The sequence below is a fragment of the Pelecanus crispus genome, chromosome 15 (assembly GCF_030463565.1).
Source record: "Pelecanus crispus isolate bPelCri1 chromosome 15, bPelCri1.pri, whole genome shotgun sequence".
In the NCBI taxonomy this organism is placed as follows: domain Eukaryota; kingdom Metazoa; phylum Chordata; class Aves; order Pelecaniformes; family Pelecanidae; genus Pelecanus; species Pelecanus crispus.
The window spans coordinates 3859261-3928354 of NC_134657.1; the positions used below are offsets into that span (position 1 = coordinate 3859261).

A 69094-nucleotide genomic window follows, 5' to 3' on the forward strand; every position below is an offset into this window, starting at 1 on the left:
ACTTTGAAGAAAAAGAACTTGTCACTGCTGACTTTTAGGCTAGCACTATCATTCAGAGCGGTTCCAGGTACCAGCCAGTTCACTTGTCAAAACTCACTGGTGAAACAAATTATTTCCAACTGAGTCATCTCAGAAAACAACTTGTGGTTTCAAAATGTCAGATTTCTCTTCGACTTTGACCTAAGCTTTATATAAAGTTTAGCTAAAGAGTTCAATATTATTTCCTTTGAGATGAAACTGAATTTTTTGGTTGACAAAAATTAAATTTTTATTTGTATCTCACTTGGTTAAAAGAGCCATTTATTTTTAGTGAAGCTGAAAACACCATTTCTCCGATTTGTGCATCAGCTACTGAATCAACAAATTGATTATTTATTCAGGTCTGGGTTCTCCCTCCCAGCAGTGCACCTAACTTAGTGAGCAGCCATGGACAAGGCAGTTAACCTTTCTATTGTGCGTTTAACCATCTGTAAAATGGATATGATACTACTTACCTGCCTGACGCAGCTGTACAGAGGCTTAAATTTTAATCAAGCTCTGTTAAAACACTTTGAGCTCACCGTACAAAAAACGCACGGAGAGGCAAATAGTTGTATTATGATATTATTGCTTTTATAAGATTTACATTTCCAAGAGTAATATATGGTGAACTATATCAATGTTCTAGAAATAACATCATAAAGGAAAGAATGTATCAAGAAGCATAAGAGACGTACTGGGATGGAGTACAGACTTTCTGACAGTCTAGGGTTCCTTCGTCTCTATTAATTATACATGTGGAGCAACTTGTTAATGCATTTCTAAAGACATGTTGACACGAGCTCAGACCTCTATCCTGGCAGGCGGTCTTTTGAATTAGTTTAACACCGGGATCAGAAGGAACTGGACAACATAGTTGAAGGCATTACTATAACAACCAAAGCAGACTACAAAACAGATTTCCCGGGTCTGTGAGAGAGAACAGAAAGTAATCATACACCTTCATGGGGAGCTCGTTATGAATAATTTCTGTAGAAGGCCCTGGCATTACATTTCAGGCTGATTGTCCATGGAATATGACCAGGTATCATTCTCAATGTTATTTCTCTACCCCCATGCCCTCCAACAGTTTAAAAAATAATTATAAAAGTACTTAATTTTACTAATAAAGTATTTGAGTCATTCAGGAGTTATGTTTATGGTAAAATATAATTGCTTATATTTAACAGCCAACAGAAATAGAAACCAATGATTATATTTGAACAAATTGCCTAATACATACTGCAGTATTGAAATCACCTAATATTTTTAAGCAAATTTGACACTCTGTATGCTTTGCAGGCACAAAGCCACACAAAATTACTGTAATTATTGTTCATTTCCACAGTAGTGGAGGTGCGGTGTTTGAAGTGCAGCTCTGCTATGTGAAGTGACTGCAAATGTAGTTTTGTGAAGTTTCCTTCTCTGTGCCATCTCAGAACCTCAAACTACCGTGCGTTCTTTACAACAGAATGGAGAAAAGTACAGCCTGAAAATTCCTTGGACCAGACTGTTGCAATTTCTTGAGTCTGTAGATAAATAAGGTCATAAAGAACACACACTTGAATGTGATGTGAAGCTATTACGGGAGATGCAATCATTAGCTCACAAGATTTTTATTGTCTCTTTTTCAGAGTCACTTAAAAATTTGACTTTCCAGATAAAAAACTGTAGTGGTCTAAATTAAACAAAAAGCATTACTGGAAGAGACATCCACACTGAGCGTCGAAACTATGACATTAGAAATACATTAGTTTGATTATTTTACATTGCTGATTCATTCACAGGGAAGTCCCCCAAAGCATCTAAATATCACTGTGGGTGTCTCAGACAATTTATTAAATGAATTTTTAAAACAACCAAATGACTTAAACACTTTCTAAAGTAACTACTGATTCTGAGCGTGCAACTTGAGAAATCCCAAGGAACTTGACCTTAAAGTGCTGAGCACCTGCTGTCTGGAAAATGCTAAAAATTGGAAGTATCCAAATAACTTCACTATGTTTGAAAATCCTAAATCTTAAGTTTAGCATTACCTTTTTACCTGAAGATAGACCTCTTGTATAATATGAGTTCCTGTGGAGAAAAAAGTTTAAAGACGTAACCTGACACATTGTAGCCATTACTGATATTATGGCTTTGGATTTTGTTGGTTTAGTGAGTTCTTTTTCCTCTTCCTTTTCCATCCCATGCTGTTCAGAAATATCCTGAACAGCTGTGAAGGTTAAAGCTTTATCCACCAAGATACATCCTCTTCGGGCACAATGCATCTAATCCATAGTCTAAACAATCCTGCAGCATTAAGCCTGTTGCTTATGCTTGTTGCTAGAATTTATGGAATTGACCAGACTAATATTTTTTTCTCTATTTACTCAATAAAAATAGGCTTCTGGATAATCTTTAAGAGCAATCACATCAGGCAGTGACACTTGTCACTGTAAAGATCCACTCAAGTTTTTCTATCATTCAAGTTGGTTTAGTCAATCTAAGCTACATGATGGTTCTTTTTTCCCTGATTCATTGACACAACCATGGAAATGACTAACGAATTTACTGGGTGTGTGACTTTATAGGAGAAACTTTGGAGAAAAGCACTGTTTCAGAACAGCTGTGTGAGTACAGGTGAGAACCCCTTTTAAAGGATGTTACCTATTGCTGCTTTAAATAAAGCTCTGTTTGTGAATTCCAAATCCCTAAGACTTTTTACAGGAAAAGCTTAGGAAAATACTCACAGAAACATTTGCAAAAAAGCAGAGAAGGATGGAAATATATCTTTAAAACCTGAACAGCTAGTCGAGATCTGCTAATGGCCTGTGGGCATTGAGAATGCTTTCTAGTGGCATTGGAAATTAGCAGATGCCACACTCCACAGAGCGAGACACAACAGGAACAGATTTATCGGAGATTTTGGGTGGACTGGAAAAAAATGCAACTTCATTACCCAGATAATATTACAGATGTTTAAACAGGTGCCCACACCATATACAGTAGCTCTGTAGCTTCCTTCTTGAGACAGAGGCTGTACTTGACTTTAAAGAGTTAATGTTCTCTTACTTTTCCTTTTTTTCCCCCTCCTTCTCTCTACTATTGGCTCGGAGCACTGGCTTTCATTTGAAGGGCACAGCGTACTGAGTGATGTTCACATGATACCAATGACAGCAGCATGATAAACCTATTTCTGACAGTGTGGCAAATTACTATTATGAAATCTCAGTACATTTGATTGCAGAGTGACTTTCAGAAGGGATCACGCATAGCAAGGTTATGAAAGGCTCAGTGTTTACTGCAGTACTGCTGACGTGCTAGAAAAGAATATCGAGAGCTCTCTAAATAAAAAAGCTTGGGAGATTCCCAATTCATAAAACATTTGGCTGAGTATATCCATCCAAGCATTATGTTTCTCTAAAATGAAAGGAGAAAAAATTATCAGCAAAAATTCTTAGGCTTTTTTTCCCTTTGGTGACTCAGTGAAATGTATTAGCTGGAGATTCACTCAAAAGGCTGTCCCTCCCCTCTGACATTGTTCGCCTTAGGAGGCTGCAGGTGGTGTGTCTCTCCGGAACTGCCTCCCTATTCCAGGCAAAGGTCAGGATCTCTGTGCAGTGCCCAAGTTAAAAGGGGAACAAGATTCAAATAAAAAATTATGACAAAAGCAGAAGTTAGAGGAGAAATAGGCAATTTATGGCCTAAGAAAGCATGGAAGTTGCCAGTAAAATAAGCATATCTGCAAAATACAAAATAGCGGTAACCCACCTAGAGCTGAATTATTGTCAGCATCTGAGGGTGTGTAACAACGTGGAGATAAATTGTCCCTGCCCCAAACGCTTTCCTTTTAAGCTTATTTGGGGAGTAACAATCAGCAAAATAAAAAAGAGCAGGCATTAAATGGCTCAAGTTTACAGTAGGATTTTTATCACACCGGTGGGCAGCAAGGTATTTTCATGGTGAAATAAGTTTTTATTCAATTATCTAATAAAAAAAATGATTATTACTTTGTTTTTTCTAGACTTTGGTGATAAAGTTTTTAGTTATAATAACCCAGGTAAATATCTAGTTGGTTTTCTTGCTTTTATTAATTGTAATGCTAGCAAGTTGTGATTATTCATAAGCAATGTTCTAACTGCTTATCTTAATTAGAGCCTGTGTATTCTCTTTCACATAGAAGTAAGAGTACTGGGAAGCCTTTAGCGTTCCTGTTAAATTTCAGTTCAAGCACATTCTGCCCCCCTAAATACAGCAATATTGCTCTCTGCTACCTTTTAGCAATGTTTGGAGCTCCTCTTTATGCTGTATTATACCCAAGGTGATACAGTAAAGAGCTCAGCATGCATACGAATGTGATTAGGATGATGAATTAGGAAAAAAAAAAATACCCAACAAATCCGCAAAAGCAAAACAACTCCCCCAGTAAAAAACATTTTTTAAAGTGTCCCTGATTTGGACTTGTTATAGCTCTGAGATGTTGCAGCAAATAAGTTTTGTTTTAAGCAAGTTTGTAATAAATATGTGCTCTAGATTTAGGAATTTTAACAATTTCTCTGCACTTCATTCAGTGAAGCAGCTACTTCATTAGCCTTGTCTGCCTTTGCTCAGGCAAACATATTTGCCTTGGCGGGTAAAATCAGATGTGTGGCAAATTCATATCTATCTTCCTCCCTCCCTCCCTCCCCTCCAAATTGAGGAATCACTTAAATGTTGGCTGAAATACACCTGATTGCTCTAAGCATGCATACAAAATACAAAAGCTCCTGAAGTTTAGGTAGAACCCCCTAGGTTTGTATGAGTTTTTTTGAACAGCAAAGGAGTAAAATTTGTCTCCAAAAGCTTCCAAACACCTATAATTTCCACTTCTTAGCACATTTTTAAGCTAGGGCAAAACGTGTCAATAGATCAGTATACGAAAGACGATGATTCCCTTTCCTAATTATTTCCATTTTCTTGGCCAAGTAGAGCATTCACGTGATGATGTTTATTTTACAGTCTTGTTCGTCTGCTGGCTGGAATGTGACTATTCCAGTCTGATTACTTTTCCCAGCTGAATTAGAGAATTGATCCTTTAGTTTAGTAAGTGGAGACTTGCAGGTTTTTTGCTCTTCTGCCTCTGCTGTGATATGAATATAATTAGCTGATGATGGAACATGGCTTCCATGTGTAGGTGGCCACAGCCTGTCATAGGTTTAAGCTGACTGGCCATATGTCTGAGGTTACATGTGTAGCATCAACAGCTGTCTTTTTTGAAGGTTATTTTTTAAAGGGACATGTTCTGGAATTTGTTTCCTGGGTGGCATGTTGTACCACAGAGGCCAAGTGTTTAAATAACCTCTTCAACCATGTGTTTTGCACTTGCTGTAAGGCCTGAAGGCAGTTGTCTCTGAAATCAAAGTCATGATGGCAAAAGCTTTGGTGCAAGTGAATGGATAGCTACTGCCTTTCTCTATCTGTGAAAGGGGAAGAAATGACAAATTTGGGATCTTTTTGCATGTCTAACAGATTTGCCTCTGACTTCAGTGGGGCCAGAACGTCACCTAAAAGTTTTTGGAGAAGAGAAATGCTGATGCTGAAGTTGGTGATGCCATATTGCTGTATACAAGCTGGGAGGATGAGTGCTGTTACTATTTGCAGTGATGAAAGGCATGCCATTACTGTGACTGCAGCATTTACTAGCTTGGATGCAAAGAAATTGTCTAATCATAGCTGCTCAGCATATGGCACAAGCTGCAAAACCCACCAAAACGGCCGAGCTCCATCCACTATAGCTAGACTGCCACAAGTATGCAGTTTTGCTGCTTAAAAGTTGCTGTGTTCCTAATCCTGAATTTGCATCAGTGATTTGTAGACCAACCCATGTCTACATCAATGCTGGTACGTGCTTTCTTGGATAATTAAACACAGAGGAATTGCAGTGGGTATCTTTTGCTAAAACATCTTGCGATCATTTATGGAAAGTCCCAACATTTTGGGAGGAGAAGAGGACGCAGGGGGTATCCAGCTTTCACAATGGGGCTCTTCCTCTGAAACCAAAGGAAAAACATTCGGTGGTGCTACTCAGCTATCTATCACCATAATCTAATGGCAGTTCTTGGTTTCAAGGTTGAGACTGGCTAATTGGACAGTGTGTGATTTCATCTATGAAGAAAAAGGGGGAGGAGGGGGAAAAATGTCCCCTAAAACTTCGAACTGCAAGTGGACAAGTACATACAAGAAAAGGGGTATTTCTTGTGAATCATCACGGTCTAGAAATAGAAGGATCTGTAATCCCAAGAGCTGCAGTTCTAAGAACTAAGTATTAACAGCCTGACTATAAGTCTTTTACAGACAGTTGGAAATCTTTCCACTGTTTTCAATTTACTTTGGACCGTATTGTATGTAAAGCATCTCATGCTGTAGAATTCCTCGTTTCCCTCTGGAAATACAGTCTGGGTCCCTGCTGTGTTATATGTATTACGATGCCATCTCCAGCGGAGTTTAAGGGCCTATGATGACAAATCCTAGTTGCACAGGAAATTTTTGCTTAGGTATTTCACCTTAGTCATACAGTGGCTGTATGTCAATATTTATTTTATATAGGCAATCTGTTGTACTCCTGACATAGGAATTCCATCAGATATGTGAAAATAAGGAAATAATTGTTGTTGCAGAATTCTAAAGGGAAGACAATAATTAGTAATAGTGGGTCTCCTTAAAACAGGCCTTAAAAACGTCTGGAAGTTTGCTATGACTCAATATCCTTTAAGGAAAGAAAAATGTTATTTTAACTATGAAACTGGCAAATTCTACCATTTTGATTCCATAGCAGTAATCTGTGTAAAAGACATGATTTAAAAGCTGCTATTTCTCACTGAAGCTAAATACACTTTTTATTCTAACAAAGCTGAATAAAACTAGAGCACTCTGAATAAATTCACCCTGCCTCTGCGCCTGCTGTCTTAGCTTGAGGCAGCAGCAGCAGACTGTGATCTCTGTGATTGTCAAACTAGCACCATAAGCCAAAGCTACATTCACCTTAAAAAAACATGAAATTTATTCCAGCTTGGTAACAAGCTGGCCCATTATTTCAGGGTTTTGGTGCCAGTGTTCAGTTTTTTAAAAGGCCATCTGAAACCTCACAGGCTTTTTTGACATTTTCCCATTAACAGGGTTGGTATTTGGGGGCTTGAGAGTGCCTTGTTTGTGTTCGGATTTAAACTTTTAACACCTTAGATCTGTCACCAGTTCACTGGAAGATGCTATTTTGATTTTCCTCATTAGCAGCTCTGAAAAAAGGAAAAAAAAATTAGCACATTTCTCATTTAATAGTAATTGGAACATATTTTTCCCCGTAGCAGTTTGCTGATTATGAGATTTCAATGCCACTGACTGAGGTAGCTTTGCAAATAGTCCCTATAAATAGAAAATAGGAAGCTGTTTCCGTGAAATGACCAGCTCTAGAGAAAAGACTCTTTAACCAGGAAAATAGGTGCAGACCAACAACCCTGCCTAACGCTGATCAGGTAAACGCAGCCTGACAATGCTGGCTGAACAGTCAAGCAGAACAGCTTGGTCTACGCTAACATTTTGTAGGGAGAAAGTTTAGTCAAGTGTTTAAAATACAGAAATAAGGATCAAAACGCCTGTGTTGTTTTTCCAGCTGTCCTGCTGCCTAGCTGCCGGCAAATCACCTTGCCTCCTTGTAATTTAACTGCTGCCAAGGGGCCCGTTTCCGCCCGAAAGCTGGGGGAGTGACATGTCTTGGATATGTCTTCAAAGATCGCATCACGGAGTGTGAAAGGTGAAAGTGGCCAGTGTGTAAATCACACGAATTCGTGTGACAATGCAAATTGTTCACGTTAAAACACCGCAGGTCGTTTTGGGCTGACTTGCATCACCGTTTTCTGTCTTCCATGTACCCTGTAGTAAGTGCATGGACTATTTCCAGGAAAAAAAAAAAAAAAAAAAAATCATGAAGGAGAGCGCGACCTCTTGCAACCTTGTCTGTCAGCCACGTACCATTTAACAACTCCCTGCGCCAAGGTCTCCTTTTTGTGTTGATGACATAAAATCAAGCACAGTTTACCTTCGCCCCTGCTTTGACCTTGTTTCTACTGTAGTAGAAGTGAAGAATAGTAACCGTGGCACCTTTCATCTCCAGGGATTTCAAAGCATTTGGAAAAGCTGCATGCTCTGAACAGAGATGTGGCGCTGTTTTAAGGAACACGTAGAAATTCCTTGCCCGTCAGAAGGAGAGGGGCTGTAGGCTGCTGGGGACTGCACCGGACCTGCGCCGCCGGCTGTCCTTCGGTCAGCACCCAGGCTTCTGCGCGCCCTGCGGTGAGCCCCCGCGTCCCCAGGTGGTCGGGGGTCACGGACCAGGGGACAGCTCCTCATAAGCAATCCTCCGATGGCAGAGACCCCAAGGCACGGCGCTGCAGGCTTCAGGGAGTATTAAACCGGAGCCTGTTCTGCCACCGGCTGCTTCCCTGCGTGCCGACAGCGCCCTTGTTCTCCGTGTCGGCTGAGCCGTGGTCTGCTCTAACCTGGCTGAGATTTTTCCGAGATTGTGTTTACCAGTGGGATTGCTGTATTTAAGCCTAAAACACTCGAGAGGCTAGACTAAGGGATTTGCTTTCAATATTTTTAAGTAACGGCCGTCACAAAAAGTGTCCACGCGGTATGTAGTGATATAGACGGTGAAGAATGTCCGCGCCTGTTTTACAAAAGCAAATACTTGGATTGTGCTAAGTATATATTTAAAAGTAAAATTACTGATAACGCAAAATGTCAGGAATATTGAGGGAGAGCGTCAGTGAGAGCATTGACATAACTAAACATCCTTTCAAAGCTCAAGCATCTGAGGGAACAGAAGAAAAATGCAGGCTTGCCTGTAGAAACTGGTGATTTCTATACTATTCCTCTAGATAGCTCAAAGTGAAGAGTTTAAGTTAGAAAGCTGACTCTGTGGGCCGTTATCAGCAACCAGCATGTGCAAAGCCGTAGCTTCTGTATCACTGTAGGAATTCAAAATTGCTTTATTTTTAATTTTTAAAATCTTTATTGGCTGCTAGGCTGAGACACACAAGATGCATAGGCAATGCCTAGCCTCTAAGCCTCTTCTCCGTAAGCACTTTTCTGTCTGGTACGAGTGTTCCCCACCTTGAGGTGAGCTAGGGAGGACAAGGCTGTAAGCTGCCACGCCAGTGAAGCTGCTAAAGTGCTGAAGTAAAGGATGTTAGGGTTGCCACGGCAGAATGTAGTTGTTTGGAACTTAAGGGAGACTTCGGTGGCATTCCTCTAGGGATCCTTAACTACCTCTCAGGCCAACCACTGTCAAGGGCAAGGGCTACCATCAGGTCAATATTCTCTTTATATATAGCGCTAACTAAATTTAGTGTTAAATCTGCTGTGAAAATTTACAGCTTGTAATATTTACCTGACAGGCGTCCAGACCCTCTCATCCAAATATACAGTTCCTTAAATTAGACACAAAATATGTCATGAAGCAGCAGCCTAAATTATATATTTACAGCACTGAAGCAGGTAAGTACATATTTATGCAGCCAATCCCGAGTTCTTATTTTAAAAAAATGGACTGGCTTGTTCAATGTATTCTTTTTAAATCCTGACAGAATATTTAAATAATCCTAGGTTTGGGAGCTCTCTGGGCCAGGGGCTGTCTTTGTATTGTCTGTTTACAACTGAGTTCTGTACAATGAGGCCGGTGTCCTTAGGGGTTGTTGCAACTGAAAGTAAAAGCATGTGACAACAAAGAGCAACTCCCTATAAAATGACTATGCCTAGAGATTTTTTCCTCCTTAGCAAACGCTATTGCCCCAAAAGAACTAGTATATTATTTATATAACAATTTCCTTATGGGTCAGTGTTGAATAGAACTCGGGTCCTTCCATACCCAGAGCAAATGGCCCGATCGCTGCAACTACAAAACTGTTTCCTTTATACGCTGTCAGGACGGAGTTCTTCTCTACACCAACCCGCTTAGGACCTACCTCACACTTACATACAGAAAAATCTGATTCTACTCTACAGCAGTTCTTCAGTATCCCAAACTTACTCCTTTGTGAAGTAATTCCTACAAATAGCCTTTTGAACATGTGTAGATTTTAAATCATAAGAAAACAAGACCAAAAAAAAGAACCAAGGGAATGTCTTCATTAGAGACAGCTCATAGCACAAATCGGGTTCATGACGTGCTGCTGCATTTTTCTTGCTTATGGCTACTCTTGAAGACAAGTGGCTCCTTTGAAATGTGCGTGTGGAGTACAGATTAAGAAAGAGGTTTCTGCAAAGGATGTGTCAAGTTTTGGGAAGTTTATGCGCTCTTCGTTCAGGTGAGTAAGCAGGGCCTAACCCTGCTTAGTGGTTAACGTAGTCCCACGGAAATCAGTGGGACTATGCTCCTATGCGGTCCTCTACGCCACTTTCAAGAGCTGTGTCACACAACACTTTGTTTCAGGTATTTGCTTTGTTTGATGCAAATCTTGATGAGAGCTGTAGTTCCTGCTGATGTGGACTGGTATTTCTATGAGGAAAGCCACGCTGGCTAGAAAAGAGGGGCCAAAGAGGAATTCTTTTCAAAAGCTAGTAAATTATTTTTTTTACTGAAGTGGTACAACCCCATATGGCAGTAAGATTATTGTCGTAAGTGTATTGCAAGTGAAATCTGTTTAGACTGCTTAGACTTACAGGGGAAAAAAGCGTACCAATGGCATGGTTTAAGATGGTACCTTTTAAGAGCTGATCAGTTCAGCTCAGTTCAACAAGCCAGTACAAAAATTTTAAAAAGGAAAAGGCTAGTCACTAATGGCAGTTTGATGTTTTCATCACCAATATGAAAAATACATGTTTAAGTATACAAGAAGCTTTGCCAGATAGGCGTGCCTTGTGTAGCTGCTTGAAGAAAGCTTTTTTATATTCTTCTGGGAGGAGGGCGAGTCTGAATCCCAGTCCCAGGAGCTATACGTGCTTAAAGGTACTGTTCAAAGAAATCAGTGCGATGGAATGTGCAGATTTGGAGGACAGGACTTGGCAGCCGTTGTGTCCCCGTTTGGTAGTGCTCAAATTCAGACTAGTGAAGCTGTTTTACCAGTTAACTGACTCGGATAGCTCTTTTTAAGCACCTTCTAAGGAATATTTATGACTTTCTGAAAGAGGCCTCCTGACCATGTGAACAACCTCTTGTCCACAGCCTGTTTCCCTTCTCCCTGAAACCCTGCCATTTAGTCTCTGTGACCACCCTCACTTCACAGCTGGCGTCCACAGTCCCCAATTATTGCAGAACTTGCCAGCCAGAATCAGTGTTCCTTGTCTGAGTCCCAACCCCGACTGAGATTCTCAGTCCAAAGAATCTATCTGCTTGTTTATGCAGCTCATCTAGGCTGACATCAGTCTCCTTCAAGGCAAGAAATACAGAATCACAGAATCATTTAGGTTGGAAAAGACCTTTAAGATCATCGAGTCCGACCGTTAACCTGGCACTGCCAAGTCCACCGCTAAACCACGTCCCTAAGTGCCACATCTACATGTCTTTTAAATACCTCCAGGGAGGTATTCTTGTAGAGGTTCTGCTGGTAAAAATGTAAAATATTACAGCAATGCTGTAACAGTTAAGCACAAACTTACTGTTTCCATTACCAAAGTTTTTGCTCAATTTGAACACTTTTAAGCCCAATTAAAATATTAAAGTTTATAAATTATATTTTGGCCAGATGAACTGAATGTTCTACAAAATACTGTTGGTGATTGCACTGAACAGAAATGCTTGCTTTGAGAGAGATGCATCAAATCTAACTACCACTTTATCTCTTTAATGTCACAGAAGTTCAAATATGAGGCTGATTTCATGCAATCAAGACTGTCTAGAATGTTTCATAACAGATAGTCGTATCAAAACATCTGTTTGCTGCATGAAAAACTGAAGAGACTGGTGCACTCTTGCTTTGCAGTCACAAGTGACCACAAGGCCCTGAAACTAAAAAAAGTTTCTCAAAAAAAGCTTGGATAAATCTGACACATTGGCAAAATGTAGTCCTTTGCATGTTATAATGATCCCCAGGAGTCCCAAAGTGCTTGTTGTACGTTAATGAATTATGCCTTATAACATCAGATTGTACCAGAATAAACATTACCCATTTACTTGTCTGCTAAAAATGTACTTAAGTTCCAAGCTGGATCCATATTTCAGAGGTCTCCAAGTTCAAGAGTTTTTATCGCCAGGTCTGTATTTCAAATTCATCTCTTTTCTTTATAAGGTTATGCTATTTTCATCATTAATATCCCCTCTTCCTGAAAAGTGTGCATCTTCATAGTGTAACCCAGCATTTCTGTTGTACATTTTCATTAGTTGGTTGCATTTTCTATTTACTAGTAAATGGATTTCTGAGTTTTTGCAAATTTTTTAATGATTAAACTTCAGATTTTCATCACCTCTTTTCCGTGGCAGCTGTGAACATCTTAATTGTTTCAATTTTTACCTGTTCTTGAAGCACAGGCAAAATGACCTTTGTTTTAGTGGTTTTATCTTGAATAAAAGTCCTTGTAATTTCTGAAGATTCGAGGGAGTTGGGAACTGTATTTGTGATAGACACAACACGGGTATTTATTATTAAAGGAATCTCTAGCACAGCAATGTTGTAGCTGATTAAACAGCATTGTTTGTCTCGGCAAGAATTAGTGTCTATAAACTGTAGGTGTAGGCATTCTTCATTTTTATCTGCCGTTCCTACTTCAACACACTTCTGCCAAATGCAGTGTAGTACTTGGAAAAAATTGTGTATATGCTTACCTCTACCTATTGGCAATAAAACAGATGTACAGGATCAGAACCTAGGATTATGACCGCATCAAAATGGTCGGCAAGACAATATAAATGAGGTGTTCTTGGTGTAGCCCTGTGTTTGCAGCACTGCTTTCAGCAGTGGCTCAACCTCACAGGTTTGGGGGGTTCTGTCTGGAATAATCCAGGTCAACTGCATTTTGTAGAAAAAAAAAGGCAGGGGGGAAGCTTGATTATCAGTGCTGTTCTGTCTGAAATTTCATCTTGGCACATAAAGATACATTTATTCAATTTTTGTTACTGGCTGGTTGGTGTTTGATTCCACCTTCGCTGAACTCAGATCAAGAGATGGAGAAGTCTTGACTCTTTCTGTCATGAGTTCAGCTTGAGGCTAGATGTCTGTGATGCATGTTTAGTATTGCTGAAGTGAGACCAGCTAATCAGTGAAACAGTTCAAAGCAGATATTTTATTACCGGGTATTATTAATCACAACTGACATGTCTTGTAGACTTGTGCATTTTTCTATTTAAGAAGCTCTATCAAAATGCATTTCATCCAGTTAGCTAGCCTGCTTTTTTTGGTTCCTTTGGGTGTCGTAGTTGTAGATTTTACTTGTAAATGGCTCAATAGTTGAACAGATTAGACCTGTGCTTGGGGAGCCCTGCCCAGTCAGCTTACAGATTTGGAATTAATGTTTTCGTACAGATTTCATAGGCGGTACTTGTGCATCTCAGTAATTCCCTGTACATGAAGCTGGTCATTTCTTCCCATATATGAGCTTTGGTTTTAGAAGCACAGTGGATAATAACCATAAATGTTTCATTTACTATAAATACTTAATAATTATGAATGATTGATGACCAGATTTGTAATCAAACTGTATGAAATGAAGACTACCTTTGTATAATTGTCTAAGCTGTATTCTAAATATTATATGGGCTTTGTGGTGCTATTAAGATGCATGCCTGATTGGTATTTTCATTAAAAATATTAGCACATGGGTAACAAACAGAAAAATACACTTTCTATAGTTGTATTGGCAATAAAATTAATCTGGATGGACTTCCTTGTGGACACAAGAATTTCTGTGTCTGCCAATTTTCAGTCCATTGTAAGGCATGCCTTCTTTATGGATTATTTTAAAGATGTTTCTTCAAGAGAATGTGGTTTTTATAACACAGCACTAATAGCTGGCTCTGTTTCAGTAACTACTTTCACTTATTTTGCTTTCAATTTTTTCTAATTGCCTTTGATGTCCCTGGGGCTTTGAAGCCAAAAAAACCCATATAATGCTTATCTAATTATCAGGGCTCTTGCATCTCTAAAAGATTTCATTAACAATGCTGCTTTCTGATTCATGCAACCAGCTGAAGGTCTGGTATGTCTCCTGCAGACATTTTTGGATGTCTCACAGATTAGTGAAGAAACACTTTGCCAATATGTGCCACTGTTGCTCTACACACACGTCTGAATCATCAGTGTCCTTCAGTTGAAAATCCAACCTTGAAAAAGCAAACCTAAATCACAGTGACTAAAATGTTGCAGAGGTAGAACCATGGCCAGAGGCTTGTCCATGCCAAGACTAAGGTATATGCTTTATCTCGTTCCTAAAAATAATTGTATTATTGCTAATCTTGAGCAAAATTGATGAAGATATAAATATGTATTGAATTAATTCCAGATATATTTAATCTAAGCCTTTAACTTGCTGCAAGTTTATTGTTGAGTCTCAGACTATTGGAGCTGAACCTTGCAAATATCTCCTCTGGACCAAATGTGATTTAAATGCAGAAGTTGCACACCAGTGCAATAAGAATTTGGACTTCTGCTAGCCTTTTTACATAGACTGTCCACACACTTTCTCAACTGAGTTAAAATATCAGAGTGGCCTATCCTGCAGTATAAAGGCCACCTACAGCTATTTATTCTAGGTTTACTGATTGGTAACGTAAGGGCAGCTAATGTAGTTTGCTTTGCAGCTTATCTACCATTAAGTGCCATTCAGTATGTGAAGCCAAGGGCAATCAAGGTCAGCTTGCTTTACTGCATTGGGAGAAGCCTTGGTTCACTTGTCCTTAGGTATGCAGCCATTTCATATGTTTGCTTTATTCTTGGATATTTCAGACATATTATGGTATAACACAAGGGTTTTTTCTCCTCTTTCTTTAAAGAAATGTAGAGCAAGTTGTGTAAAAATGAAAAAACAACTAAGGACAAAACAACGGATTTATATGCTTTCAGGTTCAGTCCCACTCTGTTTGTTTTTTTTTTTTTTCTTACTGCAACTATTCAAGGACTAGAAACCAACAGATGAAAATTTCGTTTTCAGTGATTTAATATCTTCTGTAGTATTCCCAGCCATCTGCAGGTCAGAGTGTAACGCAGCAACTTGTTCTACCTAGTAGATGGCCCTGCACCTATATAACCTAATTCTCATTCCTTCTGCGTGGAACAGATCACTCTTAGGCACATGAGCAACAAGCTATATTAAGTAGTACTTAAGATCACCCTAAGCAGTTTATACAGAGGTGTCCGTTGCTTTTCTGTCTCTCACCAGGTGGCCGATGGCTTGCAGATATTTCTGACCTCCTTCATAGCCCAGGATTCTACTAACGTTTTGGGGAAGATGTCCCCGGTCGGAAGGCCATGAGTTTTAGCTGGTTGTCTCAGTTGACAAGTAGCAAAAGCAGAAATCGGTGGGCTTTCATAGGAAATGGTGTAGACACTGTTCATCACTCCAGCTTCTTTCTCATGCCATTTTTTCATCAGGTGATCAAGAAGGCCATAGTTGGTGGGTGGTTCTGAGACAGGAAATGAGTGAATGTTAGAGATGATAGAATTACATTTTTGGTCCTGGTGTTTTTACTCCACAGTTGTCATAGGGAACATTTGTACTGTTTTGACAGCAGATTAAGGACAAAACAGATCTTTTTGTTCCCAGGGCATGTGTGTCTACCCTCTAGCTGGAAGGGAAAATCACTGTTAGATATCAATAGGACAGCAGTAATGGTATAAATGTAAGGAGTCCTGATTCTTCATAGTCTGTTTGGTAGATACTAAAAAAGTTAGCAGAGCTGTACATGTCACTTAAATTCAGAAATATAACAATACTCTGTGAATTCTCCTGCTAGTTGTATCTCACAGCTCTCCTTGTTTTCAGCTGGTGTCTCGTATTATTGCATAGGGGAGGGAAATCTGTTCATTGACACTATCCTTCACTGCTCCCTCTGGTGATTAAGTATTGTTGTATGGATAACATTTCCACTTTATCAGTAAGAAAGAGAAGCTACTGACTGGGTAAAATAGTAGCCAAAAGTCACCGCAAGATCCATTTTCAGAATTAAAACAGGAGGTTCCTGGCTCTAAGTCTATATATTGACCACTGCACCATGTTCCATCTGACTGAATTAATAATGCCAAAAACTACCAAGAATGGGGAAATCTGATTTCTGAGGAATCCAGGCAAGCTTGTGTCCATTCCAGCTGCGGCGGGGAGGCAGCACAGGGTTGTAACCATGTCTATTGTATTTATCGTCATATTCCGATACTAAATTTCGGCTTCTTGGTTCCTCATGATGGGTGAAGAAGTGCTGTATTGGCAGGCCCTGAAATGAGATGTACATGAAACAGTGCCGTTTGTCTTCGTACATAGCATTCAGATGGCTTAGCGTACTTTTGAGTCAGACTGTACTACCAGTGATATCACAAAATTTTGTCAGTACTTATATTACTTACAATTTAATCCCTGAAAACAAGGGCATTTGCGTTTCAAGTCAAGTAAATTTCCAGTTTAATTAAGCCACTATATCTGTATGTCATGAGATCTGATTAGTCTGATTTCAACACATGCATCATGGATTTGCAGATACATTTAAGCAGCCCTGCAAATGAAAAGCTGATTGTCTTGTGCTGCTTAAATGTTTCATTGTGCACTAGCATTACGTATACTGCCTTCCCACTGTCTCTCGGGAGAGAATGATAAGAATATTTGAGGGTGGAGGGGCACCTCGGAGAAAGGGACATTCTAGCAGATGTTACCTGTGAGGAAAGTATTATGAAAGACCTGGGACTCATTTAAGTGCAGTTTGTTCCTATGAATCGGAGGTGTGCTGATGAAAATAAGCCTCTTTTACCAGCCAGCTCATATTATAGCCAACTGAATGTCCTGAAGACACAATACCCAGTCCTAGCTGGTAGTAACATGCTGATTTGCCTCATGTGCCCTGGTCACCCTCCAAGGCAGAGACTGGGAAAAAAACAGAGAGTACCAAGAAATACGTGCTGTTTGTCTGCCTCTGAAAGGCACCCTACTTTAATTAAGCATACGAGGGACCTCTGGATCCTGTAAACCGGCCACGGAGCTGCAGTGCCTTCTTTTACACATATAGTTGTTTAAGGATGTAAAATATGATTTAAATATTAGTCAAAGATTATCACTGTTTGGAATGTCGGCACACACAGCCCTACATTTGAAATTTCTTTTACTTACCTCAAATTTCTCCATCATGGTTCTCCTTAGTGTTTGGTCTGGTTTGTGATCTGAGAAGCAAATGAAGTCTGTTTTGTATATGCTGCTGCCGAGGCTCCCGGTGTCTTTTATAAACTGGAGAGATACACAACATTCAGTATAGCTAAGGCAATCTCATAGTTACAGAAGCTCTGTTCCAGCACTGCTTTCTTCATCTACACATTTAAAAAGCACTTATTTGGAAAGAAGTCTGTGCTGTGTACTTTTTCTGAGATGGTAAAGTCAGCTGGTATAATCAGCCGTTGTAAAATTCTGGATTGATTCCTTGGTGTAAATATAAGATACTGTACAGCCCTTGAAAAATTATTCACGGTTTGGTGTTAAATACTTTCGCCTGCCATGTGAACTAGCATCTGAAAAGGACGAAGGAACTCTTTTTTTTTTTTTTTTTCCCTCCCTCTGTTCCTACCTCTGCTGCAGCAGGCCAGTCTCTGCAATATAGTCTAACATTTTGCTCCAACCAAAAAAAAACCCCAAATCTAAAGGATGTAATTTTAGCAGAGTCCGAGGATTTGCCCTAACAGCTCCAATATTGAACCTAACTGGCATGTTTTGACAAAGTTAAATGTCTAATGATAAAATTTTTCTCAGCTCTTAAGCAGGGCATGTGATGTATAGAGCAGCTCCGCGAGCAAAGATGCTCTTGTTTATGCAAGCAAATGAAACCAATATCCAAATTATTAAAGATCCTCTGATACACATAATAATAAGCATTAACTTATGGAAGGGTTAACGAAGCCTCTCTTGTATAATGTTGGTATATATTATTAAGTTGTATATAGTGGTGTTGTGTAGTCACATGTGAGTTGTACAGCAGCCTGAAGTGATTGCCATAACAAGTGCTATAGCATCTGATCTACCTGCAAGGCTCTGGCTAACAGCAGCTGCTAGATTGCCCCCAGTGTGAACCACACAATATAACCCATGCTCAGGCATCGCTTCTGTCTTGCCTTAGAGAAGAATGGCAGATCAGAAACAAAATGAATTCATGTAGGCCAAGCAAGATGCTTATCCTTCTCCCTTTTATTACTCTTCTGAGATGAGCCTGGACTCTAGTTGCAACTGCAGTGGTATGCTACCTCCACAGCACTGGTTCTGACCCGCTCTATTCCTGCTCTCGCACTTCCTTCCTGATCTTACCCTTTGCCTCTCGTACAGCCAGTTTCCAATGAGAACTTTAGAAGAGTATCTCGGTTCAATTTTCCACCAATCCTGTCCATCTTTTTGCGACGCAATCATATTTCTTTGTCTCACCAGCACCACCCTCCCTGTTTGTTGGAACTGTCCTTCGTTACATGGGTGAACGATTACTCAGTAGTCCAGCACTAAAACTAGGGCAGAAAGGGGCTCCCCTTCTGCCTGCCTGTGTGCTGAGAAACGTGGGTGATGTGTGGAACTGCTTGGCTGTAGAACCATTTGTGTTTGCTGTCCCCACGGTGACTGTCGTTCCAGTAACCACATTCCAGGCTGCATCATATTTACTGTTGAGCAACACAGTGGCTCCTAACCCACTAAAGTCAGCTGGGTTTTTTTCTCTAACAGAGTTCAGAATCAGAGCACAGAGTATGTCTCAAACCATCGTGATATGAGTGACATACTCCTCTATACCAACACACCACACATACCTGCACAACACACAGTCTCTCTTCATAGACACATTTTATTTAAACAAGTGGGACAAACCAGGATGTCCATTCAAAGTAATGTTGTTCTTTATTGACACAGCTAAAAATAAGGGCTTGCAGCATGGTACAAGCTTGTATAAGGTTTGCATATTCCGTGTTCCAACTAATAGCTGGAATGAGGTTCTGATGAGCCTTGTTTTTCATTGTTAATGGCTGCCCTTGATTGACTACCCATCACCTGATATCAAATATCCTAAAAAGATATTTTCCTAGATTGAGGCATGAACAGACTCATGGAATCTAAGATGTTTACTACAAGCTTTTTAGGAAGCTAACAACACTGTCCAATCCCCTTTTCCCAGCTGGAAATGAGAAACCACAATAATCATACAGGCTTATGATTCCATGGAATCCATCCTCAAGGTGGTACCAGGTCACTCGAACACCGTTGTCCTCCAGTCTCTTCTTGTAAAGCAAGCCGTCGTCTCTTAGCACGTCGTACTCGCAAGTCAAGATGAAAGACTCGGGCAGCTGGTGAACAACAGCATCTTCAGCTAAGAGTGGACACAGGTTGGGCTCACAGAATCTTTTCACTGTCTCATAAACTTCAGCTATAAAATCAGTGGGCCTAAGTGGCTTCACACCTCTGACCTTAAATTTTTCGGGGATGTTATCTGGACTCACCCACTTCCTGTACTTCACCCTCATATCTGGAGGAATATGAGAGCCCTCCAAGACCTCTTGCATATGCAATGCATCCCCATTTAGGTACTGCAAAGCAAAGAAAGCGGCACGTTCTCGAAATAAGAGAGGGACTCCTCGATTTTGGTGATAGGACGGTAAATTGAAGTCCAGTGCCTGAAGGCCTGGGTAGATCAAGATCTGAGCACGTAGTCTGGGCAGGTCTGATCTACCTGCAAGGGTCTGGCTAACAGCAGCTGCTAGATTGCCCCCAGCACTGTCCCCGCAGACAATTACACGGGCAGGATCCACCCCATAGTTCTCTGTATTCTTCATAAAGTGTATGGTAGCAGTAAGACAGTCTTCGTACGCAGCAGGGTATTTGTGTTCAGGAGCTAAACGGTACCTAGTACAGAGAAAGAGAGAAGTATAAGTGAAGGAAATGTCATTAGTATTAACCAGGAAATGCTGCCTTCCAGCCCTGTCATTTTGGGGTAGTTTTCCTCTAGGTGAGGATATTCATTACCTCCTAAGCAGGCAATCCTCAGTGATTGCAGGTAAGCTGTAAATCATGTACTCAGTCACAGGGACTCAGTAAAGGAGGGTTGTCTTCTGATTAAGAGTCTGACGGAGACTTTGTACGTTTCTTAGTAATGCTGAAAACTCCCTGTGTATTCTTGACAAGATAATCTAATAATTTTGTGCCTCTGCTTCCTATGTGTAAAATGGAAGTAATACAGTGTGATTATTCCCTCTTTTTCTATAAATCACAATTGTTTGGAGCATCTTATTACGTGTTCATATGTTCAGCACAAGGAAGACTTTCTTTACCTAAGTTTTTGATTCGCTTGTGTAGGTTTTTCTTAGTGTGCCAAATGTTTCCTTTTGGGTCTTTTCTGAGTATATCAGGGCACGAACACTTAAGAGCTGTGAAATCTCCATTATCACTATTTGTCTCGTTATGGACTTCACTGAATTCTATAGAAATTTCTCTGCAAAAAAGAACATCTCCAAAACCAGTGCAGCCCTGCTGTGGCACCACACCAACGATCTCCACCACAGCACATCTCCAAACAATACAACTGGGTAGGGTTCACTTACTGAACAGATACAACTACCGATTCACTTTCTCTGGATATGTAGCGGCATACTTTTTCATACGTATCTGGAAAAGAAATATTTTCATTAGTGCTCTGCTATTGTCCTAATCTTTGAGACAGTTAGGGAACGTTCATTCCAGAAAGACATGTATTTGTCTTCAGACTTCCTCCCAAATCACATGCTGAAACCTCCTCTGATTTCAATTTTACAAAAAGATGAGAATGTTCTTTCTACATTAATATAATTCCTCCAGCAAGTATCTTACCGAGACTTCCAAATACCCAGCCTCCTCCATGAAAGAAGATGATACCTCTCCTTCGCCCATCAGAGGTAGCTTTAGGCTGATAAACCCTCACAGGTACTTTGTTAAACTGCAGATCCTGGATAAAGAGCTTTGGATCCAGCCTTAGTTTCCGTCCCTGTCGCACGTATCGGCCAAAAGTGATTTGAGTGCAAAGTCCAGTCTTCTCCAAAATCTTTCCCTGTTAAAGGTAAAAGAAAATAAGGCTTCTTTAAAAGTCTTGAGTTAGCCAAGGTATAAAAACTCTGCATCATACTTACATTGAACTGTATTTGAGGGAAATTTTAAAGAAACACAGAGCTTACCAAAAAAAAAAAAAGGTAATGTTGGGAAATATGAATACATTATAAGAAGATATAATAATAACAGCACAAGAAGTCAGAATAACTACCGTGAGGACTGGTCATAGAGGAGGATAATGGCTAGGCAGGCATCTCCCAAACACCCGCTAAATGGCTTCCTGGACACTAAGTACTGACAGGAGAGTTCATTCTAATAGGTTGTGTAGTCCTTGGGTTTTGCCTTAATAAACCTGTGGAAGACAGTGAGGAAAAATAACTCCGCAGTTGGTTTTCTTGATAGGAATGCCTAGTCCTAAGAAAGTGAGAGATCCCAGGATAAAGTCAGAAAACAGTATTTGTTTTAAGTTTGCTTAGATTAGTTCTACCAAAAAGGAGAAGTTCTACCGTTCATCATACCAGCTGGCATCTGAAGAATCAGATTGAAAAATCTAGGCTTCACATACAGCAATTTGACCCCTGTTGTCTGACAAAAATAAAGCTGATTCGAGAAAAACTATTTTCCTAAGCTCTCACATCCTACAGACTGTAAAAAATGTACTTCCATTACTCAAATCTAGTGTCATTCTAATGTTACATCAGAAATTTTATGTAGGCCATCCAAACAGGCTGTCTTGGAGTATACATTTTAATTGTCAGTATTGTCCTGTGTACCTTTGTGCTCGTTCTTGTTTCATTTATAGTTGATAATGACAATGAAACATTGTATATAGGAACAGCAATAGAAACTTTAATAGTTTGTCATTGCATAAACTAATATTCCTCAATTAGACCATAAAATTCAGTGAATTTCCAAATCTTAAGTGCTAAGTTGCGTTGTGCAAGTTAGTTACCGCTTTTTATTTGCACAACAGATGTACTGAGCAAAATCAAGAAGCTTCCTTTCCCAGTGCTCTTGCAATGATCTTGCACACTAGAATATAAATCTGATGTAATAAGTGAACAAACAAGAAGTTGGGAACAAAATTAATTAATGGAATCAAACAAATAAACTGTTAGAGTTCCGTTGCTAAATGATCCCAATTTTGAATGCCCAGTGAGAGTCTGTCTTTATCCATTCCCTTGTCACCTGCTAGTGGGATTCGGGAGAGCTGGGTAGCTTTGTCAGTACATTTCAAGAGGATGTGAATGGTGTAAGTAACGGTGTGGTGGAAAACAAGGTCTGTGTGATAGCAAAGGTGATGTTGTGGCTAAAGGAGTGAAAAGTGAAGATTTAAAAAAAAATTAAAAGATCCAGCAAGTGACCGAGGAAGAGTTTAGGAGGGCTCTGCTGCCGTTTATGCAGAGCTGCAAAAGGGAGTCCAGGGATTAAGCAAAGCGGCCCTAACGGGATTTGGTACCATAAATGTCAGCCGTGGCAGGGGCCGCCGAAGGGCTGCGGTTTTCCTTGCGCAGGGCGACTTCGCCTAAAGCCGCGGGCAGTTACCGGGCCACACACCCGCGCGGCTCCGAACCCGAGAGGTAACTCGGCGCCGCCGTTGGCAAGCTCAGCTGCCGAGCCCGAGCTCGCCCTTTTGGAGGCGAGCTGGGCCTTGCCCGAGCGAGGGTGCTGCTCTCCCCGTGCCGCCGCGCCGCGAGCATCCCACGAGGGCGGCGGGGGCATGCGGGTCCCCATCCGGGCGACCGGGTTTTTGTGCTTCGCGGCGCAGGCCCGGCCGCCCCAGCCTCGCCGCGGGGGAGCCCCGGCCCGGCCGGACGCGCTGCCCCGCTCCCCCAAGCCACGAGCGCGGCGGCGGGCGCGACTCACCAGGGCCGCCGTGCCGAGGAGGACGGCCAGCACCAGGCGCAGCTTGGCGGGCTGGTTCACCCCGGGCGGGATGTCGTAGCTGGGCAGGCCGAGGAGGACCGCGGCCAGCGCCGCTGCCAGGGGCAGGAGCAGCAGCAGCAGCGCGGGCAGCAGCGCCATGGCCCGGCGGCGGGCCCGGCAGCGGCCCCCCGGCCCCCTCCGCGGCGTCACGGGCCCTTTGTGACAGCTCCGCAAAGCCGCCGCCGGGGTCATGCTGCGGGCGGGCGGGCGGCGGGCACCGGGGGGAGGCCGCGCCGCGCCGCCGGCTGGAGGCGCGCTCTAATCCCGGCTCAGGCGGCCGGCGGCGCCCTGCGGGAGCGCTGCGGGGCCGCTGCTGCCCTGACGGAGGGGCCGGCAAGCTCTGCAGCGCCGGGGGGCTGCGGGACAGCGGCAAGCTCTGCAGCGCCGGGGGGCTGCGGGACAGCGGCAAGCTCTGCAGCGCCGGGGGGCTGCGGGACAGCGGCAAGCTCTGCAGCGCCGGGGGGCTGCGGGACAGCGGCAAGCTCTGCAGCGCCGGGGGGCTGCGGGACAGCGGCAAGCTCTGCAGCGCCGGGGGGCTGCGGGACAGCGGCAAACTCTGCAGCGCCGGGGGGCTGCGGGACAGCGGCAGGCTCTGCAGCGCCGGGGGGCTGCGGGGCCGCTGCTGCCCTTACAGAGGGGCCGGCAAGCTCTGCAGCGCCGGGGGGCTGCGGGACAGCAGCAAACTCTGCAGCGCCGGGGGGCTGCGGGGCCGCTGCTGCCCTTACAGGGGGGCCGGCAAGCTCTGCAGCGCCGGGGGGCTGCGGGACAGCGGCAGTCCGGAGCGCGTCGCCTCGCCTGAAGCGCAGGGATGCTTTGTCTAAAGAGAGCCTGCGGGAAGCTGAAGGAAGGGCTGCCTTTGCGCTGGGAATTCTAAATGGAAGACAGCATTTGTTTTTGTAAAATTGCCGATTTTCTCACTCTTGGGATTTTTTTTTTTCCCCTTAGGATTTTTATTTCCTCAGTGTTACTATTTTGAGTATGCTCACTACTGTTTTCCCTTGCTTCCATCAGCAGGGTATAATGAAGCATCATGTCAAGGAACACACCGCCTTGTCCTGTAAAGAAAACTCAAAACATGGAGAAACTCACAGCACAAATGCTAAAAAAGTAATACTGGGGAAGCACGCTCTGAAAGAACATGAAAGCGTTTTGATTTGTGTTTTCCATCTCTTTAAGCTAAACCTTCCAGCATACACAGACCAAGAGCCCAGTGCGCTGATCCTTACTGTCTTTCTAAAACCTGACAGAAGTGTTCCCTCTCAACCAGTACCTCGCCCTGAGCTTCAGTAGGCATAACGGAGACATCCCAAAATTAAACAGCAGTTTGGAGGAGTTTTGCAGGAGTTATTTCAAAATCAGGGTGGCCCCTGCTTGCCTCCAGCAAGGTGTCCCCATTTAACTCAGGCCTCATACTGCTGCTCTTGCAGGCCTGGTTCTGCCATGTGCACTGAATGTATGTTGAATCTCACCGAGACCTTAATCTCTGCCTGTTTTTCCAGAGCTTTCCTCTAACTCTTCTCTCCAGCTCGCTGTGTACCTAACTTGTGCTTTTTACCTGAATAAAATAAAGTCATTCTCCTTGGAGCTTATCGAATGGACCACAAGGATCCTGACTCTTATTTAATCCAAATCATTCCACAGACATTACTTACATAGAAGTAAATAATCCAGTAATTAAATACAAGGAATCAACCAGATGCTGATTTGAAAGAAAAGGGATTGAAACACAGCATGTGGAAAATATTAAAACTATAAAGACTGAACTGTCAATAGTCTCATGAGGACAAAGACCAGTGTTCAGACAGTATTTGAAGTTCATGAATATCAAAACTGGTATTTTATACACCAAATGGTGTCATTTTTGCTGACAAGTACTACCTGAGGTCTGGGAGCCTAACCGGAGACATTAGTGGCAGAAGCATAAAGAGGGAGAGTTGGTTTTACAGGCCTTTTATGAATTTAACAACACTCTCCAATCCCCTTTTCCCAGCTGGAAAAGAGAAACCGCAATAATCATACAGGCTTATGATTCCACGGAATCCATCCTCGAGGTGGTACCAGGTCACTCGAACCCCGCTGTCCTCCAGTCTCTTCTTGTAAAGCAAGCCGTCGTCTTAGCACGTCGTACTCGCAAGTCAAGATGAAGGATTCAGGCAGCTGGTGAACAACAGCATCTTCAGCTAATGCCTGCACAGGCTGGGCTCACAGAATCTTTTCATAAACTCATATGAGTTTATGTCTCTCAAATCTCAGCCTTGAGTGGCCTGTGTGGTTTGTAGCCTCTGACCTTAAATTTTTCGGGGATGTTCTCTGGACTCACGCCCTTCCTGTCCGTCAGCCCCGTACCTGGAGGAACACGAGGGCCCTCCAAGAGCTCCTGCGCTTGCCGCGCATCCCCGCGAAGGCCGTGAGGCTGCCGCCGCCGCCCGCAGACACGGCCTCCCCGCCGGGCGCGGGGCGCTGGCCCGGCCGCCGCCGCACAAAATGGCGCCCGGCCGCAGGCCGGCAGGTGGCGCGCGGCGCCGGCAGCCCCTCAGCGGCGCCCGGCCGCGCCCGCGCCCGGGCCCGCTCCCTCCCGGGGCGCTCGTAGCGGGTGAAGGCGATCTGGCTGCGCGCCCCCGTCCTTTCCCAAACCTTCCCCTGTTCGAGGGCAGGGAGCAGAGCTGGGCTGAGCGGATGGCGGCCGCCCCGCGGCAGCCGCGGGCCGCTCAGCGGGGGCTGCACGCAGCGCGGCAGGCGGGTTGCCGGGAGGGAGGCGCTGCGCCCGCCCTCCCCCGGCCGCCGAGGGCCTGAGGGGGCACCCGGGCTTCGCGGTGGCGGGGTTGAGCCTGCTCCAGCGCTGCTCGCCTCCGCCCTCGCCTGCGGCGGCCGCTCCGGCGTGGTCCTCACCAGAAGCCTGGCACAGGAGCAGATGGAGCCGTGGCGGGCCCCTGTGAGACTTGGCGCCCGGGCGAGCGGCGTCGCTTTGGCACCGTGTGCCTGAGCAGGTAGGCCCGCGCGTCCGAGCCGTGCTCCGTCAGGCAAAATGTCGCGGGGGAGAAAAAATGGTGTTTCCTCGGCATCAGCAAGTCCTTCGGCTTCACAGCAGCTTCCCACCACTTGCAGGCTTACAACGCAGATGCCATTCCTCTAAGGTTTCCCCTGAGTCTCCTGCTTTATCTACTTAAGAAGCTCCCAGCCTGCTATCAGTGTTACTGGAAAGCCCCCAAAACGGCCTAAAAACATCATCTGAGCTTAGCTAAAATGGAAATCAAAGCGATCTCACTTTTTATAAATAATTAAGTTAAACTGAATTCGGGAAGCTCAGCTGATAAAGCTTAGACTCTTATGGTTGGCTTCATCCCTGTGTAATAGGGAAAACCTGACTGAAGCTACATGAGGTCTAACAGAAATTATTTTACAAAAATTGCCCTCTAAAGTTAGCCCCCCCCCCCCCGAAAAAGGAAAGCCTTTCTTTAAGTCTAGATGCAGCCAGCAGGAGTCTGGTATTTACACATATAACCTTACAAAACTAACACCTATACCATATTTCTGGCAGAAATCATGACAAAGTAACTCACCATATCAAATGTACTAGTCAGAGAAGCAAAGACAATTCAAAGCTTTCCAGCATGATTCACTCCAGGAGGGATACTAAGATTGGACATCTCCAATTGAATTGCTCTCATAATTGCTACTATGAATGAAGCAGTAAAAATCACCAGCAGTATCACTGGCAGTATATAAAAAAATGCCGTTTCACTTAACCAAAGGTGAGGTGGCCTTAAGCCTAGCTTTGATTTAGCTTTCTCAGATAACAGTAAACCTTAGAGCAGTCCAAGTTACAACAGATCTCTCGGCTGCCCACGCTGTAAAGTCCTTGGAAACGTTGTGCAAGGTGCCAGCACACATCACATTGGAGAAGAGGTAGAGGATGAATGTGTTTAATTTTCTGTTTAGCTTCTCGTTAATTGTGGGACTGATACAGGGTCTGGTATTCTGTATGGTAATCTTGGATTGCGGATGATATGACTGGCTGTTCAGAGATAGTGGTTAAGTACTGAGTGAAGTTCTGGTTTAGGATGGGTTGCTACTTACAAGGAGAGCCAGCTACTGTGGAGATTAAATTGTCTCTTGCATCTGATCTGCAGCCACAACATATTGCTTCCTGTACTGTGGACATTCTTTAAGTAGTTTGGAATATATAGTGGACGTTTAGAAAAGAAAACGGGAACTAACATGAGGGGAAAAAAAAGCTAACATGCTCTACAAAAGTAAATGCATCAATCTTATTTTATTGGTAGAGTATTTAAGCACAGGAACAAGTTTTTTGGCATACTTGTATCTTTTGATAAACATAGGAGAACACTTAGAGCATTTCCTCTGTTGTAATCTACTCAAAGAATAGAGTGTCTCCGTTGGGGACAGTTGCAGTTTTGACTTCATTTTTTCAAGTCTAAAATACCAGTTCCCTAGCCCATAGAAATTTTCTATAAGTCCATGACTGGGAACCTTGGCCTTGGATGCTACGTGTAGCATACCGTGCAGGCACTGCGTTACAGCATTGTAATATCAGTATCTTTCTCCTTTGCCAAAACATACTTAGCCTTTTAGGAAGAATAAAAGCATAGATCATAACTGAATAAAATGGGTCAGACCAGATGTTGATTTAAAATTTTCCTGCATCTTTAATATTTACTGAGAGAGTAGCAAGTGCCTAGTCTAAATAGGTCATTAAAATAGGCAGACTGCACATGGAATACCTCAAACAGTGCTAAAAGAAACTTTCATAGCATTCTTGAAATATCTTTTTCAGTGGTCACACTGGCTATATTGCTTATTGACGAATTGTCCTATCTAAACCTCTTACGTGGAATTTAGAAGCATAAAAGACCACAGACAATTGGCAGTTCTTATAGAAGGAAAGAACATTGTTTCTATAAGCTTTTTAGAAAGTTCACGATGTTGTCAAGGCCCCTTCTTCCAGATGAAAATGACAACCAGTCACTATTAAATGAATTTATGATGCCATGGAATCCATCCTCGAGGTGGTACCAGGTCACTCGAACACCGTTGTCCTCCAGTCTCTTCTTGTAAAGCAAGCCGTCGTCTCTTAGCACGTCGTACTCGCAAGTCAAGATGAAAGACTCGGGCAGCTGGTGAACAACAGCATCTTCAGCTAAGAGTGGACACAGGTTGGGCTCACAGAATCTTTTCACTGTCTCATAAACTTCAGTTGTACAGTCAAGTAGCACATGTGGTTTGTAGCCTCTGACCTTAAATTTTTCGGGGATGTTATCTGGACTCACCCACTTCCTATAATTTAATTTAATATCGATAGGAATATGGGAACCCTCCAAGACCTCTTCCAGATTTGATGCATCCCCATTTAGGTACTGCAACATGTAGAAAGCGGCACGTTCTCGAAATAAGAGAGGGACTCCTCGATTCTGCTGATAGGACGGTAAATTGAAGTCCAGTGCCTGAAGGCCTGGGTAGATCAAGATCTGAGCACGTAGTCTGGGCAGGTCTGATCTACCTGCAAGGGTCTGGCTAACAGCAGCTGCTAGATTGCCCCCAGCACTGTCCCCGCAGACAATTACACGGGCAGGATCCACCCCATAGTTCTCTGTATTCTTCATAAAGTGTATGGTAGCAGTAAGACAGTCTTCGTACGCAGCAGGGTATTTGTGTTCAGGAGCTAAACGGTACCTAGTACACAAAAGGAGACAACAAAAGTACAAGAGGGAAATACTAGTTTTAAATGTATTGCTGAAAATACTGGTTCCTGCAATCAGCGATACCCTGTTACTTCAGAATTTTCCCTTTCTCCACAGGTTGTCATAAACAAACTGCTGTTAGTTGGACCAGGTGGTGCAGATCAGCCTGTTAGGATATCATCTGTTTAGGGTGTTTTTCAGGTCTTTAACAACACAGGAGTACTCAGCTGCCAACTATGTCCAGGTTTTACTGATAGTCATTTAGTCAGTTTATGCTTTAGCTTTCCATGTGTCGTATACAAATGACAATGCTTCTGTTTTATGTCTTTGATACAGTGCAACTATATCATCGTAATCCAAATCATTATGTCAGTATATTGATGATGATATTAGCTTGTCATTCACGTAGTGCTTCTGTAAGCATCAAGCAGTTTCCTTGAATAAGGTTTAAGTAGAATATATGGCTTACTATCTGTTTACTATCAATTTTGAGTTTAGAATTTGAAAACATTGATTGACAAGTCCCACAGAAACATTTCTCTGACGATGGTTGCTGCTATGATCAGGGAAGCTATAAAGTGATATTTACACTATAGGAAATAATCTCTAAAAAACAGCATGAGGAAAGACTCACCCAACGGATACAACCACTGATTCACTTTCTGTGGCAATAGAGCGGCATAGCTTTTCATGGGTCTCTGAAAGAAACATATTTGGTGGGTTTTGGGTTTGTTTTGTTTTGGGTGTTTTTTTGCCGGAGTACTGATGTTGTCTATTGCATAAGTCAAAGAATTGCAAGAAGAAAATACACTCTGCTTTTCTCTGCCCCTTCCTACGTAGCTCCTCAGATCTCTTGTACCCCCTCATCTCATCTTCCTATTTCAGTATTTGTTTACTGTATTTTTTCCCCTCATATCTCGTTGTTGTCTTTAAGAAAAATGCACATAATGCACAGCAGATGCTTTCTTCTGGCAGTAAGGAGTGCATCTGTGGTTATTTGCGAACTTTGTACTGCTACAGATCAAGCGACAATCAAGTTTACAGTTTATGGAGTAGATACTTCTTTAACTAAATTATAGTATTTTTCTGTTAGATATCTTACCAAGACTTCCAAATACCCATCCTCCTCCATGGAAAAATATAACTCCTCTCCTTTGGCTGGCAGATGGAACCTTAGGCTGATAAATCCTTACAGGCACTTTCTCAAACCACAGGTCCTTGATGAAGAGCTTCGGGTCTGCTCCCAGTGTCCTTCTACCTTGTATGTACCGGACAAAGCTAACCTGACTGCAGATGCCAATATTTTCCAAAATCTTTCCCTGTTCAAAGGCAAAGAGAATAGGGAGTTCACTCAAGAGATTCTGTGTTTCCAAAGTAAAGGAACTGTATGGGCAGTATACTCATGATGTCTAAGTCGTATATTTTAGGGCAATCATAAAATATTTGAAAAGTTGTACAGGTATAGTACAACTGAACAAATAACAGTAGCATCATGAGAGGTCACGTGAACAGCAGTGTTCACTGAAGAACATTATCCCAAAACAATGCAGCATTAACAAAGACTGGTGAAATATATCCCTTTGCTTTCTCAGCGGGTCCTTTACCTAACATTGAAAATGAGTTTGGTTTTCAGTGGTTATTCTGTCCTTGCGCCTGACAAGATGTGGAAACATAGCAAAAGATGATAGTTCTGGTGCTAATTTTCATGATACACACACTTGCCCAAAGTAGAGTTGACTAAGTTGAGAATATATTTGATAATTACTTTTTGATTCGTCTCTGAAGTCTTCACTGATGCGTGCAATGCGCTGGCAAGAAGATCCTGAGATATTTGTTAGGCCTAAACTTCTGTTCTTTCTGTATGCCGTAGTGATATTCATGCCAAGCACCAGACGATGAAAAGAATACAAAGGAGAGCTACTGGTCCAACATAACTTTGGGAAAATAAAAAAAAAAGGCATAACCTCTGTTTTGAAATACATCATTTAGTCATGCCAAACCAGTACTTTGGTCCGTATGAAGACTTGGATCAAGCTCATAATATTCAATATTTTGTTATGAATGTTTCATATTAGACTGCCACATTTGTATGGATTGTCAGTACAGTGTTGTGACTTAATATATTTACCTATGAAAGACCTTTTCTTCAGTGACTCAGCTATTTATAATGTTCTCCATGTCTGATTTTGAGGCTGAAGAAACCAATACATTTTGCAACATACTAATTTGAATTTGTTACAGAAACTACTTAGTGTCTCTGATTGTATACAAACATGATAAAATTATTTATTCTTTTGTATTTGCTATTTTCCAAGCAGAAATGGAACAAATACTAAGAATATTCTCACCTTTACATTGAACTTGTTTGGTTTCTTTCGCCCTGTGTTGTTTATATTGCAGCATACAATTCTGGTTTATGGTACTAATGGGCAATGTATAGGTGATAAAAAGAGAACTGGCTTTTCCAGCTGCTTAAGTGAAGTAATCACTTTGTAATTACAACTTGTGTGCAGCCAAAGCCTGAGAGTACATATCTAGAATTCTTTAGTATGGTCCACTATAATCTAGAATATTTCTGATGGAGAATTTTTTTTATTTCCCTTTTTAATTTTAAATAGTTTCTCCCTCTTGGAGGTGTTTAAGTAGTCTATTAAATATATATACAACTTCTGCTGTCTGTCTCATGTATTTCTAACACCGTCCATCGTCACGTCATCTATGCATCTATCATTACACAGAAATACTCCTGGTTCAGTGAGATCCTTTGTCAGCAGAGATCCACAGAAGTTGAGTGCTGCTAAGAGCTTCAACTCCTGTGGACTGGTTAGCTTCCCACTCTTTTACAGGCCGGTTCACCTGAAGAAGTTGGGCTGGCCAGAACCCTTCATTCCCATCAGACAAGCCTGCTTAGTTGCCACAGGAGTTATAAATATGTGTTCAGGGGAGGTGGAATTCCCTCAGCTCCTCTTGGGAAATGTTACCTAATTTTGTCACTTGTGTGACAAAAATTCCCCCTTCCCAAAACCAATTCTGAAATGTTCAGTTTCTAATTTTGTCTTCAAAATAAATACATAACTCCTCACCCCCAAGTCCAAGAAAAGCTTGAAAGCACGGCCCAAAGACATGTGATATATTCTGAACGTAGAATGGAAATATAAATGATCCAACATGTATAAGCACTCTTAATCAAATTATTGCTAGGTTAGCGCAATTCATTGTAGAAGCACAGTCAGACTTTCAAATGCTTGTGGTAGGCAGCGTTCACGTACTGCCTAGTGTAAGAGCTAGGCAGGACAGTAATAATGCAGTGTAATGTAAAAAATCTGGTAAAGGCTTCTTTAGCAAAACTGAGCTTCTAAATACAACATGCAGCATGATAGCTATGCCCTGCTGTCCTCTCTGAAAATTAATTCCAAGCAGGGTTCTAGCATTGCATTGTTTAAAATCCACAGGTTCACCGTTCTTCCCCCAGAAATCGCACCAGGTTAACTTACCACCACAGCTCTGCATATTAAAATTACATGAATGATTCGGAGCTTTACAGGCTGATTCACTCCAGGAGGAATTTCTGAGTTGGAGATATCAAAATTAATTGCTCCCATGACCAACAATATAAATCCAGCAACAAAAACTGCTAAGAGTAACACCAGCAGTGTGTAAATAACTGCCATTTTGCTGAGCAGCAAAGTGATCTGAAATGTCTTTGATTTGACTTTCCCAGATATCTTTGGCTTGTTACTTCCTGATTCTTTGTTTGTCCTAAGGTTGTTCTAGTAAAAACCTTTCTCCTCCCTTTTACAGATACATTGGTAGATATCTTTCCTTCTCCCACTTTCTGCCTCCCACTCACTTTATTTCACAAAAGATAAGTTGGTCAAAGTCCTGAATTCGTTAAAAGACTTACACCACCATCATTGCAGAATTTTTGCAAGAAACCAGTCCTCAGCTGGAATAGTGTTATGAATAAACTGCATTAACAGTAAATTAATTAGAGGTAGGAAATGGACACAGGACATTTGTGTGCTTTGAGTTTGTGACACTATAAAACACTATTCAGAAGAAGAGTTTCTGTAGGGTTATGCAGAGATAGGAGCCTGCATATGATGATTATCACTCTAAAGGGCCAAAGGGATTGTCACCCATGTTTTTTTGGAAAGGTGTACCTATAAAATTATGTCATTACCTCAATCTCAGGTTTTTTAGTATTTGTGTTTTCTTCTACAAGGAGAACATGGTTAAAAAAAACCCCACAGGAGGCTGAGTTTAGAGTCATGATGAGGTTACCTTGTATAAGGTAAATTTCAGTAATTCTCAGTGTGCGACAGATACAGCATAAAATGACTTAAGGTAATCAGCAATTAAAGAGTTTCAAATCAAACCGTTTTATCTTGTTATTGCTGTAGAATGGGATTGTGCTAATGTAGAGATGCTGTAGTTTAAATGATGCTTGAGGTATGAATTGTGAATCTGAGTCTGCAACTCTTCAAACAACTAGGATGTCAGAACATTGTTGAAATTGCAAATTCCCAGGGAAATTAAAGACTTGAAAATCTAACTTCATTAAGCAGCCATGTTATAATTTTTAATTTTTTTAGTTAAATTGTAAATGATGGGGGGAAAGTACTATGCCATTTTAGTTAGAAAACTTTATAAAAAATGAAATTTCTTATTTTTTTCCAGTGGCGAGTTGAGTGTTTTTAATAAGGCACGAGGTCATCGTAAAATATTCTGAAGTAGAAGGAAATACTTTGTTTAAAACAGCAAAAGTCCAGATTAAAAAAAAAAAAAAAGCCTACCCAGCAGTGTTTCAGGACTTTCAGTTTGTATTATGTTTCCACAGTTATGTGATCATATACAACAGTCTTGGATGGCCCAGTTGTCTGGTAAATCAATTGCTATGCACAGCACAAGTTTGACTAGGTAGAATTAGCAAGACTGCGGTCTCTGTCTGCCAGTGTTGCGTTGTTCCTTTCACCATGAGGTGTTCATTTAGGTTTATCAGTGAGTACGTGTTTAGCAAATGTAACTTGCTCTTGTAACAGAAATATTTGAAGTACTAGTTTTTATTTTTTTTTGGTTGAAAGCATCACAAAATTGCCACAGCATTACAGTGATAATATAATGTTGTGCTTCTCTACCTTCTTACATCTGTGATCTTCAGAACTTTTTCAACAAACATAGCATAACAGGTAGTCTTGAGCATAAGATAATCTTGAAAGAAAGAAAAAGAAAGAGAGTACAAAAAGGAAAAGAAGTCTCCCCTCTGCATTTCCCTAACATGTACACAGTCGTTGAAGTTTAGGGATTCCAGTTTAAGAACCAAGTTCCAAAACAAAACATCATTTCTCAGATTCCAAATAAAATCAAACCCATACTAGTTGCAGTTTAGAACTTCTGCTTCAGACAGAAGCCTTTCTTTTGACTACACTTTCTTAAGAAAAGTGTAGTCTTTGTGCAAACTAACCCTAGAAATTAAAATGCATAGCTGCAATTTCACTATCTGACATAAGACTTCACAGAACCTGAGTCATCTGCACCCTAAACATCTCCTGTCTCTCACAAGGGCCAAAGCAGACCTCAGTTGTTGTCTTCAGCATTTCTGGGCGGTCGAAGAATCTTCAGGAAGAGATGTTCTTGCTGCTTGCCTTGAATGTGTGCTGGCCACGCAAAGATACTAGAATTGCTAGAGTTGAAGTGAAACAGTATGTGCCAGGTGCCTCGCTTTTGCATCTCGATCTTACTGGTGTGGTTTTATAATAATGTTTTCTAGAATGGTGGTGCTTTAAATAATCTTAACGTTTTTTTTGAGAGTCACTGCAGAAGCAGAAATGAGAAAGTATAAAATGCAGTCAAAATCCAAAACATAAATCAAATGTGTTTACATTCTTTGCCAAATATAAATTCACGAAGGATAATGCAAGACTTTCATCTTTGTTCTGAAAAATACTTTTATAAACTGTTTATATAATTCACAGTGCTATCCATTATCTTTTTTCCAGATAGAAAGGATAAAATCCCATAGCCAAAAAAGGCTAAAATTCCATGGAAACCACTCTCAGAATGATACCAGGTCACTTGAATGCCATTGTCCTCTAATCGCTTCTTGTATAACAGTCCGTCATCCCTAAGCACATCAAACTCACAGGTCACAATGTAGGATTCAGGAAGCTGGCAAATAACAGAGTCTTCAGCTAAAAGTGGGGAAAATGTTTTTGCTAACATTTCTTTGATTGCTTCATGGACTTCAGGTTTATATGAAGTGGATTTCTGTGGTACGTAGCCTCTAATCTTGAATTCATCAGGAATAATGTCAGCACTTACCCATTTTTTATACTTCCGTTTCATACTCTCAGGAACATGGCAATTTTGTAGGACATCTTCCAAAACTGATGGTTTTTTATTAAGATAACGAAAACAGAAGTACATAACTAGCTTCCGAAACAACATGGGGACTGAAGCATTCTGCTGATAGGAAGGCAAATGAAAATCTAGCCCCTGTAGTCCTGGATAAAGTAAGACCTGAGCACGTACTTTTGGGGGATCTCTTTTATTCACCAGTATTTGGCAAATAACTGTAGCAAAATTAGCTCCACAGCTGTCACCACTAATGATGATGAGAGCAGGATCCACATGATACTCTTCTAAATTCTTCATGAAATATAAGGTGGCACTGAGACAATCAAGATATTGCCCTGGGTATGGGTGTTCAGGAGCCAAACGATAACTGAAATGTCAAGGATATTGTGGTTATTGTCAAAGTAATTATGAAAATTTAATTTGCGTTGTTCATGATTGACTGGTATGGTAGTTATGTAGGCCTTTTTTTCTCATTTTTAAAGATTATATTTGTTTTTATCTAGTGTAGATTGGAAAGACAAACTAATGGTGTTACAGCTGTTTTAGAATACTTTGCCTATAAGAACATTTCTGAACGAAAGGCTAAAGTGAAAAATAGCACAATCTAAAATAGTAAATATTTTCAGCGTATTTTTCGGAAATGTTTCAACTGTGAACTGTACTACCATAAATACTTTCATGTAAAAGTAGCACTTACCCAACAGACACAACCACTGAGTTGCATTTTTTGGCAATATAGCGGCATATTCTTTCAAAGGCTCCTAAAGAGAAAGTGTATCAGAAATGATGTTTTAAAAATCAAATACCCTTTTGAAATGAAAACATAGGTCCTTGAACATACGCTCTGTGGAAGGCACTGCAACATGAGATGGATGAGTAACTTTTGCTATGCAATACAGTCTTTAAATGCTAACATATTTTCTGGTTATTGGCCAATGGCTGTTAGGACATAATATAAGCAGGTAAGAATGGTAATACTAGGAAAAACAGAAGTCTGCCTAGGCTGGTATCACATCTCAGCTGGTGGTCAACAAAAGATGTCTAAGGAGAAGCGTAAGCTGAGGGCAAGCATAGAGTAGTAAGACACAAACAAGAAGTTGAGGCTCAGGGCACTCCTTTGAGACAGAAGCTGTTTTTATATTTAATGTCCTTGATTAATGGTTCTTCCCTGAATTATTCAAACCACTTCTTGAACCCATGATTTTAACATTAACTGTGGAGTGAAGAATTCCCTCAGTGTGCTGGTTGTGTTGTGAACAACTACAAGCATGCAATTTTGTGGGGTAGTTTTTTTCTCCCAGTGAAAGAAATTCTGAAGGAGATCATAGAGGCTTATCTCTTGAGTCCTCACTGCCACCCAAACTGGCTCTAGAGCTAGAAGCATCACAGGTGGTGTCAACCTAACCTCCACCCAGACTAACGTTCTCTGCAGTAGAACAGGGGTAGATTATTTCTGCCACAGTGCAGGATGGGACCTAAGTCACTAGAAGTTACATTACTGTTTCTGCATGATGCTACACAAAGCTAGGTAGAAGCCTGCCTCACATAGTGTTAGTGGAGCTTTGAAACAGTAAAGGATTCAAAGCCTGCAAATTTCCCTGTCTGACCCCTGAAATGAAATCTAGATTTCCATGTTAGGTGCCTTGGCTTCCAGAAAGCACACATAGGCTTGGTTGCTCAGAAAGAGATCCAGAACAGTTAGGAGGCTGAACCAGCAGCCACTGAGACAATCAAAGGGTTGTCTCCCTTTATGAAAAAAGAAAGTATTCTGTGCAGTGTTATCTCAAGAATCAAACTTCCCCAAATTGATTCTATTTTTAATGTTCATTTATTATTTATATTTTCCTTCATTTTGATTCCTTGTTTGCATGAATGGGAATATATTTACAGATTTTTTTTTTAATGTATTCTTTAAATTCTTTTTTGGATGATGTTATGTATTTTAGACATCCTTTGGTGCATGGGCTGCAAGAAACACTCCAAAAGTCAGTGTTTCTCAGTTTGCAGCCCAAATCTTTCTGAGAACAGCTTTAACAGGAGGAGGAGCAGAGTCCCTCTGCTGTTAGCTGACAGCTGATTGAGCGTTTTCTGGATTTAGAAGCCTCGGATCTGCTAAGAGCTGCTTTCATCAACTTGGCCTGTAGCCCAAAGGAAGTAGAAATGGGATTAACCTTAACTGTGCACTAGACTATTAATTCCGCAAGGTGCTTTGCTGTTAGTATTGAGATTGCAAAGACTATTGTCATTAGGAAGGACAAGGGAGATATTGACTGACACATGTCTGAAGGTAAAAATGTAAAGATTTGGATTTGATTTTAAAAATAAAACTTGCTTATTTCTTACTAATGCTCCCAAATGTGCCAGCGCCTCCGTGAAAATAGAGTATTCCTCTTCTTTTGCCAGTAGGTGGCCATTTAGGCTGATAAATCCTCAACGGTACCTCATCTACTTTGAGATCTTTGATGAGCAGTTTCGAATCTCTCCATGGTGGTATTCCATCTAGCAAAACTCGCAATAAGCTTAGCTCGCTGCAGATCCCTAGCTTCTCCAAAATCTTGCCCTGTTGAAAGGAAAAAAATTGGCAGATGATTAGTGTGAAAGGTTTCAACTCTCTTCAATTAAAAAAAAAAAAAAATCCTGGGTTTATTTTACTGTAATATTTCAGAAGAAAGTGAGACAGTGCTTCAGTGGAGTTACGGTGACTATTGAGAAGTTATTGAGGAGTTTTGATTGAACTAAATGTTGCTGAAGATTACCAAAAAGTAACATCAACCCCATTCTGCATAGCCAGTTGTCCTTTTGCTCGTTGTTTATTTTTGTGTGTTTATTTCTGTGAATCTAAAAATCATCAGAAATTTATTTAAGCTGAAAATATGGGGGAAAGGAGAAGACTGATCTTAGATTTTGAAGTGAGTGTTAGAAATGACTACGGATGTGAGGGTGATGAAAGCAGATTAGAACCGTAGTTTATAAAGGTAGGCTCTGCTAAAATCTGTGGGATTATCATAGGCTCTGGCATACAGCATGGTCAGGAAGACAAATGGCATTTGTTTCTATTTCTTACAGCTATAATGAAAAGAGGGATATTTTAGTATTTCTTGTATTAAAGATACTATACATTTTGTGTGAAAAAGTACAAAGAAAAATGTGTTACCCTAAGAAGACATTTTTGAGTTTGGTGGGAAAGAAGAGACTTACTGTACTCAAGCTGTGCTATAACGTGTTAACTTTAAAATCAACTGTTTTGAAATCCAATATCAAAACAGTTTGCTGTTTGTAAGGGAGCAGATTCAGTGGTCACTTTTAGCCAAGGAAATTGATGTTTTAAGACACATAGGTCTAGAAGGTGATTTAACACACTCACGAAGAACTTGGTTTGTCTTGGTTTTTTTTTTCCCTCTGTAAAAATCTGTACTAAGTTTCTATGATGCTGACAGTATCTTATAACTTTGGAGATGGAAGGAGCAAATTCCGACTTGATAGCTTTTTAATCCTGCAATGCTTGCCTTCAAGAAATGACTTGTCAGCCTTGTAACTGTTTGTGAAAAGGAGTAGGTTTGTTATTATCTTGAACTGGAAAAAACAGACAAAATTTTTGTGGTTTTTTCCATAATAATTAATTTCCACTTCCCATTTGAAAGATTTTTAGTTTTGTCTTTATGTTATGGACTTAATGGAAATTTATATATTGGAATTATGTTAAATTTGCTATCATGTGAGTAAATACACAAACACACAGACATTTTTAAAGAATAAGTGAAACCTAAACACATTGTTTAAATAAACCTTTATCTTACTTTCTGAACTAGCCACACAAGAACAAAGACCTCACTGTTCCTATCCGTATTTATTATTTATTTATTATATTGTTTATAGTACATGGTGTGTATAAATCTGTGAATACATAGGTATGATTGTGGATAATAACTATAGAATGAAGCAAATGTGAAGAGGAGTACTGTAGGCTTCCTTCTGAATAGATAGCATTATTTTATATACCTACAGTTCAATAGGTACAGTATACATGTAGGTTGTGGGGGCTTTTTTTTAATTTTCATGTGAAACAGTTTTCCAATGTAAAGTGGTTGCAGTTTGACAGATGCACTGAAAAATCTAAATAAGCTTTTAAGATTAGTCATATCAGTTTTATGAGTTAATTTAACACGATTTGGTTCATATAACAACGCTTACAGGCTTCAGGGGGGTGAATTGCTGCTGCTTCTTTTCTCTTTTTTCTTAAGCCATTATCTTCCAGCTCCCAAATATCCTACCAAAATGAAAGTGAAATCCCCAGTTTTAAGAAAGAACTTACCAAGGTCATGGTTGTAACCAACAATGAATGGAAAAACCGCAGCTTTAGAGGTTGGTCAATTCCAGGTGGCAGTTCTGAATTGAAAAAATCATACAATACCCCCCCCAAAAACAGTGCTGGTATTATAACAGGAGAAATGAAAATCATTCCTATTATTGCTAAAGTTGTATAAAGAGATGCCATCTCACTTCAATAGAAGTGAACGCTAAAGAAACCTGTGCTGTCTTAAGCCTTGTTTTCAAGTGTTTCTGAGGTGTCTTCACAGGAGACTAAGCACTCAGTTCATAGGCAGAAATAAGAAGTTTATTAGTGTTGCAATACCCTAATTTTCCCCACCCTTCCTTTGCTAATGATATTATTGACAACACTTCCTTATACTAAAAAAAGGGGAGGGGGGAGTTTTTTCCCTTTACAAAAGGTGGAATTCGAAGTATATGGAATTCATTCTGATCATCAGTTCTTCACTAAGAATGAGAAATGGTTATTCAGAGGGGCCCTTATTTGAAGATTGTCTGTGTTTGGTTTGTTGTGGATTCATTACGGATGGGCATTCCTGTTGTAGCATTACGTTTTAGTGATGGGGGGCTACTTACAGTTGTCATCAAGGTGTATACTTCTCTGAGAAGAAAAATATTCAAATCCACGTTATTTTGATAAACTTTGTTTCATAGTGGAATGCACAGTGCAAGTCTTAATGTACATGAAGGTCTCTCCAGGTACATGGTGGTGTGTTCGTAGATTCAAGCCGCTATTGCTTCTGGTAAAAGCTTTTCACTAATTAAATGCTCAGAATTTTATATTCATTATATTTCTTGTTTGTAGTTTAATGTAGAGGCATTATGAATACATGTGTGTTATTAGTGAGGGATGATTAAAGTTAGTGACAGTTGTTTAGTGAAATAATTTTTCTGTTTTGTATCCTTATTGGAATTTCATTTTCCACACAATTTTAAAGTTACAGCTCCCAGACTTTTTTCCTGTCCTGTCTTTTAAAATGAAATTCCAGTCTGAAAACTGAATTAGTCCTTAGGTGCATTAGCATAGTAAAGCAAAGCAATCATGACAGCTGATTTGCACAATTTTAGCTTGTGGAGATAAGAATGCGTGGGATAAAGCAATGTAGATTTGCACCAACATTTGTGAAATAGGCAAATCCTCAGCTCTTCACAGTAAGGGCTTTTTCTTTGCTGAAGTTGGCTGATTTGGGGCTGCCTTTCCCTTACATGGAGCACAAATTTAGCGATAATAGTTAGTTACAAGTGTCAGACTGTAGAGTGTTGAAGCCAAACGCACATACCCATGGTCAGTGCTCATTCTGTCCTAACCTTATCAACGTTTGTCCATAGGGCTTTTTTTGCACCACGGCAGGGTCATCCTACTGATGTTTTGGGTTATTAGTTCTGTAAATAGTTTCTATGTAGTGTGATACTATAGCACAGCCTGTGGGTTTTTTAGTGAGTATTTGTTTTGCCATATATTTCCAGCAAAACTACACAATTCCTACTAAGTGCTTTTTTCTGATGTCTGTGCCATCAATCAAAATATTCTGAACTAAATTACCACATAGAGATCAGCTTTGAATATCATATTTCAGCATTCTTGACAATTTCTTATGTTTGAATCCTGAGAGGAGGAAAATTATGTGCTTTCAAAAGAACCTGTAATCAAGAATAGCAAACTCATAAAGGCGCTTATTACTGCAGTGGCAGTAAACAAAACTTTTTAAGAGCAACCAGTAACAATTTAATTAAGTACCTGGTGTTTGGAATAGATCAGTTCAGATTATGAAAGCTTCATACCAAGAGGACATGTATGTCTGCTGTAGTTGTATAAGCTGTTGCTGACACCGTATTGGCAGGAGTCTTTTCTTCACAGCATTCAGTGAGTCAATAATTAAACACCTTTACTCAAAACCAAAACACCTTACAGATGCCACCTCTATTTTGAAACGTCAATGGATCTGATGGAGTGGAAGGAGTATTTCTTTACTGTCTTTTTTATTTAAAAATAAATTTTAGAAGGGACAGTTTGGGGGTTTTTTTTGCTTGCTTTTTGGTGTTATGCCCTGGTAGTTGTCTTCAGCAAGAATCTGCATGTATAAGCATGACAGTTTGAACAAAAAATCTTTCAGTTATGCATTACAGCCCTTCTGTTGTGAAAGAAATGTTGGTGAAGTAATGTTTCAGAAGAATATCTTAGTATTTTACTCTTAATATCTTAATGTTTTACTCTTAGAGCATACTCTGAGTATGTTCAGTTAGAGCATATTCTGACTGTATGCTATGTCAGCACCTCAGTCCTTCCTCCCTCTCCTGTTACCATAGTTTCCATGTTTTTCCAGAATCAAGCAAATCCCATGGTCTTAGAGCTACTCGGTCCTTCTGGGGATGCTCATACTCAACAACTGTTTCATGATACTTGGTGCCTTATATTCCAAAATGCTCATGTGACTCAAATAATCCTGTTGCTGTATGTCACTTTTCTACTGATGCTTGTTCAAGAGATGCTTCGAATACTTCCAGTCTGGTCAGCCCTTCCTGTACCTGCAGATGTAGGGTAGAAATATCTGTGATCACTGTCAGTCTCTCACGTTTCTAACAGTCAGTAGGGTTTTTGGTGGGTTTTTTCCCAGTTGTTTTTGAGGTGTTAAATTGTCAAAAAAAGAGTTTTATTCCCTTTCAATCCACTCCGTGAAGTGAGTAGCTTACATCTTTGCAAACAAAAAGGCCTTTTCTCTTTCTAGCAGTAGGCAGATATCCATCCTGGATAAAAAGCTACTACCAGTAGCTCTTTAAACTGTAGGTGTTCGCTGATGTGTTTTGCTACATCCATTCTTTTATTCTTTCAGCAAGCTCATTGCAAAACCCTGGCTTCCATGAAGTCTTTACCTATCCGTAGATGAGAACAGCCTTGCATTAGCTAAAGAACGTTGAAGAGATTCTACTAAACTGGAGAAAATTAACACAGCCTGGAGTTTGGCATTGTAGTGTGCATTATGGATATGCATACGGTTCTTTATTCTTATAAAACAGACAGCTACTCAGAGCTCAAAATTAATACTTTATTCATTTAATTTAGTGTTGCTGCAGACTGACATGTTTAATCTATCAGTTGGTGAGTACAGAATTGATGATAATTGAGTAAATTCTTCCCATTTTCTCATCAGCGAGCCTCTGTTTATGCAAGAGGTTAGTCACCTTTAAAATTCTTTCCTTAATTTTTCAGCATATTTCTAATGGTCACAGTAATGATGGGAAGACAAAGTATTATAACAATACCTATTCAAAGAAATACGGTCTTTGGTGTTTTTTCTCCAGGCTTAGCCTGTCGGGTTTCATAAGGCTTATGTAGCTGTGGAATCACAGATCTCTCTGTAGATTGCGAATGCGTAACACTCATCAACTTCACATCACTTATCAGCATAAGAGGCGGGCAGCTTTCAGACCAAATACTAATAAAGGCAAAAGTGTCAGGGTAGTTGGTGCTAATGAGTTATGTGCATGTCATGTGTTTTTCTTGCAATGTCTTTCTCTAAAATATTGCAAAACATTTCACTTCTGATTGTAGGCTGTGTTAGGAAACACAGCCTACAGTTGGCCTGTAGCTAGTTGACTGTTGCGGAGCTACGATGTGTAATACAGGAAATACTATGAGGATTGACTAAAGCATGGTAAAGCAGCCAGCTGTAATGACTGAGGTATCGATTCCATCAAGTATAGCCAGGCTTAATAACTAACCGGAAGGCATAAAGCTAAGAAACAGGAAAAAATAATGTATTCCAAAGAAGAATTATAGGCAGAAAAAATAGCTTCTGATATGTTCTTCTTTCTTTTTTTTTTTTTTTTGTAATGTACATTTCAAAATGAAACACTCTGGTAAATATAATTTGCCTGGCTTTTTTTTTTAATTTATTTACTCCAAATAATTTAGTAGGACAATTAGACTGTGTAGTGCAATTTAACTAACTTCGGTTTTACCAAGCAGAGCATGTAAGAAACTTAGCGTCCTCCAGTTCATATTTCTTTTCTTGTATTTATGTAAACAAATGACTGAAAGTATCGCAGACCTCTTCATACCTGTAAGCCTTAGTCTTCTGATCTGCGAGATGGATTTAGTATGCCCCTTACAGTGACAATAAGAAGCTTTAAGAAATTACAGCTTCGTACGTGCTCAATGATACTGTTTTTTAAAGGTGCTATGTATTTGCTTGATCTGTCTCCTTCTTCATTTAGCCTGCCTCCTACCCAGCTTTTGGTGTCCTCCCTTTTTGCTATCTCCACCTCCCCACCCAAATTAGTAGCTACTCCTTATGCATTTTGCTCTTACTCATGACTGAAAGCCATCTTCCATTTAGTCTGCCGTAAATCTTTATTTTAACCTTTCCTTTCTTCCACTAAGTTCTTCTTGAAATCTATCCCTTCCAAATGACTCCTAGGTTAAACATCTGCTAACAAATTCTGCAGTAAAAAGCTGTACTGTATCCAAAAAAAAAAAATCAAATAAAAATTATGATAAATATCATGTATGAGCATTCAGTGATGGAAATTCAGATCTTGTGCTGTACAATTCAGAGCAGGTACATTTTTGAAATGGTGACTCGACAGAAGGATTTTGAAATGTGGGCAAGTTCTTGGATATATGTGTCTTGGTAGCTGTGCAGTTCTGTTCCTCAGAATGGATGAACTCTGCTCCACACAAATGGAGTCCAGATAAGCTGCTCTGGAACATCCACCTGGGATTTTGTGACAGGTCACCACACCAAAATGTATTCCTACTAAGTCATAAATAGTTTGAATGTAAATATAAAAACTGCAACTAGCCTTAATTTGTTTTGGCCAGATTTGTCTGAGACTCATTACTCCAAATATTTAGGTTAGCAGTTTCTTCACTATCATGAGAGAGTCAACACACACAATGAATCATTGAGGTAATGACCAATCAGAGAAGGAAGATTGACGGGAATAAAAGCAGCCATAGTTTGCAGGATTATGCCTATTTATTGCAGGAGCAGTACAGAGAATGTGCATCACAGGCAGAGAATAATGTTAAATGCTTTTAAATAAATAATATTTATAAGTAGAGTTAAGAAATTTAGAGTGTTTTCTAATTGCCTGCTTAGTTTTAAAAATACTTGCTGTTGTATACTGACTTTTAACTAGAGTAGTACAAAGAGGTGATGTGAAGATAGCATTTCACTCCTTTTCAGGTCTTGACAGTGTTCTGATCTGTTCCTGAATCCTTTTATTTGTGATATACTGCCTTTGTGGCAAAGTCTAGAGACCAGCTAAAGAAACATGGCTCATGTCCACGTTATTTAGGGCTAATACCTCTGGAGTGGACCAGCCTTGTCTGTATCCTATTACTACCTGGAGAGCGTCATGGCATGGTCAGTCTCTTTACTCAGGATGCAAACTCTAGAGTAAATTGTCACCTCAGGCATACTCACCTTCCCTTTTGGAAGGAACTAGTTGTTTCTGTTGAGATGGGAAGTAACTGCCCCATCTAAGGAAACTTACTTGTCAAGATGATATTTTCCTAAGTTCTTTATAGGCAAAGACTCCTTGATAACCGAGCAGTTATCTGGGTGGGGGGGGGGAAAAAAGTCTGTATTATCTTCAGCATTTCTTCTTTGGGTTTTAATACCCATGACAGATTTGACAGTTGTCAGCCTTTGTCTTTGTCTTAGTCTGACTTCTTCTGTATTCCAGTGTTAGGAATGTACTCTTCTATCGCTTTATGGACAAACTGCCCCTGATGTCAATGGAGCAAGTAAACCTCAGCATTAGTGGGATAGGTTGCCCATATGAAAAATAGGCAGCATTCAAAAATCAGTGTTAGCTCATATGTGTGCCTAGAAGTCAGGAAAATATTGTAGAAGATTTTTTGTGCTTTTTGCTTATTCAAATTGTATTCATTCATAAAGGCCATATGGAAGAGCCCTGTAAAATTTCCTCTTTTTCCTGACTATACTATGTGAGTGTAGCTAAATGTCATTCATATTGTTCTGGCAGGCTTTATTTTCTCATACGCTGAATATAAATAACATAGCCATGCAGAGCATTGCAGAATGTCCTTCTGTTGTCTGTAGGGTGTCATCTTCTGTCTGAACACTTACCTTACATAATTGTCTGCAGCATGCTTTGCTTTTGATTATAGTTTAAATAAGCTAGTGGTGGGCAGAAAATATATACAATGATATCAGATAAAGAGATTATTATTTTTAAATGATAGAGCTAGAAATTTCCCTGACAAGAACAAAAGTAACTCGTAGTGTGGGTAGTGTTCCAGGTATTAATTTAAGCAAAGATAGAAGTTTTGACTGTAAGTAAAACTGCATCCTAGCCCTGCTTCCATTTCTTCATGGAAATAGATCATGCCTCCAAGTCTAACTTAGTGAAGAATTTAAGATATTAGATTCTAATGACATGATAAATTATTATACTGCAGGATATAAGATTATAAAAAAACCAGAGAGGAAACAGTTACACTGTGAGACATTCACCTCGGGAGAACAGTGTCATGAAAATGTTTACTGATATTTCTTGGCAATGCTTGCTTACATTTCTAAGAAAATAGCCTTACACATTTATTTTGCCAATTTATTTTGTATCGTTTTACTTGATCATTCATCTCGTGAGACCAACGTGAACTTTGATTCCCCTGCCCCTTTCTTTCTTCGGTCTCCTTTCTCTGCCATGGCACTTGTGGTTTAACCCCAGCTGGCAGCTCAGCCCCACGCAGCCGCTCACTCACTGCCCCCAGTGGGATGCGGGACAGAATCAGAAGAATAAAAATGAGAAAAACTCGTGGGTTGAGATAAAGGCAGTTTAATAGGTAAAGCAAAAGCCACGCACACAAGCAAAGCAAAATAAGGAATATATTTGCTGCCTCCCACGGGCAGGCAGGTGTTCAGCCATCTCCAGGAAAGCCGGGCTCCATCACGCGTAACGGTGACTTGGGAAGACAAACGCCATCACTCTGAACGTCCCCCGCTTCCTCCTTCTTCCCCCAGCTTAATGTGCCGAGCGTGACGTCGTATGGCAGGGATGTCCCTGGGGCCAGCTGTCCCGGCCGCGTCCCCTCCCAGCTCCTTGTGCCCCCCAGCCTGCTCGCTGCTGGGGTGGGCTGAGAGGCAGAAACGGCCTTGGCTCCGTGTCAGCACTGCTCAGCAGGAACAAAAACATCCCTGTGCTATCAGCACAAACCCAAAACACAGCCCAGTGCTGGCTCCTGTGAAGGAAATGAGCTCTGTCCCAGCCCAAACCAGCACACACGTTACATTATCCCTCTAGGAGAAAGTGTTTCCTGCTTCAGACAGTGCAGACCTGTAGTTAATACAAGCTCGTTGTAAAGTAATTGATATTACTGTATATTCCCATATATCTTTATCTATATATAAAAAGTATACGCATGATTTTTTTAATCGGTGTTGTATTCCTTAACCAATACTTTTTATAACACCTGTAGTCCCAGGCCTAACCCTTTTCCTGACCTCCTCTCCTTTCCTTCCACTTCTTTTATGTCTATGCTCAAATCTTTTCTGCTATATTCAATCCTCTTTAAGCTTGCCTAAAAGTCGGCTTTCACCAGATACAGGCTTTGATAAATCATTGACCATGCTCATTATACACTTAACCTGTAGACTCGTGCCTTGTTATGTGCCCCGAGTTGTCCTCAAATAGAGCTTTGTGTTTTAATATTACCAGAACTTTATTGTGCCAGACTGCATTGCAAAACACTTGCCATGGGGACCAGATCTTTTATGGGTACAGGAGAACACTCTGAAGTGGTGGTGGAGGAAAGAAAGGTAAGTTCACCTGATTTTGCCTCTCATAAGAGAAAACAAAGCAAAAGCTGTCACCAGATCAATTTATTGGCTGAAAAGAAGACAGATGCCATGCAGAAATTTAAGACGATTTAAGAAAAGGAAAATTGAGGATGTTTTTTAAAAATCTTTGCAAGCAATAAGGGATAGGAATCAGGAAAGGAAAGCAAGAAATGGAATTCTATGTCAATCTTAGAAAATTTGCTATCATTTCCAGGCCTTTATGTCCAGATAGGAATTCTGTCATCACACTCCAAACAGTTAAGAATATTGTTCCATGGAATCCCTCTTGCAGATGGCACCAGGTCACCTTTATACCATTATCCTCTAATCGTTTCTTGTACAGCAGTCCATCATCTCTAAGAACATCAAATTCACATGTCAAAATGAAAGCCTCAGGAAGCTGAGCAATAACGCTGTCTTCAGCTAGCAGTGGTGAAAAAACAGGGTCCAACACAGGCTTGAACAGTGTATAGAGTTCTTTCGAGAATGTACGTGTTGTACTTGGTTTGTAGCCTCTTGTTTTAAACTCGGGAGGGATGTGGTCAGGACTCACCCATTTCTGATACTTCAGTTGCAAATCTTCTGGAATATGAGAAACTTTATCTACTACTTTGATGACTGACAAGTCTTTATTAAGATACTTCAAACCAAGAGCAAGGGCTCGTTCCTTTGGCAAAAAGAGCATTTGCTCATTCTGCTGATAAGAAGGCAAATTAAAGTCCACAGCCTGGAGAAAAGGATATATTAGGACTTGGGCTCTCAGCTTTGGCAGATCTCTTCTGTTCACCAGTGCTTGGGCAACAGCAGCAGTGAGTGCACCTCCACTACTGTCTCCGCAGACGATAATGCGAGAAGGGTCTACTCCATAATCTTGTGCGGTCCTCATAAAGTGTATGGTGGCTGTAAGACAATCCTCAAACTGGGCTGGATATGGATGCTCAGGAGCTAAGCGATACCTAAACAGGAGTGGAAGTGTTTTGACATAGTCATATCTAACGAATGATCTCGTTGTCATCTTTTCATTCATATATTTCATTCTCAAGATAGGAAAATATTCTGACATTATAATTACAGCAGTAGAATTGATCATCATTATTGCTTTTGATGTATTATTTGCAACTATTGTTAATATTTGGGGGAGTCAGTACACTATCTTTGCAAAATACTTCTTTACGTATCTTTTAGGTGACTGAAGGCACATGCTGAGTTTTTGTAGAATTAGGTGGCAAGACAGGTATGTACGAATCAGTTATCAGCAATTCTAGTTAGAAATTGAAGCGATCATTTCCCAACAAATTGTTAGAGAATATGAGCTTAGAAAATATGAGATAATGAAAATATGAAAGGTTTTCAGTGGTTTCCTATAAGGCGAATTCTTTATAAACAGAATCAATAAGACTTAATGGTTCTTCAAGTAGTTTCGGATGTAAATAGTACTTAGTGCAATTCTAATCAATTTCCAAGACATCAACTCTTTTCCTGAACTTTTAAAAATTGGGTTTTTTTAAAAATGCATTACAGCTTATCAGAAAAATATTTTAAATGTTCATCTCAGGTCGATTGCAAGTTAAATGTGGATAACCCACCCCACCCCCCCAGTTTTTCAGAACTACTACTAAAATAAGTATTTAGTAGCCTGGGCAACTGTGCTTTTAACAGAAAAAATTACACTTGAAACACAGCATTGTCTTTCAACTTAAGGTGGTTTGAATATGGCTTTAGGAAACAAAAACATCCTCACCTCTTAGTGGTGGCTACAAATTATAGAATTATTGTAATGGGTTTTTTTTTTGTAAATAAGCAAATGGGGATTAGTTGACTAATTATTCCTAAGAGTAATTAGTGCTGGTGAAATGCATGCGATCATTAAGTGTAAGTACTGTACGCACTTTACAAGGAACTTGGCTTGCGGTGACTATGCGTTGAAGACTTACAAACCTGGAAGGAGGCACAAAGGGCTGTCATATCGTGTGTCCGGATTGACGCCACTTACCCAACAGACACAACCACTGAATCGCTTTTTCTACCGAAATAGCAGCATGTTCTTTCATAAGACCCTGTAAAACAAAATATTTCAGTGGAATTGTAGCTTGCTTTAAAAATAAGTTGAATGAAAATATTCTGAAATTCTTATCTCTATCCTGTGATTAATGTAATTCTCTTATTGTGGCATGGTCTAATCTGGACACTGCCTGCAATTTCTTTACATCTGTGGGATTCTTCTTGCCATTAAGAAACCTGGAATTTACACCAGTGCATTGTTTCAGTCTCCTCTTTGAAAAGTTAGTTAACAGAAAGCACCACTGCTGCCAATTCTAAAGTGGTGTTGAAGATGAGAAGTTATTTAAAAAAACCCAAACACAACCCCGCCCCCCCCGCTAAATCTAGCAGAAGATTTTTTCTTGTGCATGAGCCACCATGTAATCCCTTATGCCTTTCCATTTCAAATGCCAAAATGTATTTTTTCCTTGTTTTGCCACTAAAAAGACACACAACAGTATACACACATACACACAAGCTTGCACACACATGTGAACACTAATTGGGTTCTTTAAAATAAGAAATAAAATTCTAATGAGATTTTCAACTTTTCTTGTAAGCGTGAGGGAGAAGAAGGAAGAAAATGGGTATTATAAATGATCAGAGAATAAAAGTTCTAGATACACGACCTGTATAAAGGCAATTTAACATGATGCCTGCTGGATGTGAATAAAATTATTCTGCTGTCCTGAAATTAATTTTGTTATTTATAATGCTTAACCTACTAACCCTTCTTGTCGTTTAAGAAATACCATGTCCAATCAGAAACTACATAGTATCTGTAGTTACAGCTCATATTATATCTATTACTTACGAATGCTTCCAAACTGTCCAGCTCCTCCATGAAAATAAAGGATTCCTCTTCTTTGGCCAGTGGTTGATATTTTTGGCTGGTAAATTCTTACTTTAACCTTTTCAAACCTTAAGTCCTTGATAAAAAAATGTTTATCTTTTAATAGTGGTATTACATCCATTACAGTCCTGAGGAAATAGGCCTCTGAGGTGATACCTACTTTTTCCAAAATTTTTGCCTGTTAATAAAGGGAAAGAAACCACAAATTAGTGCAAATTTCCATCCTACCTGCAGATTGATCATGAAAAATTTAAAATTCTATGGTCAGTTTAAACTTTGTCTCCTGATGGTTCTTACAATGAAGTGGCCAGTTATGATGCTGATCTGGATACATCTTCATTGTAATGAAATACCTACCAAAATTTGAGATTCAAAGAGCAGTAGATTTGACAGGAATGGATGAACTTATCTTCTGGAGCTGCCTTGTGTCCATGCTTCTCCAAAAGCGAGGCCTTTGAGCCTGTGGGAAAGCCGGCCTGAGAGCTGTTTTCACAGAAGCGTAGTAACTTGGCGTAGTAATACCATTTTACATCTCTGGCAAAAATGTAACCAGTACTATCTAGCAGAACATAGGGTTAGCTTTGGTGGTAATTTCTAGATTATATTAGAAATGTTAGATGAGAGTGTGGTGGTTTTCAAATTACTTCATTCTTCACTGGTGAAATCCTGGCTTAATTTTTATCACTAGGAAAAAAATCGAACTATTAATAGTAGATAAAAGAAGGTGTCAAATACAAATAAGTAGCCATGTGCCTGAACAAAATGAGGAGAGAGTAGTTACAGCATTTTAGACTTCAGCTTTGGATGAAGAAATGTGGCTCATACTTTAGTTTCCAAACTCATGCTACTTTTTAACTTGCAGAAAAAAAAAAAAATTCTGTAGCATCTACCACAGCTGGCCTCCTGAACAAGAATAGCTTTGAACCTTTAGCTTGACCTTCTCAAAGCTCAGTGGTTCGTTCTTAAACACTCAGGCTGAAGATTCTTATGTCACTCTGAGGTAGTCTGCTTCATTGCATCTGGATGGCTTTAAGCTGTTTCAGTGGTCTGCTCTAGTCTAAAGACGAAAAATATGAGGCAATATCACTATATTTCCACTGTATTGGATTAAATTGTGTACTTTTCTTCTTCAGCAGTACACTTCTCTAATGATTGATTTAATTTGTTGTGTTGCCATTATTCATGGATGTGTATTTCAAAAAGAATTGCTTATACAAAGGTATATGCTGCATGTATCTTAAAAACCCACAATAAGTCTTGTGGCTTTCACCTCACGTTTCACAGACCTCATGTAGCTCAATAATGCGGTCCTGTTACATTTGATGTAGGTATCCTATTTTAGCCCATGTGAGGAGCTGATCCCGTGTGCAAGAAGGATCATTTTGTGGCCAAGTTTTAGTCTCATACTGATTCCTTCTACAGAACTCCTGTATGATGTCCATGGGAAAAGAATTTTGTTTCTTTAACCCTGCAATTCCCTCCGCTTTTTCTTTCCTCACACTAATACTTTTGTAACAGTAAATGTTAAATCTGTAATTAGCTATATTGGTTGCATATAATATAGAGGTCATCTTTGTCTTGGAAATACTAAAAAAAAAAAGAGGAGTCCTTATCAGTCGCTGTGTTTAGTGTTGGCAGTCTGACTTCTCATTTTTGTTAAACCTGCAGTAGTTTCACAGGTCGACTTTCACAGAGATTGGTATTTATTTATATTGCTCTTAGTCACTTTGCTGTTAGCTGTGAGTATCTTCTATGGATTACCTGCAACAACGTACAGTTCTGGCAGACAGCCATAATTAGTGTCATCGTGTGTAATCTTCATGTTATTTCTGTTAATATGCAAATGAAATTTTAATCTTGTGGTGGTGTTTCAAATTGTAGTGTTTTAAATTGTACAGTTCCTGTGAATAGAAGTTCTACAAGAACCAGCAGAATTTGCATTTTTGCTTTGTTTTCTGATTCAAGTCCATTTTTTTAGTATATATGTTCCCTCAGAGTGAGGTATTGGGTTTTGGCCTACAGTTTTTGGGGAAAAAAGTGATCACTTGCATGACAGCTGCAAGACTGGGCTGTGTGTACATAGAATACAGCTAGACCACGTATCGCTGATGTCTTTATTACCAGAAATCCCACTTTCAGATCTTCATGTTCATAAAGCTTGCTCTTTTGCAGGTGATTAATCAAGTCAGTCAAACATGACCTACATTTTGACATTTGTAAATAAGTGCAACTGCTTAGTAGTATAATTTTTAAACCAGTAATTGGACAGTTTGGTTATATATTCATTAAGGATCTTCTAACGCTATAGCTGACACGACAGCTTGAAAATTAAGAAAGCCTTGCAAGTAGTAGCGTAAGCCAGTTGAAGCGTGGGACTAGAGAACTGCGACCTCCTTTGAAGCGTTGTCTAGCTCAGCTTCTGCGGTCACACCGAGTGCAACGGCGTCTGGCATTCACAGTGAAGTACTGAAAAACCGATCCCACTGGCAGGAACTGGCATGGAGATTCCCATGCACAAGGAGAAAAGCTGTGTAAGAGCTGAGTTAGAAGCGAGGGTCCAGATACATGTTCAGGCAAAGGCCTAGGGCCTGCGGCAGCGTGCGGATGGTAACGTCTGCGGGACGGATGTGGCAGAGCTGTGCTGTCTGTGGTGGTAGGGTCCTTTGTTCTCTTTACGCAGGTACAGAGGCCTAGTGTGTACACCCCAGAACTCATGTGAATTGCACTTTGTGCTGGCCCTTCTACCTAAATCATTGCTAGAATAAATTGGGTACAAGACGCTTACAAACTATTAACACAGTAAGTAGCATGATTTAATCAGCCCCTCTATTTCCCAGGTGGGATCAGTCATAAGTCCCCTGGCTATTGTTTAGCTTTACTGATAGGGCAATTTGTCTTCTTACAGACTGAATATGAGATGAAAAAATAAAAGATGAGTTAATAGATTTTTCAGTGAAGAAGTTTTATTAACTTTAAGATGTAACTGGTTCTGTTTAGGTGTATCATCATAGGTGAATGCAGGTATTTCTTCATAAAATCTATTAGATAGGGCACAACTACTTCAAACTGGTTTGTCTCCAGTGACTTCACATGCATCTTTTGTCCCAGCTGAAGACTGGATATGCTAGTAAACTTCAATTTTCCTTGCAGTTTTGACATCATGGGTTGTCATCCCTTGAAAGGATTTGAATACTTTGGCATAAGTAATTGGCCTAACAGCAATACCAAGAGTTGCTATGTGACTCGGACTTTAGTTGCATTTAAACTTTTGTATAACCATACATTAATATTCTTATCTTTCTGCTCCTTTGAAGTGATATGGTACAGTGCTTTTGCTTGGCCTCTTGCTGGCCAGCAGAAAGGATACAAAGTGATAAGATCAGAAGTTAAAAACTATATTAATCACCAGTAAGTTTCTAAATTCTGCAGTTTAGCTTTTTACATATGAATTACACAAAGAGAGAACTTTGTCTGATGGATAAAGAGTATTCATACAGTGATTTGAAAATGTGGAAGTCCACACATTGTATAGTAGATGTAAGAAAATTTAATTTGACTTCTATTACTATTTTATTTATTATTCTATCCTATTTTATTACATCGCTTTACTGTCGTAACAGTGTTCAGGCCTGGGTGGGGCACATCTCAAGAGGCATGATAAGTCAGGTTCTTAGGAGCTTACTGGCTGACTTCAAACAGAACTTAATAAGCAATGTAGCAGGGAAAGGGAGGAAGAAATAACAACGTTAGTACATGGAACTGAAGTGAAATGTAATGCACAAGCCAAAGAAACTGAAGGGGTTTTTCACAATTTAAACAACTAAAAGAAAAGACGCTTGATTTAGGTATCACAGAAGAAGTGTTTTTAAAATGACAGAGGCAACAATTAGTTCAGGAAAGGATAATCGATAAAAGAGGAAGACAAGTGGAAGTCACGTTTTAGTTTTGAAGAGAAACAAGGATGAAAAACAAGGGAGGCTCAAAATGTGCCAAAAACAATGACACAGAAAGACAGCTTTAGTGTTATGTGTACTATCTCAAAAAAGAAAGTCATATAGGCATATTGAAAGGCACAAGATGATGAATGTGGCAGCTGATGGCTCAGAAGTAGTGATACAGTTGTAGAAGAGAACTGACATCACAGACATCATTAGTTGCTCATTCTCTAAATAAGCACCGTTTATACAGAGCAGCAGTTCCACAGTGCAGTAAGCTTCTGAGCCTTCCAGCACTGCATTGAGGCAACAGGATTAAAAAGCCAAAACCCAGAAAAAAACCTGGGTGTTACACAGCCTGCAGAAGTTTATTTTTTCCATATTGTTACCTTTGGTGCTGTATAGCAAGCAGTAGAGTCTTTTATAGCCAGCTGAGCTGAAGGTATCTGCAGTGGTGCTCACATCTCCAAATTAATCCAGTTGCAGATTTGCAATATATTTATACATCAATTCTAAAAAACCTCATCAATCCATTACCCTTCTATCAGAAATTAAATTAAAAACTCCAGCTTTAATCAAGTTTTACTTACCAGACTAAACGTGAAGTTCAGGACGTAATTAAAAGCGTAAAGCTTTTGGCGCTGACTAAATCCGTGAGGGATTTCTGCTTTGGGGCGTTCATAAGAGAATGCCACTGCCACAAAGACAGTCAAAACAGTGAGAAAAATCACTAGAAGGAGTTCCATCTCACTGTAGTGTTAGGAGCCAAATGGAAGAACCAGCTGTTGCTTCCTTCCCTGTCCGCATTTTGAAGTATTTCTGAAGGTAAAGGCACAGGATTAGCAAATTCCCTTCATATCCCATCATTCAGCTTTATAAATGTCCGTAGGAAGACGAAAACATGGCAATTAAACTATACAATTAAACAGACAGTAACAGTAATGGGAGAGGCTTATATGAGCAGTTTTTCTATTTGCAGCTAACATTTTTTTGAGTCTGTGCCCATCACCATAAAACCAGTGCTTGATGTATCATTTGTAGTGTCAGTGTTATGAGAAGACAAAAACTTTCTATATCTCTCCCTATTTCTTGAATAAAGTCAAGTCTGTATTATTTCAGAGTTCCTGGGAGTTCCTGTGGAACGGGATTTCTTAGTAATCGTCTTCGGAGCTGCTCAGTTTCTTGATTTATTGTGCCTCCACACGGTACTTCTTCAGACTTCTGGTGAATCAAGGTTTCAGTGTGGCAAACACATTTCATCACATTTGATGACTGGTTTTGTACACTGCTATGCCATTGCATCTTTGAGTCTAATGGAACCAGAAGCAGCTGCAGCCTGACATGTCAGTGCTTTGCATCTTGCTTGATCCTCCTCAATAGCTTTTCTCCAGCGGGCGAAAGCCTGTACCAACTGTTGGGTTGGTTTGGTTTGCGTTTGGTTTTTTAATGGCCTCTTGTTGAGCCTTACAGTACTGCAGTCTCTGTCTTCTCATGAATGTGTTACGGGTGTCATTCCAGGTAGAAATATGATGCCAGCTGATGAAAACTAGACTTGGACTTGATGGTTTCAGTGCTAGTAGCCATGACGAGACATCAGCAGCCCGCTCATTTCTGTATACTCTGCGGTGAGCTTTAGGATCTGCACCTTCCTCTGGAACTAACGTATTTTTCAGTACACAAATCATTAGTGGTAAGATATAACCTGAAACAAAAAAAATCTGGAAAGCGAAGCTTTTTCAGCTCATATGATGTCTTTTTACCAGTCTGCTCAAACTGTGAAGGCAACAGATTCTCACTCTGAACAATAGCAGTATGGGTAGAGTGTGTAAAATTTTTCCTTAAATAAAAGAATAAAAAGAGTACAGGGGATGAGCTGACCTTGACACGTATGTTAAAATGAAACTAAATGCAGAGAACTCCAGAGCTTTAGAATGCATAATCCATGACCTACATAGGAAAGAAGACCTCAGACTTGATTCCTGGCTTTAGAAACTGTTTCTTAATTGTTTAGCATAAGCAGGAAGGAACTTCATTTTCGAGTCCGGTGATATGCTCTCTGAGAAGAAGCTGATTCCGTGCTCTGCTTCCTCTGCCCAAACTGTTCCTTCATTTTATCCAACAACGCTTTGCGGATTTTCATTTCCCAGTGTCCCAATTCCCTCTCTCCCCCTTGCCGGAAGGTTGTTTACATGCTAAGTATAAAATCAGGTTCCTTTTTGTTTATTCTTCCATGTGGCATTTGATACAGTCTCCCAGCTCAGTAAGGGATGTCCATGAAAGACACGTCGCCTGGTGATTGGGACGCTTTCTTGGGAAATGGAAGTGGTGAATTCAAGCCTGTCAGGACCGAGGTGTGTATAGGGTTCAGCTTTCTTATAACTTGGACAAGATAATTAGGAAATACTGCTACACAAAACATGGTTGTAGCTCCCTTCTTTAGCGTTTCATAGTGAAAGTAATTAATCAGCTTTGTGCTAAACTGTGCTGTCCCAATGAATTAAGTATGGTCTCAGTATGCTTATGAGATTTGGCCCCTCTCGGGTTCTAAGAAGTCTTCTGACACTTGGACAGATCCCCTCTGGACAGGCTGGATCGATGGGCCAACTGTATGAGGTTCAACAAGGCCAAGTGCCGGGTCCTGCACTTCGGTCACAACAACCCCATGCAACGCTACAGGCTTGGGGAGGAGTGGCTGGAAAGCTGCCTGGCCAAAAAGGATCTGGGGGTGTTGGTCGACAGTGGCTGAACATGAGCCAGCAGTGTGCCCAGGTGGCCAAGAAGGCCAACAGCATCCTGGCTTGTATCAGGAATGCTGTGGCCAGCAGGAGCAGGGAGGTGATTGTCCCCCTGTACTTGGCGCTGGTGAGGCCGCACCTCGAATAGTGTGTCCAGTTTTGGGCCCCTCAGTACAAGAAAGACATTGAGGTGCTGGAGCGTGTTCAGAGACGGGCAACAAGGCTGGTGAAGGGTCTGGAGAACAAGTCTTATGAGGAGTGGCTGAGGGAACTGGGGTTGTTTAGCCTGGAGAAGAGGAGGCTGAGGGGAGACCTTATCGCTCTCTACAACTACCTGAAAGGAGGTAGTAGTGAGGTGGGTGTTGGTCTCTTCTCCCAAGTAGCTAGCGATAGGACGAGAGGAAATGGGCTCAAGCTGCGCCAGGGGAGGTTTAGGCTGGAAATTAGGAAAAATTTCTTTACAGAAAGGGTGGTCAAGCATTGGAACAGGCTGCCCAGAGAGGTGGTGGAGTCCCCATCCCTGGAAGTGTTCAAAAAACAGGTAGATGTGGCACTTTGGGATATGGTTTAGTCTAGTCTACCCTTGATTGGTTTAGGTGGGCTTGGTAGTGTAGGTTAATGGTTGGACTGGATGATCTTAAAGGTCTTTTCCAACCTAGACGATTCTATGATTCTATGATTTGTACCAAGGTTCTTACCAGCTATTGCTCATCTGTTTCCTACATCTTTTTGGTGCCAGTCCTTACGGTAGCCAGTTTACCAACAGCTGGTAGGTCTTGGACTCTTTTGGGCACGTTAACTAGGTCCAGACATCACAGCACCCCCACCAGCCCCAGAGGCTCCACACAAAGACTGGATGTGCTGCAATATGCTGTCAGCTGTAGAAGAAACAAACTACTTGGTTCCTGAAGTAATGAACTGGTTTTTATTTTGGGCATTGCAGGTACACAGAGTAATACCTAATGTTTTGTAAGCGTAGACTTAGCAATTTATAAGCTTGGACAGAGAACCATTCTCTAAATAATCTTTTAAATGTACGCTCTCTCCAGCTTCTGATTTTTTAACCTTATCTCTTACTTCCATAGGATAGACCAGAGGAATTGGTCCCTGAGACCAAAATCCCATTTTCTCCTACCCCAGGAACCCCTTTTCTTACTAATTCCCAGTGACGAGCTAAATGTCAGTGCCTGAACTCGTCAATACTGGGCTGGCATCCTTAAGCTTTTTCTCTGTTGTGTAGCTGCACACGCTAGGGGAGAGCAACTGAGCCAGTTGTAAGGTAGTCTTCAGGGGGTCCCAAGAAGCCCCTGCCCGTCTCTGAATCACGGTGCTGATCAGGTGGCGACTAGGTACTCACCTGCTCGGACTGGGAGACACCAGGTGTGAAGGATGCCTGTACTCGGACAGTGGGAAGCGTCCCCGAGAGGAGGTGGCTGCTTGACCCAGGGAGCTCCTTTTGAGTTCTGCAGAGCGCGAGAGCCATCTGGTGATAGCAGCCTCAACTCGAGAACCGAAGGAGCCGAGTCAAGGCCTCCCCAGCAATCTCCGACTGCCATTAGCGGTAAGCTTGTATGCAAAGCACTGACAAGATCTGTTAATGGCTTATTTTGTGCAATAACTTGTGTGTGCACGCTAGTATCTATGATTATTTCTCTATACGCATAATTCCTTGCGGAAAGACATTGGTATGCATAATTCTGTAGGTGCACTGCAAGTTTGTGCTTGGTTGTGTTTTAAGTACCTGACTGTAGCTCGTTGAACGTGCTGACAGTGAGGTGGACGTGCTGTCGGGAAGTGTCTGTGTGAAGAGGCTAGTAAAAATCATTTTGTATCTTTCCCTAGAAAAAAAGGAAAATCTTTAAATGAGTGATAATTTTGAAAACTGATTCCACACTTTGGAAACTATAAACTGTCTTCAAATGAACAAACATTCTATCTTAGCAATGCCAGACACGTAGCAGATCTGTAATTAATTAAAATAAATTAGAGGACAGGAAGTGCCACGGAGACAATTAGATCTTGCGACTGTCTAAATTTTAGAAAATATGGGAGTCACTGCTTAAAAAGGAATACATTGTTTCAGCACTGGCTGTTCTCTGCTATCCATCTGCACTGCCATGGTTATAACCCTCAACAGATTAAAATGCATGTGTTCAAGAGAGCTAATAATTCTGCTGACATATTATAAAGATAAATGTATTAATATTTGCAGTAAATTAAGACCTGTAGATAAAGGACCATGGAAGAATCTCAGGAGTAGGTCAGTTTGGACATTGACCCATAAATGAGGCACGAGTCCAGAGATTGAATAATGAAAAGAAAACAAGTATTGGATTGCTGAACTGACAAGGAGTATAATACATGCTGCAGTGAATGAGATGTGTGTGAAATAGTATGTGATCATATGTCATCATCTCATAACTTAAAACATACAAAGTGGAATTGTATGGACATCCTTAGTTCTGGCACTTCCAACCATCTCTGTACCTGCAAAGAATCATCAAAAGAACAAGCCTGGTACAGAAGATGCAAAGAAGAGCAATACATGAATAGAAATTATCTTTAATAAAGATAAGCCTGATGACTCTCACAGGTTTGACTGAAGTTCATGAAGTCATACCTAAACTAACTTTAAGCCAGCTTGTTCATGTACAGCTGTGGCAGAACAGATATGGATTAACCGTTCAAGTATTATCCAGCTTTTTGCACAGCTTTTACAGCAGATACCGGCCTGCTGGCCTAGCTTCAGCTACCAACACGTCAGCTGGTAAGCCAAGCTTCATCTTGACATCAGAAACCAAAATGAATCCCCAATTTCACATCGGGTTCTGTACCCAAGGCATATCCTGTCATCCTCAAACAGTGGTACATTTGGAACTTTATCATATTATTTACTCCTGGAAGAATTTCTTTTCTTGAAGAGTAAATTGCTAATATCTGCACTAGGAAAAATGGAACAAAATATCTGTTGTGCCAACAGAGCATGAAGAAACATAATTTCATTTTGCTGAGAGGGACTGGAGAACAAGAATTCACAAGAAACAACTTGTTGCTCCGGAGATTTGTTAACTGCTAACTTGCCATGATATTTAATCGATATGGTGACAACGTGAAGAATTTGACCCACCATTTTCTTCCTACTCACAGTTTGGCTGGCAGAAAATGAAGATAAGTATTAACCTCTTTCCGCGTTTGAGTGTGCATAGATATTACAAGTGCAAGGTGGTTGCATAACAATGATGAAATATTTTACAATTCCTAGGCATTGCGTGGCCAGCTGTTTTGACATGCAATGGCAATTACCCTGGCATCTGTGTTCAGCAAAGGTGGATATGTCCTAATAAGCAGTGTAACAATTGAGCTGAGATTATTTTTTTCCTTTGTGTTTTGGATATCCACAGAAATTATTTTGGCAGCTTCCATGCTGTTTACATACTTTCTCCCCAAATTCTGAGTAAAGAAGTTGGTTGTTTATCTGATTACAAAAAGGCAAAAACCACTATGTGTCTGTCTTCCCTGAATACAACCAAATGCTTCCCAGAAAGCAACTTTATAGAATATAGTTTAGAGGACATTCAGTTACGTTTGTGCGGTTCTCCCTCACTGCATCTGTGTTGCCAGTCTCGGATACCTACAGGTAGCCATCTCGTACAGCTCACATTCCCGTACCTCCCTTCTGTGTCAGCCATTTCCCTTTAAAATCAGATTTGTAAGTACACCCAATTCCCTCCTTCAGATTTTGCAACGAAGTCCAAAGCTACTGGTTGCCTATACACAGTCTGATGATGATTACTACTCACCTCAGAAGTACTGAAAGTATCATCAATCTCCAGAGGCGCCAGGGGGGCATTTTATCTGTGCTGTTGTGCTGATTTTGTGTGTATTATGTGGATATGCCTATGCACATTGCTGATTACTCATCTATCGCATGCTTTAAAATGTATTTTGCTATGGTGAGTTTTTATTCTTTGACATAAGAAGAGAACGTAAGAAGAATAATTCTTACAATGTAAGAAGAGAACGTCAAAACAAGCATACCAATTAATGGGTTTAAAAAAAAAAAGAAAAGATGAAAAATACATCAAGTTCCCAAGTAATAGCAATTGAAAATCAGAATTCAGCAGACCATGCTAACCTTAACTTATTATTTCTTGCCTAGATTCTAATGTGCAACTAGCTAGTAAATAGTTAATTGAAATACACTCTGTCTGCATACCAATTCACTGTATTCAACAAAACGTTTTAATAGCTGTTTATAAAGTTTACAGTGTGGTTCACAATTTTACTTGATGATGGAAAAGAGAAAATACCATAACCAAAAAATCCCAGTGCACAGTGGAAGCCTTCTTCCATGTGGTGCCAGGTCACTTTTATGTTCTTGGCAAATGCTAGCAGTAAAAGTGCTCCCTGCACTATCCCCACAAACAATAATCTGATGAGGATCCACCCCGTTGTTTTCTGCAGTCTTCAAAAAGTGTGCAGTAGCAGTGAGACGGGCCAAAGTTTGGGCTGGATACTTACGCTCTGGAGAGAAATGATACCTGAAATGTGCAAAATATATTTGTAAAGTGCTTGAATGTGTCATCTTAAATGCATCCATGGATTATATATTTGCAAAAACTCACCAAGGCCAGTATTACTTACTTCGTTTAAAGTTTTGCATGCTGAAGCAAACCAGAAGCTTCCCCTCCCATTTCTGTTAAACTACAGAGCCCATTAATCATTGAGGTTTATTCTAGCATAATTTAAGAGCATGAAGGCTTGAGTAGTGCAGTCCAGTGACCCACATTCTGCAAAGCCACACATTTACTCTGTTCCTGATCTGAGTGCACCTGCCTGGGAATCAGAGTTCAAGCCAGCAGGGAAGTCCGCGATGCTCTCATTTGGACTGACCTTGCATGTACGTATAGCTGTGAGTCGATCCTGCTCACCCACAAGATCCAACCGAGTTCTGGCTCCTGAGCTTTTTACATCACCGATTATCGTGTTATTATATATCAGTACAGTGTTGTATATTATTATTACATTTAAATAGAGTAATTCAATAATAATTTATATTATAAAACACCATCCAGTAAATGTACTGCGGTGACAAAATAGCTTCCTGTAGACAGTTCTTTCATTTATTTTATTAATTGGAACAAGTGAATTACAGAGGAGTGATGTTAAAGTAACAGTCTCTTTGTTTATTTCTTAGCTAACAACTTACTTTCATATGATGAAAAGCAAGGCAGGCATAACAGTCAGATCCCCACTCAAGTTAAGGTGTTGTAATCTGATTGCAGTGACATATAAGACTAGTTTGAGACTACATTTTTAACAGCCATGGTTCTTCATTCTCTGTGTTCGTGGTCTTAGGGCTTTCTGGAGAAGACTAAGTTTAATAAGGAAAAGATAAATACTACAAAGGTAACAGTGCAGGCGTTCTCTCTTAACCCTTCACTGTTTGCTGAGGCACACTGCTGCTGCTTTGCTGTTTTGTCACTATTCTGTGAGATTAATTCAATGGATTCATAAAGGAAACATCCTAATAATCAGGGAATAAAAGGATATCAATATCTTATTTCAGAGTCACTTTAAACACATCATGACTTACCCAGATGAGACACGGAATATGCCATTCATTCTCAAAACCAATTCCTGCCAACTTAATAAAATTCTTTAGTAATGAATTTTTTCATGGAACGATTTGTTGGAACCTGAAGCTTCTTTAGACCATCAGCTATTTCCTGTAAGCAAAACATCTTTAAAAGGAAGCAGTGGTCCATGCAGTTTTTAAAAAAACTATTAAATTTTAAACTTATTATTTACTCTTTAAAATCATCCCCAAAGCCCCCTAAATATTAAAACCTAAAATTGGGAAAACAGTTTATAATTCCTTATTATTGAACCAAGGCAATGATTTTTGTGGTGATAACGATGTAAAACAAACAAATCTTTGTTCTTCTGAAAATAGCTGGCATACATATTACTTTTGTAACTTTGTAACACTGTACCAGGTATTCCTCATTGTCGTTTCATGGCACATGCTTGCTCACACATATCAAGAACATAGGGGTAGACAACACTAGAGCTCAGTTTCTTTTCTTGTATTCAAAGAACTGCACGTACAGAATGGGCATCGTTCAGGGGGCGGAGGGAGTAGGGGGGAAAGCAGCGGAACTATCTAATGCTGGGAGTAACGTTGGGTGGAGCTCACTTACCCAACAGACGCAGCCACTGAATCAGACTTTCTGGCTATGCACAAGCATATTCTTTCATGACTTCCTGAAGAACAAATGTTGTTAACATAATTAGTATCTTAGAACACTTGAAGCAATATCGTCCCTTATTTTTTTATGACATATTACCATGACTGAGTGTGGGCCCCTTGCCCATTTAGTGAGCTACCCAAATTTTCTCTAGGATAAAAACAGTCTAGACTTTTGATCATCAGAACACGCTGTAAAGTTCATGCATTTAGGGAACTTGTTGATCTGTAAGGAAAATAAGGAATTAGTATGATGATTATTACTATTAGACAAGGGGCAATGGTTTTAAACTCTGTTAACAGAGTTAATATGCGATATTTAGATGCATATCTTCATAGTTCTACTCAAGTTTTTCCTTTCCTGAAAATCACAATATCCCAGAGCATGACAAACTCACCATAATTTCCATCAGACTATATATGCAATGATATAAGTGGAACTTTGATGGCCGGTCAACATCAGGAGGGATCTCTGCCTTGAAGGAATTATGATAAGTTGCAATTAAAACCAGTAATACAAAAGCAACTATAATTCCTGCTATTAAAGCCGGAACATAAAAGGATTCCATTTTTCTTTGGTGGGAATAATAGATTAGAGAACTGTTTGATATGATTCTGTCAATATTTATATCCTCCAGATTGACTCCACAGAGAAGTAATTTTCGTACCAAAATTCCTCCGCCCTCCTCCTACATATAAAGCTGCCAGATGCTAGAAGCATACAAACACCGGGCTATTACAACTTTATTTAGCATGGTCAAAGTTAATACATAGAAGACTCATGTCCAGGAAATGCCGTTATTTTGTATATTCCGAAATTGCAAATGAACGTTATTTTTTTATCTGGTTTAATTGTATTCTGCTTTATGGGCCTGAAAAGCTATGTGTGATTTTTTGCAAGTGTACTAGTGTGATGAACGACACTACCTCTACTTCAGAACCCAGGGAGGACTGGCAGTGCTGAACTCTAGGCTCCACGTTCAGGAACTGTAATGGTTCTGCTCTTGGAATAGGTCTGAAGGGCAGTTAGTACAAATTACAAAATCTAACATGTACTAAAATAACTTAAGCAATTGAAAGAAATATCACATTCTTGATGTTGCATCCCTTTGTCTGCATTCCAGGTAGCACCTACATGCGCTTTGAAAACCCTGTACTTCTGCTTATAAAGACAGATATTTTTGTAAGTATTGAATCTAGAAAGGGATGTCATCTAGAATTTAGAATTACTCAGTAAGACGTTTGTTACATCTTTATTCATGATACTGACGTTGTGAGAGCCTGGGAAAGCAGTAAGACATCCAAATGTAGCTTTTCGCACAGGGCTGGACGCAGACTGCTTTCTGTCAAGGCTAGAAGTTAAACAGAAACCTGGTCCCTTTGAGCTTGGGCCATGGCAAAACTCCACTTACAAGGCAACAGTATCAGACTCTTAATACTTAATAGCATATAGAAGGACAGCGTGAAATCATAGAACCACTGGGACACATTTCAAATGGAAAATGTGAACTCAAGGGAAGAATGAAATCAAGAAGCACAAAGATTTACTCTTGATTTATCCAAATCTGACAGCAGTACTTCATGTAACAAAAACCAGATCAGCTTGGCAAAAGGTTTTCCGTTTTTTAAAGGAGGTTTAGTTTTAATCTGTGATCGTGATAGATTGTCCATGGTCGGGAACCCTGCACTGATGTAAAAAACTGGTATTACTTGACACCCTGGTAACACAGACTTTCCATTGTGTAACAGAGCTGTTCTGTGTTCCCAGTTTTTTCACATCTGCTTACCAATATACTGTTGTATATATTTGGGTGGGGTTTTCTAGGGTGAAAACACAGAATTGTTAGCCCAAATGGCTTTCAGACTTGCCTTGAGCATGCTTTTTAATTTCCAGCTCCTTTTCCTTTCAAAAGTTCTTGCAGTTTAGCAACTTCATTTGCACAAACAGAATTCCAGGTGTGCTAGGAACTTGACTGCAAAGGCTCCGTGAACAAGTTTAGAGCTCTGCCAATAGATGTAGGTGCGACAGCAAGATCTAAGCATTCAGACGCTCTGCCTGAGCCTCTTCTTAGATCCATGTGACATTGTTCTGCAAAAATGGACCTTTGTAATGCAAGCGATATGTACAGAGAGTGTATCAACTTGTTTTGGAGGTAAAAGTTGCTTTTTCACTGCTGTTTATTTCTTCAAGACAGGGCAAGTATGAAAAAGGATGTTTCTATGACTGTCATTGAGAGTATGAGTAAATCTGCATTAACTAATATCCAGAAGCTAGGTTTCAGTTACTATAGGCCTTCCTAACCTACCTTTACATCAGCTAGCCTAAACATGAACAACGGGTTTAGTTTTAAGCTGGACTATTACCGTTAGGCACTATTGTGGTTAAATATTCAGAAAGCATAAATGCATCTTTTGGGCTATGGTCCCAGGAATGGGTCATTCAGGGATGATCTAAATTTAAACCTATTATTTCAGAATAGATTCGTAAAACTGTATTAAAGCCATCTTCCTTTACGCTTCTGTGTAAGAAGTACAAACCCAGAAATTTAAACAGACAAGCGGAAGCCAAAACTGAATGAGTTACTGCTGAGTTGTATTACATGACTGCCTTCTTGCTCTTGTTGCAGACTGGAATAAAACATAGTCTAAAGTGCCATGAAAATGGCTTAAACCAAGTTTTTGGGGTTTTTTGCAATTTATACAAATAGTTCAGTACTGTGCAACTATCCAAAATGCAAAATTAATTCTGCAACTAAGTGCTAGCATTAGCAACTGATGCAATTTTACAAAATTAACAGGCCTGCTTATTGAATGCTCCAGTGCGCTGGTTAAGGACTTCTGAGTAGAAGGTTACTACTCAGGATACTACTTTTTTGCCACTTTTCAGAGTGGAACTGCAATTAAAAGGCACAAACCTCAGCTGTTCTCAGTGTTATATATAGTACGTGTAGAACTTACAGCTATTTGACTTTCTGGTTGAATTAGGTGAATTTTAAAACAACTTGCATATATTTTTCACCATATTTATTATAGGCAAGATGCAGTAACTTTGGTTTTACTGTAAGTCCGCTTTTGCTTCTTGCTTTTGTACATTTGTACAATGTAGTAACTACTGGTTTTCACTGCTTCAAGGCAAATCTAAAGTAGTAAAGAAGTAAAATAGTTCATACTTTCATGAAATTTGAAGAGCAGGTTAGGAAAATTTTAAATATCTAGAACTATCTTTTTACTCCCACTCCAGATTTGGTAGCAACTTCGCACATAATAAACTGAAATTATAACAGATGAAAAAACCCTCTTCTGATACATTTTAGATTATTATTCAAGCTGGAGACAGATACATGAAATCAATATTCACAAGATTATTCCATTCCCACTGGCTTCAAAGGACCTGCAAATGTTTTAAATCCATAATTAATTTTGGTTTTAATCTGAACAAGTTAGCTGTGTAATATTGCTGACTTTTCTATTTTAAATGTGTCTGTGGTGATTTATGCATAAAGAGACTGAACTCAGGAATCAACAACTCAAATTGACTTTGATGAACTTCATATCCTTTCATTTTTAACACTGCTGCTTATTTCTGTAACAGAAAGTTGTTATATTTGTTACCAGTCCAGACACTGAGTCATTCCTGTTTAAACCAGACACTAGGCTCTCTGTGTAATTTCTCTCTCCCCTTCAGAGTTTTTGGACTGAGAGGAAAATTGTAATGCCAGGTGCCTCCCCTAGCTCCATTTCTAAAGGTATTACTGTAAAAACACACAGAGGTGCTAAATGCTGCCAAGCGGCAAGGGAAATTCTCTGAGCTCTGGTTATTTCAGATGCAGCTAAGTCAGGGAACACCACCTGATTTTCTGACAATATGTACAGACTTACAGTTTCCAGTTAGAATGCTGCTTCATCTTCTTCTCTCCAAAAACCTCTCTCCTGACACTTTATGGTGATGTAGTTCTAGTCATATGGCTTATTTCATGTGAGCATTGAAAGGTAAGAACTCTGCAAGTTTCCCTCTAAATTTTATTTTCTTTTTTTCTGAAAACTTTTGTGGAACTTTTAACAGAGCTGAAATTCAAGGATTTAGATATTGTTCCTAATTTGTGTTAAAAAAACTATGTGCGATACAGGTTTTAAATGGGTGTGGCACCAGAAACTCGGTTGCTCTTCTTTTTGCAAATAACCCCTGAACACTGTTACCGTTTGGCCTCTTTGAACAATGCCTGTTTTCAAAAACATGTTTGATTCCAAAGCGTAAAATTGGATTTCTTTTCAGAGGGATTCAGCTTCCTAACTCACTTCTATTGGTGGTGTAATACAACTTGGCTACCTATGCGTAGACGCTTAGACCCTACGCTTCCATCGCAGCGGTGCTTTAGGAGCCGTGGCTGAGGTTGTCACTTTTCGGTAATTGTAGTTTTTACCACTAGATGGCTTCCCAGGATAGTGCATCCAGAGCCTCACCTCCTGGACTACCCTGTGGGATTGGATTCATTTTGGCATATTCTTAATGATCTATAGTCATAAAAACGAAGTTCTTTCCAGCTCAGCTGTGAAGACAGCAATGTGCGTTTGACGTCCCTGAGCATCTTTTAACATCCTCAAAGCTTTGCACACTAGGTTATTTCTGACTGCTGCCACAACTAACTGTGCATGCACAGCTCTCAGTTCAAATGTGCGCTTAGGTCCTCCTCAGAAATGCTTAATCAGTGCGACTGAAAACATAACTTACCTGCCTAATGCTTAACAGTGCAAACAACCAGGCTGGGGGACCTAGTTGCAAGACACTTTGCCCTTTCTCCTGTTACAACATAGTTTAAAGTGCTATGGAGACCTTCTTATGTTGCAACCATGCCCTTATAACTGGACAAAAAAAAAAGTTGTGGAAAAGGGGAGGGAAAAAAACCCACCCTTTGTTGTGAGAAAGTGAGTCTCCCTCCTTCATTCAGAGCCTGCCCTTTCTATTGCCCCGCTACTAAATCACCAGTGTTCAGCAATGCGAGCATCTTCCAGCCACGAGTTGTCACGTTGTCCATGAAATGTTGGTCCAATGGTAATAGATTTTGATGATTATCGGCCTAGGCTGGATTCAACCTGGCAATCTAGGGCTGAAAGAAGTTTTCCTGTCCCCAGCAGCTTATCTTGGGCAAGCAGTTCTCTGCCAGAGCTCCGTAGGGCAGGGATGGCTCCCTTGGCCTCAGCCTTATCCCTGCCTGTTCCTGGAACTGCTTTTCCCTGGGCTCAAGGCAGACCACAGCACCTTTCTGGTGCGGGCACGTTGGGGAGGAGGCAGGGGTTGCCTGGCTGGGTTGCAGTGGACTTCAGGTAGAGCTGCGAGCCCAGGGTGGCATGCAGTGAGCCCAGCGTGGCACGCAGGGAGCCCAGGGTGGCACGCAGGGAGCCCAGGGTGGCCCAGGGTGGCACGCAGGGAGCCCAGCATGGCACACAGCGAGCCCAGCATGGCCCAGGGTGGCACACAGCGAGCCCAGGGTGGCACACAGCGAGCCCAGGGTGGCCCAGGGTGGCACACAGCGAGCCCAGCGTGGCACACAGCGAGCCCAGGGTGGCACGCAGCGAGCCCAGGGTGGCCCACCGTGGCACACAGCGAGCCCAGCGTGGCCCAGGGCGGCACACAGCGAGCCCAGGGTGGCCCAGGGCGGCACACAGCGAGCCCAGGGTGGCACGCAGGGAGCCCAGGGTGGCCCAGCATGGCACGCAGCGAGCCCAGGGTGGCACGCAGCAAGCCCAGCATGGCACACAGCAAGCCCAGCGTGGCACGCAGGGACCCCAGGGTGGCACGCAGGGAGCCCAGCGTGGCCCAGGGTGGCACACAGGGACCCCAGGGTGGCACGCAGGGAGCCCAGGGTGGCACGCAGGGAGCCCAGGGTGGCCCAGGGTGGCACGCAGCGAGCCCAGCGTGGCACACAGCGAGCCCAGGGTGGCCCAGGGTGGCCCGCAGCG

At 40.7% G+C, this 69094-nt stretch overlaps 5 protein-coding genes across 5 annotated transcripts; all 5 read right to left on the minus strand.

Moving 5' to 3' along the window:
* Positions 1 to 15303: 15303 nt before the first annotated feature.
* On the minus strand, positions 15304 to 19087 carry CFAP107 (cilia and flagella associated protein 107). Its single transcript, XM_009484439.2, is given in 6 exon segments — positions 15304 to 15422; positions 15425 to 15586; positions 16213 to 16390; positions 17275 to 17388; positions 18454 to 18599; positions 18997 to 19087. Coding segments are annotated over 6 exon segments (810 nt in total).
* A 163-nt stretch (positions 19088 to 19250) lies between these two features.
* Positions 19251 to 23226, minus strand: LOC104032184 (arylacetamide deacetylase-like 4). The gene is made up of 4 exons (XM_075721503.1): positions 23068 to 23226; positions 20986 to 21202; positions 20721 to 20784; positions 19251 to 20025 (listed from the first exon to the last, which is right to left on the minus strand). The coding sequence occupies exons 1-4, from the start codon at positions 23224 to 23226 to the stop codon at positions 19251 to 19253; spliced, it is 1215 nt and encodes a 404-aa protein (XP_075577618.1).
* A 4817-nt stretch (positions 23227 to 28043) lies between these two features.
* LOC104027986 (arylacetamide deacetylase-like 4) lies at positions 28044 to 32497 on the minus strand. Its single transcript, XM_009478898.1, has 4 exons — positions 32321 to 32497; positions 29929 to 30145; positions 29461 to 29524; positions 28044 to 28818 (listed from the first exon to the last, which is right to left on the minus strand). Exons 1-4 carry the CDS (start codon positions 32495 to 32497, stop codon positions 28044 to 28046), a joined length of 1233 nt encoding a protein of 410 aa, XP_009477173.1.
* A 2278-nt stretch (positions 32498 to 34775) lies between these two features.
* LOC104027997 (arylacetamide deacetylase-like 4) lies at positions 34776 to 39678 on the minus strand. The gene is made up of 4 exons (XM_009478909.1): positions 39496 to 39678; positions 37527 to 37743; positions 35881 to 35944; positions 34776 to 35550 (listed from the first exon to the last, which is right to left on the minus strand). Exons 1-4 carry the CDS (start codon positions 39676 to 39678, stop codon positions 34776 to 34778), a joined length of 1239 nt encoding a protein of 412 aa, XP_009477184.1.
* Positions 39679 to 47501: 7823 nt separating this feature from the next.
* On the minus strand, positions 47502 to 54897 carry LOC104028003 (arylacetamide deacetylase-like 4). The gene is made up of 4 exons (XM_009478919.2): positions 54742 to 54897; positions 50178 to 50394; positions 49317 to 49380; positions 47502 to 48279 (listed from the first exon to the last, which is right to left on the minus strand). The coding sequence occupies exons 1-4, from the start codon at positions 54895 to 54897 to the stop codon at positions 47502 to 47504; spliced, it is 1215 nt and encodes a 404-aa protein (XP_009477194.2).
* Positions 54898 to 69094: the final 14197 nt, after the last annotated feature.

Bases quoted from the DNA above. Each gene is read 5' to 3' on its own strand.
- LOC104032184 (XM_075721503.1), bottom strand. From the start codon at position 23,226: ATGGCGCTGCTGCCCGCGCTGCTGCTGCTGCTCCTGCCCCTGGCAGCG. The intron at 21,203-23,067 runs GTGAGTCGCGCC...TACCTTTAACAG, and splicing joins TCCTCGGCACGGCGGCCCTG to GGAAAGATTTTGGAGAAGAC. The intron at 20,785-20,985 runs GTAAGATACTTG...TTTCTTTTCCAG, and splicing joins CTGGGTATTTGGAAGTCTCG to ATACGTATGAAAAAGTATGC.
- LOC104027986 (XM_009478898.1), bottom strand. From the start codon at position 32,497: ATGGCAGTTATTTACACACTGCTGGTGTTACTCTTAGCAGTTTTTGTT. The intron at 29,525-29,928 runs GTAAGATATCTA...TGTTTCTTTCAG, and splicing joins ATGGGTATTTGGAAGTCTTG to AGACCCATGAAAAGCTATGC. The intron at 28,819-29,460 runs GTGAGTCTTTCC...TTTGTGTACTAG, and splicing joins TCAGTGGTTGTATCCGTTGG to GTACCGTTTAGCTCCTGAAC.
- LOC104027997 (XM_009478909.1), bottom strand. From the start codon at position 39,678: ATGGCATCTCTTTATACAACTTTAGCAATAATAGGAATGATTTTCATT. The intron at 35,945-37,526 runs GTAAGAAATAAG...CTTTCTCTTTAG, and splicing joins TGGCACATTTGGGAGCATTA to GAGCCTTTGAAAGAATATGC. The intron at 35,551-35,880 runs GTAAGTGCTACT...TTGACATTTCAG, and splicing joins TCAGTGGTTGTGTCTGTTGG to TTATCGTTTGGCTCCTGAAC.
- LOC104028003 (XM_009478919.2), bottom strand. From the start codon at position 54,897: ATGGAACTCCTTCTAGTGATTTTTCTCACTGTTTTGACTGTCTTTGTG. The intron at 49,381-50,177 runs GTAAGTAATAGA...TTTGTTTTACAG, and splicing joins TGGACAGTTTGGAAGCATTC to GGTCTTATGAAAGAACATGC. The intron at 48,280-49,316 runs GTAAGTGGCGTC...ACTCCTGTTTAG, and splicing joins TCAGTGGTTGTGTCTGTTGG to GTATCGCTTAGCTCCTGAGC.